General features: G+C 43.2%; 5 protein-coding genes across 6 annotated transcripts; 2 read left to right on the top strand and 3 right to left on the bottom strand.

Moving 5' to 3' along the window:
- Positions 1–17,659: 17,659 nt before the first annotated feature.
- LOC143326033 (putative pancreatic secretory proteinase inhibitor) lies at positions 17,660–23,625 on the bottom strand. Its single transcript, XM_076739493.1, has 4 exons — positions 23,395–23,625; positions 21,614–21,645; positions 19,308–19,420; positions 17,660–17,980 (listed from the first exon to the last, which is right to left on the bottom strand). Exons 1-4 carry the CDS (start codon positions 23,444–23,446, stop codon positions 17,935–17,937), a joined length of 243 nt encoding a protein of 80 aa, XP_076595608.1. The 5' UTR covers positions 23,447–23,625; the 3' UTR covers positions 17,660–17,934.
- A 3,614-nt stretch (positions 23,626–27,239) lies between these two features.
- On the top strand, positions 27,240–44,092 carry polr2b (RNA polymerase II subunit B). The gene is made up of 25 exons (XM_076738960.1): positions 27,240–27,440; positions 28,169–28,241; positions 30,429–30,579; positions 30,760–30,872; positions 30,958–31,177; positions 31,264–31,422; positions 31,588–31,752; positions 33,369–33,565; positions 34,146–34,265; positions 34,495–34,681; positions 34,840–34,983; positions 35,340–35,479; positions 35,861–35,972; positions 36,264–36,418; positions 36,610–36,808; positions 37,514–37,682; positions 38,032–38,128; positions 39,641–39,735; positions 39,910–40,160; positions 40,308–40,397; positions 41,348–41,455; positions 41,896–42,009; positions 42,150–42,310; positions 42,399–42,594; positions 43,855–44,092. Exons 1-25 carry the CDS (start codon positions 27,422–27,424, stop codon positions 43,942–43,944), a joined length of 3,525 nt encoding a protein of 1,174 aa, XP_076595075.1. The 5' UTR covers positions 27,240–27,421; the 3' UTR covers positions 43,945–44,092.
- A 673-nt stretch (positions 44,093–44,765) lies between these two features.
- igfbp7 (insulin-like growth factor binding protein 7) lies at positions 44,766–51,687 on the bottom strand. The gene is made up of 5 exons (XM_076739908.1): positions 51,133–51,687; positions 49,451–49,560; positions 47,922–48,029; positions 46,289–46,415; positions 44,766–45,607 (listed from the first exon to the last, which is right to left on the bottom strand). Exons 1-5 carry the CDS (start codon positions 51,578–51,580, stop codon positions 45,585–45,587), a joined length of 816 nt encoding a protein of 271 aa, XP_076596023.1. The 5' UTR covers positions 51,581–51,687; the 3' UTR covers positions 44,766–45,584.
- A 1,020-nt stretch (positions 51,688–52,707) lies between these two features.
- cox18 (cytochrome c oxidase assembly factor COX18) lies at positions 52,708–59,538 on the bottom strand. The gene is made up of 7 exons (XM_076739850.1): positions 59,386–59,538; positions 57,698–58,218; positions 55,752–55,852; positions 55,100–55,254; positions 54,282–54,397; positions 54,097–54,204; positions 52,708–53,156 (listed from the first exon to the last, which is right to left on the bottom strand). Exons 2-7 carry the CDS (start codon positions 58,205–58,207, stop codon positions 52,995–52,997), a joined length of 1,152 nt encoding a protein of 383 aa, XP_076595965.1. The 5' UTR covers positions 58,208–58,218; positions 59,386–59,538; the 3' UTR covers positions 52,708–52,994.
- Positions 59,539–64,591: 5,053 nt separating this feature from the next.
- selenot2 (selenoprotein T, 2) lies at positions 64,592–68,770 on the top strand. Of its 2 annotated transcripts, none has more exons than XM_076739855.1 (6): positions 64,592–64,819; positions 67,150–67,260; positions 67,421–67,547; positions 67,633–67,720; positions 67,863–67,954; positions 68,196–68,688. In XM_076739855.1, exons 1-6 carry the CDS (start codon positions 64,611–64,613, stop codon positions 68,250–68,252), a joined length of 684 nt encoding a protein of 227 aa, XP_076595970.1. In that variant the 5' UTR covers positions 64,592–64,610; the 3' UTR covers positions 68,253–68,688. The 2 variants fall into 2 exon arrangements, with proteins under 2 accessions (XP_076595970.1, XP_076595971.1); XM_076739856.1 differs by having other exon boundaries at positions 64,598–64,819; positions 67,863–68,012; positions 68,196–68,770.
- Positions 68,771–71,237: the final 2,467 nt, after the last annotated feature.

The following is a 71,237-nucleotide window of genomic DNA, read 5'->3' as shown; positions in this document are numbered from 1 at the left end:
GAGAAATGTGCACGGGGTTAAGCTGGCTTTTGTGGATGGCGGTTGGCACCTGACAGTCACCGTGGTGCCACAGGACAAAAAGATACCTTCCAGACTCTTGCAGACCAGCAATGCAGGCAGGCAGATCACCGTGGACTTCATCCGCAATGTCATCGACCATTTCCAAAAGCAGATACTGGGTCTGAATCCCTTTCTTAAGGCACACCCAACCTTTCAGAGAAACAATCTCTCGGATCTGAGTCAGATGGCTATTTGTCCATCTGACCAGATGTATATACTGAGTCTTTTGGACAACGCGCTGGATGAGGTACCCCGACCTGCAGGTTTGAGAGTCATGCTGACTCTCAGCAAGTACGGACAGAAGGACCGTGCAGCCCTGAAACTGTCTGAGCTGGTTGACATACCAGAGATCATCAAGGTCTCCATCCATGCAGCCACATCAATCAGGGACAACCCTTACTGGACCGTAGGGAACCTAACCCACCTGATGTGGTCACGTTTTGGACTCCAGCAAGTCACAGGACCGGGGGGTTGCATGTACACGAACCTCAGCATGCACGAATCGGTCAACTATCAGTCGAACCTTGACACAAGGCCGATAGATGTGAGCCCGAAGTTGCTGGGGGTGCTGAAGAAGTTGGATGGCACACCTCAAGTGAACCACATCCAGCTCTACTGTGATTCCCCCCATACCCACCAGACACCATTCTACAAGCACCCGGTCACAGGTGTTATCAGCACGTGCGGGCTCCTCCACGACAGCCAAACAAAGTCGCTCTTTGTCAGGTCAGTCAGATACATCGAGCACATGCACGACCTTCTCGGCAAAGCTGGCATACACCTGCCAGTGAGGATGGAGGTGGTGCTACTTTTTGAGGAGGAAAGGGGCATCCCTGAGGTTTTTGATCCATGTCAGGTGTATGACCGCAAGGGCCTTCACACCTTGTTGTCCGAAGAGCCCATGTTACTGGCTTTTCGGGACATGAACGGTGAGGGACTGCACACAGTGACAAAGGCGGTCATTAATCACATTGCAGAGAAACTGCGTATCCTGCACATCTGCCACGCTCACAAAGGGGGGTACGATCCTGCCTGGATGGCATTTCAGTGCGAGCTCGCGTTGGAGGAGTTCTTCCATGGGCAGCCACGCTGTGCCACCTCCAGGCAGTACAGCGTGAGCCTGGGTACTAACTCGACCAACATAAACAGCAGGACTAAGACCCGGGGATTTCTTGGGCTAGCCCCACACTCAAGTGCCAGTGCTGGCCTCGCCCCTCCGCCACTTTGGCACTTTGTCAGAGAGATGAAGCAGCAAGGTAGGGTGGAACGCATGTTCCTCTTTGCCGACTCACTGTCCGCTGCCCCAGCGGTGATCGGCAAGGAGCTTGTCATGATCCTGATCAAGGACGTGTACAGGAGGAACTGCGACATCCCCATTAGCACACTCACAGACGACGCCAAGCCACCGATTGTGTTGGATGCAATGGAGTACAAGGTCTTCACTGACTCCGTGGCTAAACACATGGGTCACTTCAAGTTCCCATGTGTCTTGAAGAGGGCCCATGCCATGGTAACCGACTTGGGGATGGACTTTTCCGTTCTTCTCAACGAGGGACTGGCATCCATGAAGGTCAAGTGGTTCCCGAGGCTGCGCTTCTATGAGGGGAAGAGCAGGAGAGTCAACTGGGACACACGATCCTTTGTGGAACTGTTTCCAACTGCTGATCAAAGGACCACGCCTGCGACCCTCACTCTGATGAACTCCATCATTCAGTACATTGTGGATCACGACCTGGTCTTCGACAGCAGCATGGACCGCTACCGGGAGTGGGGCATGCCCTGGCTCTCAGAGGTCCTCAACAGGATTCCTGAGCGCCAAAGAAACCCTCAGACACCGAGGGATGAGGACAGGAGGCTCAGGCTGCTGACGTTCATCAGCTGCATTGCCCTCATCCAGAACGGTACGTTTGTGGAGTTTGATGCCCTCCTGACACTGTACCGCAGCTGCCCCTGCACGATCAATACGCTGAGGCAGCACCTTGTGTTTGGGAACTTCACTCTCCCACACAACGTGAAAGGCATGCAGCTCTACCGCTTGGGCCCTGGGATCGACTTCAAAGTCGGTCCAAAGAGAGAGGGGCCTGCAGTGAAGGAGACGGTTCCACCGGCAGAGGAAAGTGAGCCAGAGGACATCCAACTGCTGGATGAGGAGGACAAGGCTCCTGAAGGGTCCAGTGCTATGGTGTTGCCACCCAACGTCCATAGGACCTGGTCAGACCAAGAGGTGGCCTTGATTCCACTGCATGGGACAAGGCTTAAGGACTACAACCTCTATGTGAAGGCCTGCCAGCAAGCTGGAATTCCAGCAAGAACCATGTCAGCCTTCAGCAAGAAAAGGAGTAGGCTGATAAATTAGCTGTTTAGTTACTTTTCCGTACAGGCAATGTAAGACCACTAGGTGGCATCCTGTTTTTTCTTTTCCTTTTTTACATACAGGCGGGATAAGACCACTAGGTGGCACCCTGGTTTTAGTTATCCTTTTTTACATACAGGCGGTGTAAGACCACTAGGTGGCAACCTGGTTTTTGTTATCCGTTTTTCTGTGTAATAATCTTTCTATATACTTGTAGTACATGTAGATTAGTAAGCATTTCAAAAAACAAAAAGAAAAAAATTAAAAAAAAATTAAAAAATACAAAAAAAACAAAAAAAACAAAAAAACAAAAAAAAAAACCTCCACAAGGACTCTGCCGTGACGTGGCGTGGGGGCTTAAGTGCCTCAAATCATTGAGGCACAACCAAAGAGTCCATTCTACACACGTACCTGTTGTTAGAACTCCAACATACCTTGTTATCTATACGTTACCGAGGATTAATACCAATTCATACTTACTTGATCTATAACTTACCTAGGCTTACTGCCACCCAGGTTTACAATTTTCATACATCGGAAGGGGGGTCCAAACGACTCAGGGGGCTCTGAAACGTGCTCCTAAACACTTTCTGGGGGACACTTTTGGGCTATGGCACTTTGTCATATTATCACACTCTTCGATATTCCCATACACATACATAGGAATATTAATATGGCCATAACTTTTGAACCAAATGTCACAGAGCTTCAGGAACACCACCGTTGGACTCAGGGTACATGAAATAGGGGGGGTAGACAAAGTTTCAACCTTCTAGCTCCAAAAAAAAAGTTTGTCCCTTTTTGCCCGAATCAGCCTTTTCACCCTTAATCTAACCCTAACCCTAACCCTAACCCTAACCCTAACCCTAACCCTACCCTACCCTACCCTAACCCTAACCCTAACCCTACCCTAACCCTAACCCTAACCCTAACCCTCTTCAGCATTTTTGCTGACATCAGCCTTTTCACCCTTAATCTAACCCTAAAATCTTCAGCATTTTTGCTGACATCAGCCTTTTCACCCTTAATCTAACCCCTAACCCTAACCGCTCGGGGGACCATGAAACATGCTCCTACACACTTTCTGGGGGACACTTTTGCCCTTTGCCCAAGCGTAACCCTTACCTTTGCCTACCTTTACTACCCACAAGGTTTACAATTTTCATACATCGGAAGGGGGGTCCAAACCGCTCGGGGGACCATGAAACATGCTCCTACACACTTTCTGGGGGACACTTTTGGGCTATGGCACTTTGTCATATTATCACACTTTTCCATATTCCCATACACATACATGGGAATATTAATATGGCCATAACTTTTGAACGGAACATCACAGAGCTTCAGGACCACCACCGTTGGACTCAGGGTACATCAAATAGGGGGGGTAGACAAACTTTCAACCTTCTAGCTCCAAAAAAAATCTTCAGCATTTTTGCTGACATCAGCCTTTTCACCCTTAATCTAACCGCCACTGACACTAACCCTCTCCCTGACACTAACCCTGACCATAACCACTTACTACCCACTTGCCAAACCGTAACCCTTACCTTTGCCTAAGGTTACTACCCACAAGGGTTACCATTTTCAGACATCGGAAGGGGGGTCCAAACCACTCGGGGGACCATGAAACGTGCTCCTACACACTTTCTGGGGGACACTTTTGGCCTTTGCCCAAGCGTAACCCTTACCTTTGCCTACCTTTACTACCCACAAACTTTACCGTTTTCATACATCGGAAGGGGGGTCCAAACCACTCGGGGGACCATGAAACATGCTCCTACACACTTTCTGGGGGACACTTTTGGGCTATGCCACTTTGTCATATTATCACACTTTTCCATATTCCCATACACATACATGGGAATATTAATATGGCCATAACTTTTGAACGGAACATCACAGAGCTTCAGGACCACCACCGTTGGACTCAGGGTACATCAAATAGGGGGGGTAGACAAACTTTCAACCTTCTAGCTCCAAAAAAAATCTTCAGCATTTTTGCTGACATCAGCCTTTTCACCCTTTATCCTATTATTTTTTAACCCTATTTGGTTCTACCCCTAGCCTCATCCCTTAAATATTTATTTTCTAACGCTATTCTTATATATTCATATTTTTAACTTTATATTAAATGTATTCCCATTTGTTTTTTCTTGAAGATTAAGCACCTTACTGAACTAATGCACTCATTTGGATGGCATTTAATAATAAAAGAATAAAGGTCACAGAGGAGAGCATTCCATACTGTAGGCTAGGGGAGCTTCTGGCTCCAAAAAAAAACTTGGCCATTTTTGGCCACATCAGCCTTTACAGCCTGACTCCTATGTGGAGGTTACCCCACTTACGGCACTTTCCATCCCAGCACACAAATGGTGTTGAAGCTGAAGCTTCCTGTATCTTAAGTAGACAATTTCTTGTATATTATAATATATATATTATATTATAACATATACTATTATATGTATAAATATAATATTTTGATATATAATATAATATAATATAATATAATATAATATAATATAATATAATATAATATACATAGATATAATATTGTAATATATAAAGTGCACTTCACACACTCTATCCCTCACCTAACCCCTATCCCTTTCCTTACCCCCATGAAGGGGTACTGGTTCATAACCCCCTTTCCTAACCCCCTACCCTCTGTGGAGCTAAAGCCCACTTACGGCGCTTTCCATCCCAGCACACAAATGGTGTTGAATCTGAAGCTCGTGCTTCCTCGTGTATTTTAAGTAGACACTTTCTTGTACATTATAATATAATATATATATGGCATTATAATATATAACATAATATATATATATAATATTGTAATATAGAATATAATATGTATAATATTGTAATATAGAATAGAATAGAATAGAATATGTAATATTATAATACACAACATATAAGGTCAAATTTTGACCTCTCCCATTGACTTATATGGGAATTTTCATTTGCCTATAACTTCTCAACGGAACGTTGTACAGCCTCGGGACCACCACCGTTGGACTCGGGGCACATGACATGGGGGGGAAGGTCAAGGTCAAATTTTGACCACTCCCATTGACTTATATGCAAATTTTCATTTGCCTATAACTCTTGAACAGAATATCGTACAGCCTCAGGACTACCACCGTTGCACTCGGGGTACATGAAATAGGGGGGGTAGGTCAAGTTCAAATTTTGACCACTCCCATTGACTTATATGCAAATTTTCATTTGCCTATAACTTTTGAACGCAACGTCATACAGCCTCGGGAACAACACCGTTGGACTCGGGGTACATGAAATAGGGGGGGTAGGTCAAGTTCAAATTTTGACCACTCCCATTGACTTATATGCAAATTTTCATTTGCCTATAACTTTTGAACGCAACGTCATACAGCCTCGGGAACAACACCGTTGGACTCGGGGTACATGAAATAGGGGGGGTAGGTCAAGTTCAAATTTTGACCACTCCCATTGACTTATATGCAAATTTTCATTTGCTTATAACTTTTGAACGCAATGTCGTACAGCTTCGGGACCACCACCGTTGGACTCGGGGTACATGAAATAGGGGGGGTAGGTCAAGGTTCCAGAGTCATTAAATGATTATTTAATTATCTTGCAATATTTACCAAGTACAATTCATATTTCATGTTAATCCACATAAATGGTCTTTTTACTGTTTTCTGTTAAAACGTCTAGTTAAAACCAAACTCACTGCTTCTTTTGCTCACTTTTGGACTGGACACTGAAGAGGACACTTGTCTTGGAACTTGTCTTCTCATTTTGCCACTTTGCTAGCTTGTGCTTCATTGCAAACAAATGATGGACTTCTACGGTATTTCCACTGCAAATACTGAGACCCTCTTGGAGGCCTTCAAGTCCTACCCTGACACACAAGCGTTCCTCACCGATGAGGACCTGCATTTGACCTTTTTTCCATCCACACACCCTAACCCTGAAGAACTTGTCTACAAGTACGATGTAGATGGGGCAGTGCTGGAGTTGAAGTCTCTCTACTCAATCTCCGCAGGAATACACCATCTTTTCTTGGGGCCATCAAAACTGAAGGTCATGCCCATGTGGCAGCTCCTGAAGAAGCACCTGCACACATGTGACTACTCCAGCCACGTGTTGGATGAGTGGAGAAATGTGCACGGGGTTAAGCTGGCTTTTGTGGATGGCGGTTGGCACCTGACAGTCACCGTGGTGCCACAGGACAAAAAGATACCTTCCAGACTCTTGCAGACCAGCAATGCAGGCAGGCAGATCACCGTGGACTTCATCCGCAATGTCATCGACCATTTCCAAAAGCAGATACTGGGTCTGAATCCCTTTCTTAAGGCACACCCAACCTTTCAGAGAAACAATCTCTCGGATCTGAGTCAGATGGCTATTTGTCCATCTGACCAGATGTATATACTGAGTCTTTTGGACAACGCGCTGGATGAGGTACCCCGACCTGCAGGTTTGAGAGTCATGCTGACTCTCAGCAAGTACGGACAGAAGGACCGTGCAGCCCTGAAACTGTCTGAGCTGGTTGACATACCAGAGATCATCAAGGTCTCCATCCATGCAGCCACATCAATCAGGGACAACCCTTACTGGACCGTAGGGAACCTAACCCACCTGATGTGGTCACGTTTTGGACTCCAGCAAGTCACAGGACCGGGGGGTTGCATGTACACGAACCTCAGCATGCACGAATCGGTCAACTATCAGTCGAACCTTGACACAAGGCCGATAGATGTGAGCCCGAAGTTGCTGGGGGTGCTGAAGAAGTTGGATGGCACACCTCAAGTGAACCACATCCAGCTCTACTGTGATTCCCCCCATACCCACCAGACACCATTCTACAAGCACCCGGTCACAGGTGTTATCAGCACGTGCGGGCTCCTCCACGACAGCCAAACAAAGTCGCTCTTTGTCAGGTCAGTCAGATACATCGAGCACATGCACGACCTTCTCGGCAAAGCTGGCATACACCTGCCAGTGAGGATGGAGGTGGTGCTACTTTTTGAGGAGGAAAGGGGCATCCCTGAGGTTTTTGATCCATGTCAGGTGTATGACCGCAAGGGCCTTCACACCTTGTTGTCCGAAGAGCCCATGTTACTGGCTTTTCGGGACATGAACGGTGAGGGACTGCACACAGTGACAAAGGCGGTCATTAATCACATTGCAGAGAAACTGCGTATCCTGCACATCTGCCACGCTCACAAAGGGGGGTACGATCCTGCCTGGATGGCATTTCAGTGCGAGCTCGCGTTGGAGGAGTTCTTCCATGGGCAGCCACGCTGTGCCACCTCCAGGCAGTACAGCGTGAGCCTGGGTACTAACTCGACCAACATAAACAGCAGGACTAAGACCCGGGGATTTCTTGGGCTAGCCCCACACTCAAGTGCCAGTGCTGGCCTCGCCCCTCCGCCACTTTGGCACTTTGTCAGAGAGATGAAGCAGCAAGGTAGGGTGGAACGCATGTTCCTCTTTGCCGACTCACTGTCCGCTGCCCCAGCGGTGATCGGCAAGGAGCTTGTCATGATCCTGATCAAGGACGTGTACAGGAGGAACTGCGACATCCCCATTAGCACACTCACAGACGACGCCAAGCCACCGATTGTGTTGGATGCAATGGAGTACAAGGTCTTCACTGACTCCGTGGCTAAACACATGGGTCACTTCAAGTTCCCATGTGTCTTGAAGAGGGCCCATGCCATGGTAACCGACTTGGGGATGGACTTTTCCGTTCTTCTCAACGAGGGACTGGCATCCATGAAGGTCAAGTGGTTCCCGAGGCTGCGCTTCTATGAGGGGAAGAGCAGGAGAGTCAACTGGGACACACGATCCTTTGTGGAACTGTTTCCAACTGCTGATCAAAGGACCACGCCTGCGACCCTCACTCTGATGAACTCCATCATTCAGTACATTGTGGATCACGACCTGGTCTTCGACAGCAGCATGGACCGCTACCGGGAGTGGGGCATGCCCTGGCTCTCAGAGGTCCTCAACAGGATTCCTGAGCGCCAAAGAAACCCTCAGACACCGAGGGATGAGGACAGGAGGCTCAGGCTGCTGACGTTCATCAGCTGCATTGCCCTCATCCAGAACGGTACGTTTGTGGAGTTTGATGCCCTCCTGACACTGTACCGCAGCTGCCCCTGCACGATCAATACGCTGAGGCAGCACCTTGTGTTTGGGAACTTCACTCTCCCACACAACGTGAAAGGCATGCAGCTCTACCGCTTGGGCCCTGGGATCGACTTCAAAGTCGGTCCAAAGAGAGAGGGGCCTGCAGTGAAGGAGACGGTTCCACCGGCAGAGGAAAGTGAGCCAGAGGACATCCAACTGCTGGATGAGGAGGACAAGGCTCCTGAAGGGTCCAGTGCTATGGTGTTGCCACCCAACGTCCATAGGACCTGGTCAGACCAAGAGGTGGCCTTGATTCCACTGCATGGGACAAGGCTTAAGGACTACAACCTCTATGTGAAGGCCTGCCAGCAAGCTGGAATTCCAGCAAGAACCATGTCAGCCTTCAGCAAGAAAAGGAGTAGGCTGATAAATTAGCTGTTTAGTTACTTTTCCGTACAGGCAATGTAAGACCACTAGGTGGCATCCTGTTTTTTCTTTTCCTTTTTTACATACAGGCGGGATAAGACCACTAGGTGGCACCCTGGTTTTAGTTATCCTTTTTTACATACAGGCGGTGTAAGACCACTAGGTGGCAACCTGGTTTTTGTTATCCGTTTTTCTGTGTAATAATCTTTCTATATACTTGTAGTACATGTAGATTAGTAAGCATTTCAAAAAACAAAAAGAAAAAAATTAAAAAAAAATTAAAAAATACAAAAAAAACAAAAAAAACAAAAAAACAAAAAAAAAAACCTCCACAAGGACTCTGCCGTGACGTGGCGTGGGGGCTTAAGTGCCTCAAATCATTGAGGCACAACCAAAGAGTCCATTCTACACACGTACCTGTTGTTAGAACTCCAACATACCTTGTTATCTATACGTTACCGAGGATTAATACCAATTCATACTTACTTGATCTATAACTTACCTAGGCTTACTGCCACCCAGGTTTACAATTTTCATACATCGGAAGGGGGGTCCAAACGACTCAGGGGGCTCTGAAACGTGCTCCTAAACACTTTCTGGGGGACACTTTTGGGCTATGGCACTTTGTCATATTATCACACTCTTCGATATTCCCATACACATACATAGGAATATTAATATGGCCATAACTTTTGAACCAAATGTCACAGAGCTTCAGGAACACCACCGTTGGACTCAGGGTACATGAAATAGGGGGGGTAGACAAAGTTTCAACCTTCTAGCTCCAAAAAAAAAGTTTGTCCCTTTTTGCCCGAATCAGCCTTTTCACCCTTAATCTAACCCTAACCCTAACCCTAACCCTAACCCTAACCCTAACCCTACCCTACCCTACCCTAACCCTAACCCTAACCCTACCCTAACCCTAACCCTAACCCTAACCCTCTTCAGCATTTTTGCTGACATCAGCCTTTTCACCCTTAATCTAACCCTAAAATCTTCAGCATTTTTGCTGACATCAGCCTTTTCACCCTTAATCTAACCCCTAACCCTAACCGCTCGGGGGACCATGAAACATGCTCCTACACACTTTCTGGGGGACACTTTTGCCCTTTGCCCAAGCGTAACCCTTACCTTTGCCTACCTTTACTACCCACAAGGTTTACAATTTTCATACATCGGAAGGGGGGTCCAAACCGCTCGGGGGACCATGAAACATGCTCCTACACACTTTCTGGGGGACACTTTTGGGCTATGGCACTTTGTCATATTATCACACTTTTCCATATTCCCATACACATACATGGGAATATTAATATGGCCATAACTTTTGAACGGAACATCACAGAGCTTCAGGACCACCACCGTTGGACTCAGGGTACATCAAATAGGGGGGGTAGACAAACTTTCAACCTTCTAGCTCCAAAAAAAATCTTCAGCATTTTTGCTGACATCAGCCTTTTCACCCTTAATCTAACCGCCACTGACACTAACCCTCTCCCTGACACTAACCCTGACCATAACCACTTACTACCCACTTGCCAAACCGTAACCCTTACCTTTGCCTAAGGTTACTACCCACAAGGGTTACCATTTTCAGACATCGGAAGGGGGGTCCAAACCACTCGGGGGACCATGAAACGTGCTCCTACACACTTTCTGGGGGACACTTTTGGCCTTTGCCCAAGCGTAACCCTTACCTTTGCCTACCTTTACTACCCACAAACTTTACCGTTTTCATACATCGGAAGGGGGGTCCAAACCACTCGGGGGACCATGAAACATGCTCCTACACACTTTCTGGGGGACACTTTTGGGCTATGCCACTTTGTCATATTATCACACTTTTCCATATTCCCATACACATACATGGGAATATTAATATGGCCATAACTTTTGAACGGAACATCACAGAGCTTCAGGACCACCACCGTTGGACTCAGGGTACATCAAATAGGGGGGGTAGACAAACTTTCAACCTTCTAGCTCCAAAAAAAATCTTCAGCATTTTTGCTGACATCAGCCTTTTCACCCTTTATCCTATTATTTTTTAACCCTATTTGGTTCTACCCCTAGCCTCATCCCTTAAATATTTATTTTCTAACGCTATTCTTATATATTCATATTTTTAACTTTATATTAAATGTATTCCCATTTGTTTTTTCTTGAAGATTAAGCACCTTACTGAACTAATGCACTCATTTGGATGGCATTTAATAATAAAAGAATAAAGGTCACAGAGGAGAGCATTCCATACTGTAGGCTAGGGGAGCTTCTGGCTCCAAAAAAAAACTTGGCCATTTTTGGCCACATCAGCCTTTACAGCCTGACTCCTATGTGGAGGTTACCCCACTTACGGCACTTTCCATCCCAGCACACAAATGGTGTTGAAGCTGAAGCTTCCTGTATCTTAAGTAGACAATTTCTTGTATATTATAATATATATATTATATTATAACATATACTATTATATGTATAAATATAATATTTTGATATATAATATAATATAATATAATATAATATAATATAATATAATATAATATAATATACATAGATATAATATTGTAATATATAAAGTGCACTTCACACACTCTATCCCTCACCTAACCCCTATCCCTTTCCTTACCCCCATGAAGGGGTACTGGTTCATAACCCCCTTTCCTAACCCCCTACCCTCTGTGGAGCTAAAGCCCACTTACGGCGCTTTCCATCCCAGCACACAAATGGTGTTGAATCTGAAGCTCGTGCTTCCTCGTGTATTTTAAGTAGACACTTTCTTGTACATTATAATATAATATATATATGGCATTATAATATATAACATAATATATATATATAATATTGTAATATAGAATATAATATGTATAATATTGTAATATAGAATAGAATAGAATAGAATATGTAATATTATAATACACAACATATAAGGTCAAATTTTGACCTCTCCCATTGACTTATATGGGAATTTTCATTTGCCTATAACTTCTCAACGGAACGTTGTACAGCCTCGGGACCACCACCGTTGGACTCGGGGCACATGACATGGGGGGGAAGGTCAAGGTCAAATTTTGACCACTCCCATTGACTTATATGCAAATTTTCATTTGCCTATAACTCTTGAACAGAATATCGTACAGCCTCAGGACTACCACCGTTGCACTCGGGGTACATGAAATAGGGGGGGTAGGTCAAGTTCAAATTTTGACCACTCCCATTGACTTATATGCAAATTTTCATTTGCCTATAACTTTTGAACGCAACGTCATACAGCCTCGGGAACAACACCGTTGGACTCGGGGTACATGAAATAGGGGGGGTAGGTCAAGTTCAAATTTTGACCACTCCCATTGACTTATATGCAAATTTTCATTTGCCTATAACTTTTGAACGCAACGTCATACAGCCTCGGGAACAACACCGTTGGACTCGGGGTACATGAAATAGGGGGGGTAGGTCAAGTTCAAATTTTGACCACTCCCATTGACTTATATGCAAATTTTCATTTGCTTATAACTTTTGAACGCAATGTCGTACAGCTTCGGGACCACCACCGTTGGACTCGGGGTACATGAAATAGGGGGGGTAGGTCAAGGTTCCAGAGTCATTAAATGATTATTTAATTATCTTGCAATATTTACCAAGTACAATTCATATTTCATGTTAATCCACATAAATGGTCTTTTTACTGTTTTCTGTTAAAACGTCTAGTTAAAACCAAACTCACTGCTTCTTTTGCTCACTTTTGGACTGGACACTGAAGAGGACACTTGTCTTGGAACTTGTCTTCTCATTTTGCCACTTTGCTAGCTTGTGCTTCATTGCAAACAAATGATGGACTTCTACGGTATTTCCACTGCAAATACTGAGACCCTCTTGGAGGCCTTCAAGTCCTACCCTGACACACAAGCGTTCCTCACCGATGAGGACCTGCATTTGACCTTTTTTCCATCCACACACCCTAACCCTGAAGAACTTGTCTACAAGTACGATGTAGATGGGGCAGTGCTGGAGTTGAAGTCTCTCTACTCAATCTCCGCAGGAATACACCATCTTTTCTTGGGGCCATCAAAACTGAAGGTCATGCCCATGTGGCAGCTCCTGAAGAAGCACCTGCACACATGTGACTACTCCAGCCACGTGTTGGATGAGTGGAGAAATGTGCACGGGGTTAAGCTGGCTTTTGTGGATGGCGGTTGGCACCTGACAGTCACCGTGGTGCCACAGGACAAAAAGATACCTTCCAGACTCTTGCAGACCAGCAATGCAGGCAGGCAGATCACCGTGGACTTCATCCGCAATGTCATCGACCATTTCCAAAAGCAGATACTGGGTCTGAATCCCTTTCTTAAGGCACACCCAACCTTTCAGAGAAACAATCTCTCGGATCTGAGTCAGATGGCTATTTGTCCATCTGACCAGATGTATATACTGAGTCTTTTGGACAACGCGCTGGATGAGGTACCCCGACCTGCAGGTTTGAGAGTCATGCTGACTCTCAGCAAGTACGGACAGAAGGACCGTGCAGCCCTGAAACTGTCTGAGCTGGTTGACATACCAGAGATCATCAAGGTCTCCATCCATGCAGCCACATCAATCAGGGACAACCCTTACTGGACCGTAGGGAACCTAACCCACCTGATGTGGTCACGTTTTGGACTCCAGCAAGTCACAGGACCGGGGGGTTGCATGTACACGAACCTCAGCATGCACGAATCGGTCAACTATCAGTCGAACCTTGACACAAGGCCGATAGATGTGAGCCCGAAGTTGCTGGGGGTGCTGAAGAAGTTGGATGGCACACCTCAAGTGAACCACATCCAGCTCTACTGTGATTCCCCCCATACCCACCAGACACCATTCTACAAGCACCCGGTCACAGGTGTTATCAGCACGTGCGGGCTCCTCCACGACAGCCAAACAAAGTCGCTCTTTGTCAGGTCAGTCAGATACATCGAGCACATGCACGACCTTCTCGGCAAAGCTGGCATACACCTGCCAGTGAGGATGGAGGTGGTGCTACTTTTTGAGGAGGAAAGGGGCATCCCTGAGGTTTTTGATCCATGTCAGGTGTATGACCGCAAGGGCCTTCACACCTTGTTGTCCGAAGAGCCCATGTTACTGGCTTTTCGGGACATGAACGGTGAGGGACTGCACACAGTGACAAAGGCGGTCATTAATCACATTGCAGAGAAACTGCGTATCCTGCACATCTGCCACGCTCACAAAGGGGGGTACGATCCTGCCTGGATGGCATTTCAGTGCGAGCTCGCGTTGGAGGAGTTCTTCCATGGGCAGCCACGCTGTGCCACCTCCAGGCAGTACAGCGTGAGCCTGGGTACTAACTCGACCAACATAAACAGCAGGACTAAGACCCGGGGATTTCTTGGGCTAGCCCCACACTCAAGTGCCAGTGCTGGCCTCGCCCCTCCGCCACTTTGGCACTTTGTCAGAGAGATGAAGCAGCAAGGTAGGGTGGAACGCATGTTCCTCTTTGCCGACTCACTGTCCGCTGCCCCAGCGGTGATCGGCAAGGAGCTTGTCATGATCCTGATCAAGGACGTGTACAGGAGGAACTGCGACATCCCCATTAGCACACTCACAGACGACGCCAAGCCACCGATTGTGTTGGATGCAATGGAGTACAAGGTCTTCACTGACTCCGTGGCTAAACACATGGGTCACTTCAAGTTCCCATGTGTCTTGAAGAGGGCCCATGCCATGGTAACCGACTTGGGGATGGACTTTTCCGTTCTTCTCAACGAGGGACTGGCATCCATGAAGGTCAAGTGGTTCCCGAGGCTGCGCTTCTATGAGGGGAAGAGCAGGAGAGTCAACTGGGACACACGATCCTTTGTGGAACTGTTTCCAACTGCTGATCAAAGGACCACGCCTGCGACCCTCACTCTGATGAACTCCATCATTCAGTACATTGTGGATCACGACCTGGTCTTCGACAGCAGCATGGACCGCTACCGGGAGTGGGGCATGCCCTGGCTCTCAGAGGTCCTCAACAGGATTCCTGAGCGCCAAAGAAACCCTCAGACACCGAGGGATGAGGACAGGAGGCTCAGGCTGCTGACGTTCATCAGCTGCATTGCCCTCATCCAGAACGGTACGTTTGTGGAGTTTGATGCCCTCCTGACACTGTACCGCAGCTGCCCCTGCACGATCAATACGCTGAGGCAGCACCTTGTGTTTGGGAACTTCACTCTCCCACACAACGTGAAAGGCATGCAGCTCTACCGCTTGGGCCCTGGGATCGACTTCAAAGTCGGTCCAAAGAGAGAGGGGCCTGCAGTGAAGGAGACGGTTCCACCGGCAGAGGAAAGTGAGCCAGAGGACATCCAACTGCTGGATGAGGAGGACAAGGCTCCTGAAGGGTCCAGTGCTATGGTGTTGCCACCCAACGTCCATAGGACCTGGTCAGACCAAGAGGTGGCCTTGATTCCACTGCATGGGACAAGGCTTAAGGACTACAACCTCTATGTGAAGGCCTGCCAGCAAGCTGGAATTCCAGCAAGAACCATGTCAGCCTTCAGCAAGAAAAGGAGTAGGCTGATAAATTAGCTGTTTAGTTACTTTTCCGTACAGGCAATGTAAGACCACTAGGTGGCATCCTGTTTTTTCTTTTCCTTTTTTACATACAGGCGGGATAAGACCACTAGGTGGCACCCTGGTTTTAGTTATCCTTTTTTACATACAGGCGGTGTAAGACCACTAGGTGGCAACCTGGTTTTTGTTATCCGTTTTTCTGTGTAATAATCTTTCTATATACTTGTAGTACATGTAGATTAGTAAGCATTTCAAAAAACAAAAAGAAAAAAATTAAAAAAAAATTAAAAAATACAAAAAAAACAAAAAAAACAAAAAAACAAAAAAAAAAACCTCCACAAGGACTCTGCCGTGACGTGGCGTGGGGGCTTAAGTGCCTCAAATCATTGAGGCACAACCAAAGAGTCCATTCTACACACGTACCTGTTGTTAGAACTCCAACATACCTTGTTATCTATACGTTACCGAGGATTAATACCAATTCATACTTACTTGATCTATAACTTACCTAGGCTTACTGCCACCCAGGTTTACAATTTTCATACATCGGAAGGGGGGTCCAAACGACTCAGGGGGCTCTGAAACGTGCTCCTAAACACTTTCTGGGGGACACTTTTGGGCTATGGCACTTTGTCATATTATCACACTCTTCGATATTCCCATACACATACATAGGAATATTAATATGGCCATAACTTTTGAACCAAATGTCACAGAGCTTCAGGAACACCACCGTTGGACTCAGGGTACATGAAATAGGGGGGGTAGACAAAGTTTCAACCTTCTAGCTCCAAAAAAAAAGTTTGTCCCTTTTTGCCCGAATCAGCCTTTTCACCCTTAATCTAACCCCCCTACCCTAACCCTAACCCTAACCCTAACCCTAACCCTAACCCTGACCCTAACCCTAACCCTAACCCTAACCCTAACCCTAACCCTAACGGGATTTTATCCCATACCCCCCCCCCTGCCCCCTAACCCTAAACCTAACCCTAACCCCCCACTTCGTGGGGAGCAGCTCCCCTCTTACACCTAACCCTACCCTACCCTAACCCCTTAATTTGGCCCTAATCTCAACCTATATAACCCCTTTATCTTCCTTTAATCCCAATAATTTTTAACGGAGTGGATTGAGACACGAAGGAGAAACTCTTTCTACATAATGGCCCGATCCAAAAATGATCTCTCCTAACCCTTCAGCATTTTTGCTGACATCAGCCTTTTCACCTGTAACCCTTTGTCCTAAATATACTAATGCATTTCAATATATGAATAAATACATACATGCATACATAAATAAATAAATTGATTAATTAATACTTACCTATACTTACCTGTTTGAATATAATTTGTGAATATGTATAAATATGTGTATGTATATGTGGATATGTACTAAAATATGTGTGTGTATGTATATGTGTGTATAAAAAAAATATATAAATTCATTTAAGATAAATACATAATAAGAATATTAATATATACTTACCCACTTACCTGGGGGGATGGGGCTGGCCCATCCCTGGGGGGGCTGGATGGAGTGTGCATTGATCACCTTCGGGGATGGCGTGATCCAAAAATGATCTCTCCTTACCTTTGCCTAGGGTTACTACCCACTAGGGTTACAATTTTCATACCTTCAAAGGGGGGTCCAAACGACTCAGGGGGCTCTCAAACGTGCTCCTAAACACTTTCTGGTGGATACTTTTGGGCTATGCCACAAATTATCACACTTTTCAATATTCCCATACACATACATGGGAAAATTAATATGGCCATAACTTTTGAACCAAACGTCACAGAGCTTCAGGAACACCACTGTTGGACTCAGGGTACATCAAATGGGGGGGGGGGGGGGGGGGGGGGGGCAAACTTTCAACCTTCTAGCTCAAAAAAAATCTTGGCCATTTTTGGCCACATCAGCCTTTTCACCCTTGATCCTTCTAGCTCGAAAAAAAAGTTACTTACACTTACCCCCTTAATCCTACAAACTCCAGAGTGGTACCGTTAGACCCGCAGTGGCCACAAATGTGGGGGTAGGTCAAGGTCCCATCTCTTTATCTCGCTCACTAGAGGATCAGACAAAAACCCCAAAGTCTGATCGTGGTCAACAGCCCTATACCTATTTGCATTACAAATGACAACACTAAACTTAGCCACAAAGAAAACCTTTATTGCTCCAGGATGACAAAGAAAAATGTCTTTACAGAAATATCAAAATGTAAAACGCAACATTATAAAATAAATGTGTTGGAATCATTACCACATATGGCTGCACTCAGGACTGTGTGTTTGTGTATGCGCCTGTATGCCTCTGCACTAAATGCTAAGAGCTACACTCAAACAAAAGTCAAACATGCAAATGATGACATCATCAGTTACATGGAGATCCGATGACATCCTCAGGGACAAGCTGGATGCCATCATCCTCAACACGGCCCCTCCATCACAATCAAGATGTCAGCATTTTTCTCCCTAAAAACAAAAAAAGGGATTACAAGGGTTTTTATTTCTGCTAATGTTTGTCTGTGTTTTGTAAGGTTATAAAGATTTACATTTAACATTTTAAAAGCAGTCATTCTCATGTTGTTAAAACTCAAAGCAAACAGTACACTCACTGCAAGAAAAGGGAAACAAAAGTTAGAGAATGACAAACCCACAGTCTGACTCCCAGACAACTACAATGTTTAAAGGACAAACAATTTCTCACTTTTTCTACCTATAGACTGGGGCAGATGAAGCATGACAGGTTGATTTACTGGTTTTAACAACTGTCTCTTATTCTGACCCAGTCACTAATGCACTTTGTTACTGGTATTAAACAAATGACTAACTGTTATGGAGGAATTCACATGCTATATCATATTATTACTCTGACATGAACTACTAACTGAACCACCATGACATGAACAAGTAACACGTAAGAACACGTTCACTGTTCTCAAATGAACAAGTGCACATTATTTATGTATCTATATCACATCAAATAAGTACGATAATACATTAAAACTAATGCAATCAAAGTGTTTCTGAAACACCTATCTCATTTGTTTTTTCATCTTCTTCAAATCTAATCAATGAAATGATGTGACTACTGAGGTTGAGAGGCAGTTGATCTGACTGCCTGCAGCAGGTTGCTGTGTGGTCTAATGTCACATGACGGTTACTGTTATTATTATCATTCAAAGTTTAATGGTAGAATAGGTAAAACTTCTGTACTCAAATGCTTAAAAACAACTACACTTATGTCAGATATTTTGCTGAGCTACATATTGAAACTACCCCAGATGTTTCCAATAATATTCAAACCCAGAAAATCTGTAATTTCACTCAAGGAAGTACTGCATTTCATTTGGATGCCTTTAACCCCACAAAAGTGACCAGACATAACATGAATAAAACTTTATTACATGAACATTTCTACCAAAGTCACGTCAGACTTTCACCAGCAATGGGGTTAACAATAACAACAACTCCCATTTGCTCATGCTACCTTACAACATTACCAAAATGGCTCCTTTGTTTTCATTATTTTAATTGACAGACCTTCCAGTTGCACTAATCACATTCTGTTTATTCAAGGTTCTATTGTTTTTTACCTTTTTGGTATTTTCTTTATATTAATGCAGATTCTGGGCCTTCAATTTATCAGTGGTTAGATACGTATGGAAACACTTGAGTATGATCAATATTTTCAAATTGTGGCAAGGTTAGAATTAAAATATATGAAAAGGAATCATTTGAACAAATTAAACTAACAGAGTGAAGACCATTTTTGCTGTATGATGAATGAAAGACTCACAGTCTGTGGACACACAGAGAACATTCGTTTGGGTAGGTGACCCCATCACTGCCACACACTGGAGAGTAGTTCAGAGGACACGCCTGAGTCACACTCATCCCCACACAGGAGGGCTGCAGTGACAACAACAGAACAACGAGCAAAATACATGTGAAAATGTATTTTCTCACACATTACATGTCTATGACCCAAATCCAGACTCCACACTGATTGTAAGCATGTTCAGGCTCAATCATCAGTGGTTTAGGATTAGATTAAGATAAACTACATTTCATGGGTTAGGGTGCATGGGCAAAAGTGAGATTCAATACAAAACTCTCTCAATTTCAACCCTAACCCTCAACTTTATGAGAACCCTATTATAAAATATTTCAAAGATACCCATTAGGCCTTAAAGATGTGGTAATGCATCAATGATCCCAGGATGTCATACTCCACTTATTTTCCTCATGCACTTCCATCTCCAGGCTGTGATCAGATTCAACCCTGTCTAGTTTTTTTTCCCTCTGTGAGTCTCATTACATGTGAGCTGTTTGTCTCATGAGATGGGAAATATGCTTGGGATCAGGCACAAGGTTGTTGTTGGAATTGGGCACTGTGAAGGGGTATGGTTAGGGGTTATGGTAATTACAGGGGATACATTTAAAACGGCAAGGCAAAGTGGAGCAGCAAGGACCAGCCAGGGACATGTCAGCTGTGGAGCTTAAGGGGAACCCCACCAGGTCCCAGAGACCAAGGTCAGCAGACAGAGGAATACCCTCCAATCACCCAACCTCATAAGAGTAAAAATGAGAAAAAAATAATTGAAAAATTTGATCAAATGAAAATAAAATCAATTTTTACAAAATGTTTTACACAGGACATGTCCCATATCAATCGAGGGGATAATAAAACCAAGAGAAATATATTAATAAAATTTTAGTTTAGCTTTGATAGTATTAACTACTATAAAAACAGCATTAATGCATGCCAAACATAAAACCCCAATCCGCTCCTGAAAAAAAGGAACTTAATAAAAATATAAATAACTACAGTAAAGAATGTACAAAATGTAATATATATGTGTTACAACAAATATAAATAAGAGATAAAAAATAATGCCTTAAAACACTACTACAAACTACAAGAACCCAACTTCCACACCATTTAAAACAAGTATAAAATCAACACCAGGACACACTAAATTTAGGATTTGTGAACATTTATGAATCAGCTGTGGAAACTGCTTCTAAACATTGCTTCCTCACATGTTTTCAGCCTCAAAGCAGAAAACTTCATTATAGATAAATGACCTTTCTTCCATTTTTGATGCATGACACATTTGTCACACAATTTCTTGGTTTAACACCTAAAAAAAAAAACAAACAAAAGGTGTTGACAAATCTGATCAGATCTGTTCCTGATGTTTTTACTTTTGTCGTCACACCATAAATATGTTCAATCATGAACTATTTAAAAACTACGATCCATTTCAAAGATGTATCCGCCAAACTTTGATCTCCTCACACTTTGATCACAGCAGAAGCCTCTTCACCTCCTTGAACAAAGCATTATGGACTACAGACTGTACAGACATCAGCTGCAAGGCATCAGACCAGAACCCAGGGTCCAGACCAGATCACCCCTGTTTACACCATCCTCACACTGGCTCCCATTCTGTTTTAGGTTTGATTTTATGATCTTATTCATGACCTTTAATGATCCTCATGGCTCTTCACTGTATTTCAGATCTCTTAGTTCTGTACAGTCTGAAATCCTCAGTAAGGGGATGGGGATCTACCCTATCTTTTCCACAGTCCACAATCCAAACCAGAATTCAAACAAAAAGACATGCCTGAAACAAATGAGACCAAGTCAGCCCCTTTAAATCAGTCCCTGAACACACACCATACAGAAGTTATTCAGTTTTTACTTGAATTGCCCCCTTATTTCTTTACATTTTTTATTTACTTTAAATAATGTCCATTAATTTTATGAAATACTATGCATTTCTTTACAATAAAACCTTACTTAGTTTGTTGGTGTGTGCCAAACATGCTGTAACTTGTTAAAGTGCTAAAAATAAATTTGTGACAAACACACAACCCCAATTGATTTCCACCTGATTGTGGCAAATATCTCAACACTACAAAAACATTAAATAACTTAGAAAATTCAGAAGGAATGTCAAGGTTAAAATACTACATTATTAATAATTAATACTATTCCATTTCAATTACTATTGTAGTAGAAATAGCACCAGCAGTAGTAGTACTAGTAATAATTTAGAAAACAGTTGGCTGGACATGTTTCTGTTTGTTTCTTACCCTCCTGTACAGCCTGGATTTATCCTCAGCATCTGAAAAAAAACACAGTAAGTTTATCAGGTTTAATATGACCTCTAGAATTTGCTGTTTGAACACTTGACCCTGACTCTGCCCACTCTTAGCTGGTCCATAATATCAATTTTTAGCTCCTATGACATAATTTCAAACTAGTTTTTACTAAACCACATTGCACCATTAGAACTGATGACACGTCTACACAGGTAAACAGTTTATTTGTGTCAATCTGTTTTCAGGAAACACCTGTACTGCTATCTAATGAAAACCAATTATCTATGTAAACAGGTAGTTACTTTAGTATCACTCACTACATAACAGTTTAAACAGTGTACCAGGCTAGACAGTACAGTTAATTGACCCTATAATCCTTATAAACCAGTGTTTCTCAATTCCGGTCCACGGGCCCCCCTGCCCTGCATGTTTTAGATATTTCCTGCTCCAAGTCAAATGAGTGGCTTGTTATCAAGCCACTGCAGAGCTTGATGACGAGCCGATCATTTGAATCAGCTGTGGTGGAGGAGGGAAACATCTAAAACATGCAGGGCAGGGGGGCCCGTGGACCGGAATATTATTATTATTATTATTATATTATTATTATTATTATTATTATTATTATTATAGGTGTGACTGTTTTCTGTTTATACTGACACACATTCAGTCAGTGAGACTGACAGTCTAATCTGATTATTAGAGTCTAGTCTAATATCTGATTATGTAACCCAGCTGATGCTATCTGGTCATTTAGTCTGATGTTGTAAGCGTTATTTTTTTGTAAGCTTCATTGTAGGGATGAGCGAGTACACCACTATCTGTATCTGTATCTGTATCTGTTCAACCATCTAAATTATCTGTATCCATATCTGTGTTCAGAGTGGGCGGGGCCTACAGTGAGCGTGGTTTATGGGTGAGGCTTAAATCAGTACATTATTTTAAGTCTGAAATTGATATGGATTGATCAGAAGTTGCTATATTTATTGTTTATTTGAAAACTATTTACAGAACAGCCTCAAAATTGAGATTCAAATCAATGTTTTTGATCACATTTACAGAACAAGTTTTTTATGAACTCAGAACATGAATATTCTTAAGTGTATCACCAGCCAAACTAAGAGCAAGCAGACGGTAAAAAGCCGGTTTTCAGCTCTGTCTTGTCAAATACACGGCGTACGTTACGAAACGAGTTCACCAAGTAACTTTAGATATCATACAAACCGAAATAGAGGCGAGCTGAAGAAAACCTAAGGAGTACTGAAGAGAGCAACGTGAGCTAGAGACATGTCTGTGTAGGGAAGGGCGGGCGCTGTGTGTGACTGGCCAATCACAGAGTGTGAAGACAGTCAGTTACCCAATGAGGATTTTCCTTGAGCACGAGCACAGATGTTGACAAGTTGTACTCGTATCATGCTCGTACTCATCAAAAATGCTTTCTCCGGCTCAACCCTACTTCATTGTGCTGTTTTTGTGAAATGTAATTAGTCACTTTGCATCAGTTTTAAACAGCGCTTTTCAACAATATCATAACACTTGACATCTAATTTCTGTCTTACAACTAATGTGTGGTGCAACCCATTTTAATTTACTGATGAGTACATATTAATTTAGTCAACAACAACAACAACAACAACAACATGTGTGGACAGACATGCTAGCACTTCCAGACTGTACATCAGACCCAGTCCGATTTCAGCTGGACTTCACTGTTCAGATATCTGACGCTGTTTATAAACCACACTGTTAATTCACCTGGCCTGGTCCAGTCTTACCTACACAGAAGAAAACAGCGACAGAGACGAGCAGAAGAGTCCTGCCAAACATCCTGGATGAAAACTCAGAAAGAAAAAAGAAAGCAAAACAACAAAAATGATGATATTATCTGAGAGGAGGTTGAATCTGTGGGTTTTCCTGGTGTCCGATTGGCTACTGATGTGTCTGTGTGCAGATCCTCTGGGGTTGTGATGTTTGGTGTTGCTGTGCTGTTATCATATAGAGGACGGGCTCTGTGTTGTCGTCTGAAACCATGTGAGCTTCTGTTGTTGTGACGGCTGCTTCTCGTTTTTGTTCAGCCTTTAATCTCGGGATCAACATTCTGTCTGCCCTGAAATATCGCTGACAGAGCAAAAACTATCGGGAAGAGGAATGACACAGAGTGACTCCAACACCACAGCAGAAAAACAAGTGTGGCTCTGTCACAACTCTGCACAACAACATATTTACATAAATTAATGAAGCACAAACACAATAACAATAATAATCATTATGCAGATTAAAACATTGCACTTCATTTATACAGAACTTTTAATTCTGATGCTGCTGCTCAAAATGTTTTGAATTAAATTGTGTAAAAACAGTTATCTGATCACACATAATAGAGATAATATGTATGGGCTACAATAATGAATCACATTAAATTATCACAACAGAGTCATTAAAGCAGACCTACACAAAACTTAAAGGACAGGGGGACCAGAGGGGGAGGAGAGGATGAGACAACAGTTTGATGGTCACTGTGTCACAAAAACACAAGCCATCAAAATGTCCAGTCTTCATGCTGAAAGTACAGTCTGTTGCTGTGATTGTTTGTGTTCCTGCATCTGATAGTTTGTATTCTTGCAGCTGGGGTGTATGCTGTTGTTTATTTGTGGGGAAACCATGACTGTATGTCATACCCACCCTAACCCACAGACCTTTTGTGTTCTAAAGCAGAGATCCCCTGAAATGTGCTCATGATGTACCATGACGCACTCTATTAACTTCTCTGTGAATTTTTCTGGAATCAGACAATACAGCTCTTCTCATTAACCTTTGTTTATTTGTTGTTTATTCTGTCTGGCTTGAAATCATTGTTCTGACTAGACAAGTTGCCAGAATGAGATGTTGGCATTGTACATTTCTGCAAAATATGATACATTTCATATCGTGGCTGTCCGTTAAAAATCACGTCTCCACTTTTGGTGATCTGTTTTTACTATGAATGGCTTGTGCACATTTTCGTCCATGTACTGTCAGTCCTAGGTATCTATTTGACCAATGAACAATTAAACAAGTATCTCCATTGGCTGTCAGATGTGTAAAACAAAACACATATGGCCCTTGATGCCCCTCCCGCTTCCTGTTTGACGAGAGTTTGGAACAAGTTACTCAAGTTACATGTATTTATTTGTACATGAATGGAGCATGTGATAAATGAGAGGTTAGGAAAGGAAGGAGTACAATGGATCCAGTCGTAGTAGAAAAGTGAGGAACAAAATGAGGATTTGAATTTTCTGTGGAAAAAAAGAAAAGCTATGTTCTTCTAAAGACAGAGTCTCGGGGAATGCTGTTTGAAATTGTATAGAGGTAATTTAGGAAGAGTTGAGAGTTTTTGCTTTTTGGGAGTGTTGTGGAGATCTTCAGTCTCCCCTCCTTTTCCCCCTTTTGTCTCCTGTGTTTCCCTTCCTTTTGTGCTCCTGACTGTCTCTCCCCTGTCTAATGAGTCTGAGTCTGTCTCACTGCAGGGTGTGGCCGACAGGTTGAGCCCAGCCTCCTCTCCTCCTGAGCACAGGTGTGCTCAATTAAGCAATCAAGACTCACCTGCCTACACAGTATCTAAGCATCAGGCTTTCAGCCACTATTCATCGAATCACCTGCCTTGCTGCGTGCTAACGACCAGACCTGAGAATCACAAAGTACCTTACTCAGTATTTTTGACTTGTTTGCTACCTGCCTTTTTAACCTGCTTTTTCTGTCTGTGCTCAAGTGCCTACTCCTCACCTGTTGTCATCCATGTCCTGTCTGTCTGTCTGCTCTCATTGAAGAACCTGGACCTGTCTCAACTTGGACTCAGCAACTTTGGACTCTTCTGCTTCGTCTGGACTTGTCTCTTGCATATTCTCTTGATATTCATTCAATTGTTTAACTTTTGTTTGCCTCCCGTCACCTCTGTTTGAGCTTGGTATCTTTGGGTGCTATATGCTCTGTTAAATCATAATAAATGTATTTTGATCAGAGGTTAACATGGAGGGAACACATTAGATATGTAGTTCATAAATATAAACATGTCATATGTCTGGCAGAACTGGAATGGGGAGCTGACTTTGTTTCACTGAAACACATTTTTGTAGCTTTAGTAAGATCACGATTAGATTATACTATAATAATAATATAATAAAAATCCATAAATAGTACTTCTATAATCATTATAGAAGTACTATTTATGGATTAGCAGCAAAATCTGTGCTTTTAGACCTGGATAGCAAGTAAGCTCAGGCTCTAAGATTATGTTTAGCAGCAGTTAGAACTTCGTCAGTGTGTGCAGTCCAAACTGAAGCGAGATGCTGTTATGGATACGTCTGAAGCAACTGATGGCTAACTATTGGAACAATATAAGGGGGCATAGAGGTAGCCATCCTGCATAGAGGGAGCTGCAGCTGTGCTGGGAGAAGGACAGAACACACAGACAGAGTTTTGGATGGACAGGAGATCAAGTAGCAAAAGATATGGAGTGTATGATAAGGAGTTTGGCGCTGCTGCAGTGTTGCCAGTTAGACCTGTTTGGATATTAGAAAACCCTTGTTTTGATCTAGAATTACTCAGAATCAAGCTCAGTAATAAGCATGATGATTTAACCAGGGAATACTATAGTTACAGGGACCATAAATATAGAGACAGTACTCAGATTTTTACAGATGGATCAAAGGATCCTCTAATGAACACAGCAGTGTCTGCAGCTGCTGTGCTGGGTTACCAGGTGGGCTTTAACAAAAAAAGAATTTGGTCTGTACCAGCTCTATATGGAAAGTACCAGACAACTTCTGTTGTGATTTGGCGCTATATAAATAAAATTGAACTGAATTAGACAACTGACTGTTTGAATGTATGTACTGTTGAATCATATACTGTTCTGATAGGCTTGCAATGGAGTGAACAGGTTAACTGCAGGAATATATTAATATGTTGTGATTCAGTGTCGGCCCTCACCAGCATCAAGTTCAGGATCTGCTGAATGAAGCCTGAATGCTGACTCCAGAACAGTTAGACAGAGGAAAATTGCAACGTTCGTGTTTGCCCCGGCACATTCAGGTGTCCTGAGAAACGAGAGAGCGGACAAACTGGAAAAAAGAAGCAAATGATTGAAGACAAAGCTAAAGGAACAGATTCAGAGGAGAAAGGCAGAGTGTGGACAAAGGCGACTCATCAGTGGAAACAGATCTGGGATAATAATAAAAGGAAGACAGTGACATTCAATCCAGAACAGACAGGGTATATTAAGAAGGAGAGGAAGTAAGAGGAAAGAGCAAGTCATATTAAGCAGACAGAGAATTGAACACAACAGCCTGAGTACAAAACATTCATCAGGCCTGTGAAACAGCTGAGCAGGTTCTTCTATCATACAGGAAATTTATACATAACAGGCAAGAAATGATGACACAGTTAGGTAAAGTGGTCCTCCTCCTGGAGGAGGACAACATTAAAAGTATGTTAGACTGTGGGGACAAGGAGTGGGGGAGGAAATGGATATTTTGTCTTCTAAGGACTGGAGATGCAACTGTAGGAAGATCTTACAGTATCTCTCTTTGAATTTGACAAAGACTGAGAGTAAAACCTGAAGGTGGCAGTAATGCAACATAACGGATATCGTCTGCCGTAACACCCCGAAGAAGAAGAAGAAGAAGAAGAAGAAGAAGAAGAAGAAGAAGAAGAAGGAAAAAGGAAAAGGAGAGATAGAATTTCCGGGGCGCGCTGGTTGTTACACCGTTGTGTCGGAGTTTACATTTGCTTGAGTACAGTTTTATTATTTTCTTGAGCTAAAACATGTACGACCAGGACGAAGGTGAGCTGGTGTCTGTCACAGCGAAAACCCCCTACCCTAACTTGAACCTCCGCTTTACTTTAGCTGCGAGCTAATGGTGGCTTCTTATCTGAAAACATCAAAGTTGTTACTGAATGAAAAGACATGCTAACATCAGTTAGCTCACATTAACGTGTAGAAACATCAGCTAACGCGTATGCTAACGATAGCACCATCTGAAAGCACGAACGTTCGCTGACTGAAGTGCTAACGTTAGCTAAAGCTGTTGGCGCGGTGCTTTGTTTCAGCTAGCAGGCTAACGGTCACAGTCAGCTCCACTGTTTGTGTTTGTGAAGGAAGACATATGCAGAACTTTTACTTCTGTTGAAGCACCAGTGAGGCTACGATCGAAAAGTATTAAATACACTTAACAAGTAAAGTCTTACTTCAGTAAAGGTAATTAAGTCTTTTCAGTAAAATGAACTTAAACCCTTGCAATCAGCATTTATATTTGAACTCAGATGAAAATGTTCATGTGTCTCTGGTAGCAACTTAGTTCTTATCGTTAATTAGTTCATTCTAATTATCTTAGGCTTCACCAGGAAACCTACGAATATCTGATGAGGACAAATGGCAACAAACATCTAGATTAAAATAAACACAAACACCATTAAAATATCATCTGAGATGATGGGCCGCCTCCTGATGCTGAATGGTGTTAATACATATTGTACAGTGATATCGTCAATGCTTATTTGTGTTTTTGGCAGATAATCAATATGATGAGGACGATGATGAAATCACTCCAGATTTGTGGCAGGAAGCATGCTGGATCGTCATCAGGTAAGCTCACCAGGATGTCTCCTCGCCTATGTCTTTGTGTTGGGACACCAACAGAAGAGACTAATAATAATCATTAATGTTTCTAGATTCATCAACAATTTACTGACATTCAGCATCAGAAACACTGAAAGCTTTTCAGTTAAGTTAAAAGCTGAGGGAAATAAATACTTTTTATATCTGTTAGTTCTATTTAATGAGTCTAAAAACAAACGACAAGAGGTGAAAATGCAGGTATTTAATCACTGTATGTTTAACTGAATGGTCTTGTATTTTAAATATTAGGATATCTGACATTTACCTTCCTGTTTCAAGCATGTTGTCTTTGCCAGCGAGAGGCACTCCCAACAGATAACTGATTGAAAGACTGATAAATAAAGCAAACATCTTTTAGATTATGTTAGATTCAACTTTATTGTCATCATCAGAGTGCAACACAGACAACGAAATGCAGTTTAGCATCTAACCAGAAGTGCAAATGGTCGTAATATCCAAAAAATATATAAATACATGTAAGTAGTGCAAGTGGCATGAAGTATAAACAGTTGAGGTATGTGCAGGTAGCGCAAGTAATTTCTATGAAACCGTAAAAACGTGTGCAACACGGTATGTAAACAGGTGACGTGCAACAGGTAGTAAGTGGCAGTGCAGCAAAAAGTATAAGAGAATATCAATATGAATGTTAACAAAAAGTATTTTTTCTTACAAGTTGTGGTGGTTTTATGCTCAGAGGTCTCACAGTTATGTCTGTTTTGTCTAGGTAACTTCTACCAGTATTTTAAAAGGCCTATTTAACAATCCCCACACTGATGTGGTATTATATTATTATTACTGAAATATTTTTTAATATTTAGGTATCATTTCTGGTGTTTCTACATCTCTTATAGTTGTGATTATATCATTTATATTTCATGTCATTGTAAATCCCTTTTTGCTGCTGAGGTGTTCATTTACAGATATTTCTCTGTTTCTCCATCATATTATTTATTTTACTTTAACCTTATTTAACCAGGAACTCCTGTGAGATTAAAATGTCCTTTTGAGGGAGCCTTGGCTGAGATAGCACACCATTACAACATGTATTAATGATGCGTGCAGCAAGTGTGCTACATTTATTAGCTTAATAAACAAAATAAACAATCAAACAAACCAAAAATGACCACACCATCAGTCATCCAGATGTATTGATCTTCTGACACCATTCTGATGAATCCAAGTTTGAGATTTATGGCAGTAACTGTGGTACAATACCAAATACTATGGTATCTAAAAACTAAGGTATTCTAAAATTTATTAAGGAGACAAACAGGACAGAGAACAATAGCACGCAGCTGACAGTGAAACGTGGTGGGAAAATTCAAGTCTGGGGGGTTTTGTCTTCTCTGGATTTGGACACCGTTACTGAATAGTCTATACCAGTGTAAATGTTTGATCCTTAAGTAGTATTTAATAGCAAATACTCCAGTAGAATTTTGAGATCAAGACTTCAGGAGCTGTATTCAGGCTTGAATTGATTAACCGTTGATTTATATATTGAATTTAACTCAATTAAATTTTATTTATATATGTTTTTGATTTTTTATTTATATAGTGCTAAATCAAGTTGTCTCAGGACACCCTCCACACTTTCTGTATAGAGCTGGTTCAGACCATACTCTTTATCTACAGAGACCCAAAAATTCCCTCATGATATTGGTGATATTGAAAAGTATTTGCTTCAGATTTTGCTCTGGAAGCTTCTTTAAGTTTGCATTCAATATAATGCCTTATTATATCAATGGAATATACTGATATAATATATATTTGGCATACGAAGGCAATTAGTTATTTTGGCCAGTAAAAAATATGCTTGACCAGTGAGTCAGGGTTAATTTCAGACTCTCAGACAGGCACTTTTTTTTTTTTTTCGAAATCCCTCGGTTTTGTAAGCACAGCTCCAATTTAAAAAAAAGTCTGGACTCTGTGCAAGATGTAAATCAAACCAGAATCAGTCATTTGCCAGTGGAATTTGTGTGTTAGGGACCGGGCTTTTATTTGTTCAGGTGGAAAACACCCTCGGCCATTATTCAAGACCCAGCTTTTATTTGACTACCAGCTTTTGTTTGAGAAAATCTGGTATATCTGTTTGTTTACAGTCTAATGCTGCAGAGCACTGGTCTGATGAAATGAAATGGGTTTGGTTTCTTTCAGCTCTTATTTTGACGAGAAAGGCCTGGTGCGTCAGCAGCTGGATTCATTTGATGAGTTCATCCAGATGTCTGTTCAAAGGATTGTGGAGGATGCTCCGCCCATCGACCTGCAGGCTGAAGCACAGCACACCTCAGGAGAGGTGGAGGAGCCGGTGAGTAGCAATACCAAGGACTGGATCTAGACTAAAACCTGATTTGGGACATTTAGAGACATTCAGAGTGACCTCTTTTATTTGCAATCTTCAGGGTTGTGTAGGAAGGCCCTGGTTTAAGATAATTACAGCTCTTTTGATTCACTGTGACATCATTCTGACCTCTGATTTCTGTTTCAGCCTCGTTACCTGCTGAAGTTCGAGCAGATCTACTTGTCCAAGCCCACCCACTGGGAGAGAGATGGAGCTCCTTCTCCCATGATGCCCAATGAAGCTCGACTGCGAAATCTCACGTAGGGTCTTCCGTGGTCTCCATTGTTCTCACTTGTTCTCATGTCGGCCTCACTTGGTCTCACCTGGTCTTGCTGCCCCCTGCAGGTACTCAGCCCCCCTCTATGTTGATATCACAAAGACTATCATAAAGGAGGGGGAGGACCAGCTGCAGACACAGCACCAGAAGACCTTCATTGGTAAAATTCCCATCATGCTTCGCTCCACCTACTGTCTGCTGAGTGGCCTGACAGACAGAGACCTCTGTGAGCTCAACGAGTGTCCACTTGATCCCGGAGGTTATTTCATCATCAATGGCTCTGAGAAGGTACAACATTATGATGCACTGTGTGACATCATTAGGCGTGTGTTGTTGGTTTTCGTGTTCAAACTGGTTCGCCTGCTGGTTTTCAGGTGCTGATCGCTCAGGAAAAGATGGCCACCAATACAGTGTACGTGTTTGCCAAGAAGGACTCAAAGTATGCCTACACAGGCGAGTGCCGGTCCTGTTTGGAGAACTCGTCCCGTCCCACCAGCACCATCTGGGTCAGCATGATGGCCAGAGGGGGACAGGTGAGTCCTTGTATTTACCTGGATACATGATTAACCATTATTTTCAAATGACTTCATGTCCTTCATCTAATATAAGCTGGAGCTTGAGTCTCAGTCAACCCCAGCTGACATTTAGCTAGAAAACAGATATCCATTAAGTCATTGATTATCTATTGTCTCTCTCAGGGAGTGAAGAAAAGTGCGATTGGTCAGAGGATCGTGTCCACGCTGCCATACATCAGACAGGAAGTTCCCATCATCATCGTGTTTCGTGCACTGGGCTTCGTGTCGGACAGAGACATACTGGAACACATCATCTACGACTTTGATGACCCCGAGATGATGGAGATGGTCAGTTTCTGTCATCGGTTATTGATCAGTTAGTGATTGTTAGTTCATCATTAACAGGTCAGACAGTAAACACAGTAATAATAATAATAATAATAATAATAATAATACATTTTATTTATAGGCGCCTTTCTTGACACTCAAGGTCACCTTACATCATCAGGCATAAAAAAACAGACACAATATTAAAAGAAACAATAAAGATAAAATGCAAAATACAATTTAAATTAGGCAATGCAGCTGTGATCAGAGGGAGTAAGGTTACTCAGAGGGAGTAAGCTAGTTTAAACAGATGAGTTTTGAGTTTGGATTTGAAATGTGGTAGTGAGTCTGTGTTACGGAGGTCAGGTGGGAGTGAGTTCCAGAGCTGTGGAGCAGAGCGGCTGAATGCTCTGCACCCCATGGTAACAAGATGGGCAGGGGGGACAGTGAGATGGATGGAGAAAGAGGATCTGAGAGTGCGGGCAGGTGTAGCAATGTGGAGGAGGTCAGAAAGATACGGAGGGGCAAGATTGTGCACAGCTTTGAAGGTAAGAAGCAGTAATTTGTAGTTGATGTGATATGTGATGGGGAGCCAATGGAGCTGTTGTAAAATAGGTGTGATGTGATGGATTGAAGGGGTGCGTGTGATGATACGGGCGGCTGAGTTTTGGACCAGCTGTAATTTATGGAGGGTTTTATGTGGAAGGCCAAAGACAAGAGAATTACAATAATCTAAACGGGAGGTGACCAGACTGTGAACAAGAACAGCAGTGGAGTGAGGAGTGAGAGAAGGACGGAGCCGGTTGATGTTGCGAAGATGGAAGTAGGCAGACCAAGTAATGTTATTGACATGGGAGGCAAAGGAGAGGGTGCTGTTGAGGATGACACCCAGACTCTTGACCTGAGGGGAGGGAAAGATGGAGGAATTATCGATGGGAATAGAGAAATTCTGCAGTTTATTTAATGTAGACTTTGTGCCTATTAAAAGAAACTCTGTTTTACTACAATTTAATTTAAGGAAGTTTGAGGTGAACCAGGATTTTATTTCAAGGAGGCAGTTGGTGAGGGACAGAGGTGGGAGTGTGGAGTTGGATTTGGTTGAAAGGTAGAGCTGGGTGTCATCCGCGTAGCAATGAAAATGAATATGATGTTTGCGGAAAATGCGACCGAGGGGGAGAAGGTAAATAATGAATAGCAGTGGTCCCAGGACAGAGCCCTGGGGGACACCCGAGGTGACGGGGACTGGATCGGAAGTGAATGATTTTAACTGAATGAACTGAGTGCGGCCTGAAAGATATGAATGAAACCAGTTTAGAGGTGTATTTGTAATGCCAAGAGAGGAAAGTCTGTCCAGAAGGATGGTATGTGAAATTGTGTCAAAGGCCGCAGTCAGATCAAGCAGAAGGAGAATGGATAGTGAACCGGAGTCAGCAGCAAGGAGGAGGTCATTAGTGACTTTAAGGAGTGCTGTTTCAGTGCTATGGAGGGGGCGGAAACCAGATTGAAATTGTTCATATAAATTATTGCAGGACAAATGGGTATGGAGTTGAGCAGCAACTGTTAGAGTAGTAGTAGACAGTCTACAAGTAGCCTACAGTACAGATGTGATGTCATCAATGATGTCACTGTTTTTCCAGGTGAAGCCATCTCTAGATGAAGCGTTTGTGATCCAAGAGCAGAACGTGGCGCTGAACTTCATCGGTTCAAGAGGAGCGAAACCCGGTGTGACGAAAGAACGAAGAATTAAATACGCCAAGGAAGTTCTGCAAAAAGAGATGCTGCCACATGTCGGAGTCAGTGACTTCTGTGAGACCAAGAAGGCTTACTTCTTAGGGTGAGTCCCATCAGAGAGACATCTGTACAGGTGGATCTACATGTGTCAGTGAGTACAAGATTGCTTACCTCTGAGGATGAGTCATACCCAAGTTAGCGTCGGCATGTATGACAGTGTGTACAATGTAAATAAAAACAAAATGGAGTCATTTCCAATCAAACTGTTTGCACTGACAGCAGCTTAATGTGTTCAAATCCTTCATCCAATCATGTGTTCACAAAGTGTGAACCTCGCTCCATCCTCTATGAACGATTGATTCATACCCAATCATGATCCTCTCACCTCTTACCAGTGAGCCTGTTTACCTGTGGAATGTTCCAAACAGGTGTTTTTGATGTGTTCCACGTCTTTCCCAGTCTGTGAAACGTGTTGCTGCATCAGATTCACAATAAGAGATATTTACAGAAATCAATGAAGCTGATGAGGAAGAACATTAAATATATTGACTTTGAGCTGTTTTCAGGTGAGTTAATGTCAGAGGGGATCAGATCAGGTGATCATGTTCTGTTTTAGTTATGTTTTACACACCATTCAAACTTTCTTGACTTAGGGATTGTACTATGGATTACTCTGGTTTCAGGTACATGGTCCACAGGTTGCTGCTGGCAGCTCTAGGCAGACGGGAGCTGGATGACAGAGATCACTATGGCAACAAGAGGCTAGACCTTGCCGGACCTCTATTGGCCTTCCTGTTCAGAGGGTGGGGCTTCTTTCACTTACTGTCTTCTCATCTGACCTTTGACCTTTAGCATCTGCCCATTCACCCTTAACAAATCAGACAACATAAAGGTGTATACATATACATACTAATATATAATATTTTTTTCAAAAAAGACGTAGCTGTAACTGGTTCAATACAGTTTAATCAGGCTGTAATTCTGTGAATGGAAATGATGAAACTGTATGAAACCCCTTTTTGTTCTGTTCAGCATGTTTAAGAACCTGCTGAAGGAGATCCGAATTTACGCTCAGAAGTTCATCGACAGAGGAAAAGACTTCAATCTGGAGCTTGCCATTAAAACCCGAATCATCTCAGATGGTCTAAAGTATTCACTGGCAACTGGAAACTGGGGCGACGTGAAGAAGGCTCACCAGGCCCGAGCTGGAGTGTCACAGGTGAGAGCACCAGCCTCCAGGTAAAGAAGAATGATGCTCGTTTGTCAAACAAATGTGGTTTAAAGTTAAACCTACAAACAGCTTTGATCTTCAGAGATGGTCTCTGTCCCCTTTTGTCAGCATCTAAACATCATTATTTTCTATTTTTCTGCTTGTAGGTGTTGAACCGTCTGACCTTCGCTTCCACTCTGTCCCACCTCCGCCGAGTCAATTCTCCAATTGGCAGAGATGGCAAACTGGCAAAACCCAGACAGCTGCACAACACACTGTGGGGAATGGTGTGTCCTGCCGAGACGCCAGAGGTAAAAAACACAATTCAATTTTAATTCAGTTTTATTTTTATAGCACCAAATCACAACAGCAGTTGTCTCAGGATACTTTCCATATAGAGCTGGTATAGACCAAAGTCTTTATCATACAGAGAACCAATCCCTCATGAACAAACACTTGGCGACACAGGACCCCCAAAAATGTCTGAGAATGGTCTGAAAAGACAGGTCCAATATGCTGAATCTGGCTCAATTCAGAAGACGAGAGTAAGTCTGTCACACTAACGTCTGCAGGCTTTTTCCACAGTGGGTGATTAAAAACTGAGCACCTGAACTTTATTCATCAAATCAGCCACATGGATTCACAGATCAGTACTGCTGTGTTTCAGGGTCATGCTGTGGGTCTGGTGAAGAACTTGGCCCTCATGGCCTACATCTCTGTGGGCTCCCAGCCGTCTCCCATCCTGGAGTTTCTGGAGGAGTGGAGTATGGAGAACCTGGAGGAGATCTCACCGGCTGCCATCGCAGAGTCAGTCACTTCAGCTTGATTTAATATTTTACAGCTTTCAGAACAACTTCGTCTAACAGTCTCTTTAGTTTAGCTGTTTCGTGTTTTTTAGTCCATCTAACTGGGAGATGTGTTTGTGTCTCAAACTGACCTGCAGATGGCAGCATCGCTCTGTCAGAATGAAAACAAGCAGCTCAGCCTCACATCAGCAACCCTAAAGAAAATAATTTGTATTTTCTGTCAGCTTAGATTTTATCAGTAATTACTGCACAGTGTTAAATTAGCTATCATTAGTCCAGAAGCAAACATTCAACATTTACATTAAACCGACCCTTTGTTCAAACTTTCTCTGACCATACATGTGATTTTGCATTTGATTTTATTTGTGTTTAAATGTTTTAGTGCCACGAAGATCTTTGTGAATGGCTGCTGGGTCGGAATCCACAAGGATCCCGAACAGCTGATGAACACACTGAGGAAACTCCGTAGACAGATGGACATCATCGTGTCTGAGGTAACGAGAACCCATTTATTTCTAACGGAACACCACTGCTTCTGATATATAGCCTGGTAGGAAGTATTTTATTCTTTTGTGCGATGGAGCTAGGAGCTTGTGACAGGAAATGACTGACCCTTTTAAAAATTAAATTATACATTTGTGAGATAAACATAACTGTCTTCATTAGGAACCAATGGGCGGGGAAGTCAGTCAAGTCATGGCTGTTTTTTGTCTGTCTGTGGGTTTTAGATGACAAAGCGAAATGTAATCTCACAGCTGAGTACCTGCTGGTTCTGAACGTTTCAGGTGTCCATGATTAGAGACATCAGAGAGCGTGAGATCAGAATTTACACAGACGCTGGCCGAATCTGCCGACCACTGTTGATCGTTGAGAAACAGAAACTCCTGCTGAAGAGACGACATATCGACCAGCTGAAGGAGAGAGAGTACAATAACTACAGGTGAGACAGTGTTCGGCTGAGACTGGGTACCAGTGAGACTTAATAGAGGTGAGCCAACTATAGGTAAGACAGAGTTCAGGCGAGACAGCAGACTATTAGAGTTTTTCGTTTCCTCCAGTAAAGTTTCTGTTGAAATTGAGTTATTGTTGTTTTTCTCTTGTTTGTGTGTTTCTTGTGTTTGTGGTGGTTAGCTGGCAGGACTTGGTGGCGAGCGGTGTGGTGGAGTACATCGACACTCTGGAGGAGGAGACAGTGATGCTCGCCATGACCCCTGATGACCTCCAAGAGAAGGGCGTGGCCTACTGCTCCACCTACACACATTGTGAGATCCACCCGTCCATGATCCTCGGAGTCTGTGCTTCCATCATTCCCTTCCCCGACCACAACCAGGTACAAACAAATAAAACAAACAAAAACAAGAATTACATCTATAACTACGGCTCTGTGAATACTGGATGCACGCCAGAGGCCGCTGCCTCTGCACACATACTATGTTGCCGGTTCGTGATCACCGGTGTAAGTTGTAGCGTATACAAGCCCACGTGACTGTGATGACGATGGCTGGGGTTTATTCATCAGCAAAGGTTTTAGATAGATAGATAGATAGATAGATAGATAGATACTTTATTCATCCCCAAGGGAATTTCATAAGCAAGAGGAGGACGCATTGGCCCTTTAAAAATTGGAGAAGAGACATGGTGTATCCCATTATTAGGTCGCAGCAGCGTAACTCTCCCAAGTGAAGTGCATGGGACACATTGCATATGCAGAGCAATCTGGGGTTTTTTTTACCCGCCATGCAGCATGTGGATGTGTGTCATCTTCACTGTGTGCATACTGATTTTTTTAGAGTGATAATGCAGCTGGTTATGCAGGTTTGGAAGCATAAATGATGATAGAAATAAACAGAGAACAGAACTAACCTCAAACCAGAAGACGCTGTGGTGTTGAGGGTTATTCATATTTGAAGAAGTAGATAGAATATGAAAACCTGAATGCAGTGAAATGCTAATGAAGGCTGATCATCTGTTAATGATGTTGACATGTTTTCTCAATGATGCTCCGTCAGTTGTTGTTTTGTTTGGTCTTGTTTAGTCTCCCAGGAACACATACCAGTCTGCTATGGGTAAACAGGCCATGGGCGTCTACATCACCAACTTCCATGTTCGAATGGACACGCTGGCTCACGTGTTGTACTACCCTCAGAAACCACTGGTCACCACCCGATCCATGGAGTACCTGCGTTTCAGAGAGCTGCCTGCAGGTAACACACATCTGTGCAGTCAGACTGATAATTGACCTAGTTTTTGGACAGAAAACAAGGGCAAGCGGTCACGACATGACAAAAGCTCAGAGAAATCCCAAATGAATTCAGTAAGTTTCAGGTGTAAAAGTACAGGTTAAAAAGTCATGATGTTCTTCAGGAGTTCAGATGTGTAATATAATGGACATGCTGGAGGTCAGTCTGTTATTTTCTCCTCATAGAAACTTTCAGGTGGGCCTCAGTTGTTTGTGTTTAGTCTGTTTTCAGGCAACTGGTTTGGCCTGCCTGCTAACTATCAAGCAGACCTCTTGTTTGTGTCTCAAACTGAATCTTTCTTCTTGTTTTTCAGGTATCAACTCCATTGTGGCCATTGCCTCATACACAGGATACAACCAGGAGGACTCTGTGATCATGAACAGGTCGGCCGTGGACCGAGGCTTCTTCAGGTCAGCGACTAACTCTTTCACCTTATTTTTGTTACTGACGTAATTTTACCTTGTTACATTACGTTTATTACATTACTATTATCATTATTACATTACTGTACATTTATCCTACCATGTGGATATATCCCAAGACAAAGTCATTACAAGAATCATGTGAGTAGGGCTGAAACTATTCCTCGAGTAACTCGATTACAAAACATCCTTCGTGCAAATTTTGTGCATCAGGGATTTGTTTAATCCATACACGTCTTGTGAGGAACTTTTCCCTTGGTGCAGGGCTTTCTGCCACAAACATACACAGTCCATCGTGTTTCACACGGATGACTATCACTGTGGCACAATGTGCTTACGCGATGGACACATGCAAGGACCTTAAATTAGTAGCATTGATTACAAAATGGAGAGAGAGAGAGAGAGAGAGAGAGAGCAAGTAGCAGGGAGCCAAGAGAGAGGAGACAGGGCAGAGAAAACGACAGAAAATGTCCAAAGTTTGGGATAATTTCAAATTGAAGAAAAATTAAAACTCTGTAGAGTGCGTCCATTGCCAAAGTGAAGAGACATTTTTAATTTTCATTGTTTAAATTGTATGTGATTATGTTGAGTGTTTTCTTATGTGTGAATGAAACATGAGGTAGTTGAATATGTTTAGCACTGCAATCCTCTCCCCAGCGCTCTTACTGGAGACTTACTGGTTTCTCTAACATTACCAACCCCGGCTTTAATCAGATATGCTGAATGCTTCACATGCATTCAGCAAATACGTGCATTTACACACATTAAGAGATAATGAGGGTTTTTTGATATGGGCCAAGGTGCAGTCCAAACACATGAGCTTTCAGAAGGCTAATGTATGGCACGTGCAGGCAGACCGGCCAGGAGCTTGTCGCAGTAGTCTTGGCTGGAGATGACCGGTCTGGACCAGAGCCTGTGCAAAATCGTGTTTTTGGAACAGACATATCCTGCAGATGATATATCGTCGCCTTCTTAAAATAATCGCTTCTACCAGAGGTTGGCAGCATCATAAGGAATTGATTTAGGCAAAAAAAAAAAAAAATCATTTTTGCCCAAAAATGACTAAGGCAATTATTTTAAGAAGGTGACGATATGAAAAAGAATCTGCAGGAGCAGGTTTAGACAGCAGTGTTGGCAGTGAAGGACAGCCGGTCATCCACGCCTGTGTGCCTCGCAGTCCGAGCCAGAGACACCGCAGAGTTCTTAATGAGAGGCTATGGACGAAAGAGCAGCTCGGTCTTGTCCAGGTTGAGATTCAGGTGGTGTTCAGACATCTGTGGAGAGGGTTGGGGTAGAGAGATGAGAGATCAGCCGGAAATGTAGGGGCTTGTGCTGTCACCTGGGATTGAGACTGGGCAAAGCACAGAATTAGTTGTGTCATCTGCGTAGCTGTGTTAGGAAAAGCTATGTGTGCGAATAAAAAGACATTGTTACTGATCTAACATGAGTGTTTGCTTCAGTCTTTTATTTTTGTCCTTAAAGCTGTTTTTTGTCCTGCAGGTCTGTTTTCTATCGATCCTACAAAGAGCAGGAGTCTAAGAAAGGCTTTGATCAGGAGGAGATCTTTGAGAAGCCGACGCGTGAAACTTGTCAGGGTGAGAACCGACTTTAAAACTCCAACATTCAAACATCTGTTTCATAGTGGTCAGGTATTTGCAGTATGAAAACGCTGCTGGTGTGATAGCAGCATCCAGTCACAGGTGCTGGGTATCGGTGGTGGGCAGGGTTAATCTTACGTCATAGACTGAGAACAAGTTAAAAATCTTCAGGTATGAGGCATGCCATCTACGACAAGCTTGACGACGACGGGCTCATCGCTCCGGGCGTTCGCGTCTCCGGTGAGGACGTGATCATCGGGAAGACGGTGACACTGCCAGAGAATGATGACGAGCTGGACAGCACTAACCGGCGCTACACCAAGAGAGACTGCAGCACCTTTCTGAGAACCAGCGAGACCGGCATCGTGGACCAGGTCATGGTTACCCTCAACCAGGAGGGCTACAAATTCTGCAAGATCAGGGTGAGAGGAAGCACCATCTGACGCCCCTGAGGCAGTAGCTCACACACGTGAAACACCTGCGAAACCTGAGAATAACAGCTGATGCACCTGATATTCCAAGTCTTTATGAGGAGATTAAGTTTATTTTTTGCTTCCCATGTCGCACAGGTTCGCTCCGTTCGGATTCCTCAGATCGGAGATAAATTCGCCAGCCGACATGGACAGAAAGGAACCTGTGGGATCCAGTACAGACAGGAGGTAAAAGAAGTAAACAGACAGGAAGTCAACAGACATAAACAAGTTTAATAAATGCATTGTGTGCAACAGTGTGTTGCTTTGTGTATTGGCTGTGTGGGATCTCAATGGCTTGACACTGCCGTGGTTGTGCTGTTGGATCAGTGAGGACAGTAAAGCTGTTCAGTGTGTTTCAGGTGTCACTTGAGGCGTCAGGTCTGATGTTGAATCAGCTGATGATCAAACAGCAGCTGATGGACTTCTGACAGAAACAGATGCGTTAACATCTAATTAGATTCAGACACAACAGTGAAAAAGTTTAGCAGTCTGTATTATTCACCATGTTGTCGGTTCACCAGGTGTCTTATTCACTGCACAGAGCTGGCGTTCCACTGGCTGAACTGAACACTGACACTGTTTTCATAATCCCTGAAATACAGAGACATTTATCTGGCAGTGATGAGCTTCATCAGCATTGTTTCAACCTCTCATCTGTCAGAAATATGACAACTAGTGCAGTGTTAAAAGAAGGAACTGGACCAACTGGGACCAGACTGAGATCTTTTTCTCTGTTGTGCAGCAGCCTGAACAAACTGAAACCAACAGACCTGAGATCATCTGAACCAAAACAGCTTAAAGAAAGAAACTCATCTGGATCAGAACTGAGACCAGTTTAGATACAAGTTAGAACAGTTTCTGAACAATAACAGACAAACAGTCAGGAGTGATGTGGGTTATTTTATTTTGGTGTGAAGTCCACACACAGACAGGTGTGAAATGTTGTGCAGTTCGTCGCTGTCTTCTGATCCTGGAACAGTTTGTGATCAGACATCAGTTAGAGTCAGGAAACAGTCTATACTTGAAAAATATTTTTCATCATCTGTCTGATTCTCCGTCCGTCTAACCCTAACCCTGACGCTGGTAAACGCTGACGATCTGATCGTCTCTGACCTTTTCAAATGTTTGTTTTGAAGGACATGCCGTTCACCTGTGAGGGAATTACACCTGACATCATCATCAACCCTCACGCCATCCCGTCCAGAATGACAGTTGGCCATCTGATCGAGTGTCTGCAGGGCAAGGTAGTAATTGATAAATACGTTTTGGAGATAATAACTTTATTGTGATGGCTCTGATCACAAGTTAATGGTTAGTAATTTTAATATGGTAATAATCAGTGCATTTAACATAATAAGGATAATTTTATAATTATCATTTTATTGTTGGAATAATCCTGGTCACAAGCTAAAAATCAATTCTAATCACATGGAGATTATTTGATTTTATTCAGTTCATTTATATTGATAAACATTAGTATGAATATGCCAGAATTAGCCAGAGGGTCATTTCCATCTGTAGCCACTGACCTAACATCAAAACCTGATTTCAGACAATAATCATGAGCCGTGACAGCAGCACACAAACGTGGACGCTGGTAAAAGTGAACTACAGTTCAACAGAGCAAAAAGTTTACAGAAATGTTTTCAGTATTTCATATCTGTTTTTGTGTGTGTTGATTCAGGTTTCTGCGAACAAAGGTGAGATCGGCGACGCCACACCGTTTAATGACGCTGTCAACGTCCAGAAAGTGTCGAACCTGCTGTCTGAATATGGATACCACCTGAGAGGAAATGAGGTCACTCACAATGTTTACCTCCCGTTAAACTCATGAACCCTGACATCAGGAGCTGATCCTCATTGTGTTAAACATCATTTCAAATCTGTGTCTGTGTGTTTAGATGTTCAGTGTTTTCAATATTATTGATCTGTGATCAGGTTCTGTACAATGGGTTCACTGGGCGGAAGCTGACGTCTCAGATCTTCATCGGTCCAACTTATTACCAGCGTCTGAAGCACATGGTGGACGATAAGATCCACTCGAGGGCCCGAGGGCCTGTCCAGATCCTCAACAGGCAGCCGATGGAGGGACGATCACGGTCAGCGAGACGTCTGTCTTCCTCTCTGTGTTACCTGTGTGAGTAATCGGTCTGTCTCACCCGACTCTCTCACCTGTCTGTCTCTCAGTGACGGCGGTCTGCGGTTCGGCGAGATGGAGCGTGACTGTCAGATCGCTCACGGAGCGGCTCAGTTCCTCAGAGAACGTCTGTTCGAGGCATCTGATCCGTATCAGGTTCATGTGTGTAACCTGTGTGGACTGATGGCCATCGCCAACACAAGGACGCACACGTACGAGTGTCGAGGCTGCCGCAACAAGACACAGGTAGACCCGATCATTAACAACTAGACACCATCAGTCCCTCCATGAAGATATCGGTTATTGATCAGTGACGTCAGGGTTGGGGCTGTCAACAAATGTTTTACATTTAAATTTATATTCAAATTGTTAAAAAAACACACATTTGATTATGAAAAATAATATTTGATTGTGCAAAAAGCTGTAGTCGGCCGTACTGAAAACACTTCATGAGGGTCAGGAGTCTCAAAACCAGAGTTTCTGTGATCCACTAATTCATCTCTTATGTTTTACTGGGAAAACCTGTTGAAGTGTGACGTATTTAAACCTCTGCGGTCGTAATTTCTGATGAAAATAATTCCAGTTTATTTCAACCAAAGCAGAGCTGGTGATGATTGTTGGAGATAAACTAAGAAGGTTTTGATGAGTTTCATTTGGTTTCTGTCAGTTTGAATGACGTTTGTTTTACGTTGTTAAATTAGTGTTTTTGTGAATGGAGTCTGGCGCTTTGAACAGAGCGATAAAACAGCTGCTTCTCGTCAAACACAAAGGATCTTCCTCTTGAACAGAAGGTGCAACTGTGCAGGAACCCTCTCCATCATGCTGTCAGAAACTTAATAGAACAATCTGAGCTGTCAGTGGGTAAAACAAACACTCTGAGTAGACAAACATTGACGGCGTGGAGGGATTAAACTGCAAGGTGTTTCATGGCTGCCAGCTGCAGCGCTCTCCGTCAGTATTGAAAAAACTTCACAAACAGTTGTCTCCATTAGTAATTCGGACACAAAACCATGGAAAAATAAGAACCATAATCAGATGTTTAAGCAGAATTCCCCCCATTTTCCCGTGACATCGAAGCCTTCCAGGACACGTGGACACCCTAACCCTGTAAACACACAACGTCACTTTGATTGACTGAAGATGAAACGTAGGTCAAACTGAAACAAGCGAATAATTCAACAACATGCAGAGATCATAGTTTCCTTTGGCTGTTTTGTGATGCGGAGGTAAGTAGCTCTTCTGAACGACGCTTATGCTGAATTAACGTAGCGGCCTTGTGGCTCTCGTTGGACGTAATGTGCGGAAACAGACGTTTGAACCTCTGTGGTTGTTTTAGAGGGAATAATCGAACATCATTTTTGGCCTATACGCAGTTGATGAGATGTGTATTAATATTGATCATGGTATTTGGTTCTGTATTGGTTTTGGATAATTGATGATGGTGAAAACAGCCTGATGATGACACAATCTGTCTGTTGTCTGTCCGTCCGTCTGTCTGTCCATCAGATCTCTCTGGTCCGGATGCCATACGCCTGCAAGCTTCTCTTCCAGGAGTTGATGTCCATGAGCATCGCTCCTCGTATGATGACGTCATAGAGTGGTTTGTCCAATCACATGCCTCCCTGCAGACTTTAAATGTGACATCAGCAGCAGGAAGTGAAAGTAGAACTTTGATGTGTTTATAGTTTTATGTCGTCTCACTTTGTTTTCTAAAACCAGAATAAATTTGATTGTTGGTCAAGTCTTTCTGAGTCTTCATTGGTTTACAAACATCATGTGACACAAGCCACAAGATCAGGTAAACCCACCTTTTTGTATCTGATGCAGCCTGCAGGTGTTTTTATTGAATACCTCTTAACTCAGCGATCATGTCAGAACCAGTCATGTTAGCTCATCAGCTGGATTACAGACCTTTATCTGTTATTGACGGATGGAGTTCATGTCCATCAATCCGAGCTTTTATCGGTCAAAACTTCTGATCAACAAACAGATTATTTTTGTGTTCTAAACTTGATCAACATGATTGTTGATCTTGAAGAAAGCCCGAACATCATTCTCATCAAAGGGGAGTCATCGTCGCCTTTTTCTTTTTAACTGTTGGATGAACAAAACACAACGTTTGAAGGGTGAACGAGGATTGTCGACACCCTCAGACGTCTTGTGTGGACATTTTTACTGTTTTTAATGTTTAATAAACACGCTGAAGATAATCAGTAGCTGAATCCTTGAACTGAACTAATAAAATGCATCAACACACTTTCTGTCATTCTCAGTTTGTTATGGTGATTTAAAAAAAGCTCGGACCTGCAGCTGAAACACAAAAACAGTTAAAGCCTTTGAGCGATGTGACTTCAAACAGTGGAGGGACAGAGGTCAAAGGTGGGAGAGTATGAACAAATAAAGTCGAAAGCACTTGATGGTTTCTACATTTTTATTTAAAGAGTGACGTTTTATTGAACGGACGCATTCTTTACTAATTATTTCAGTTTTCTGGAAGGTAATCTTTAATGGTAATATGTAGAATTACAAGTAAAATGGAACTTCAGCAGCATGAAGCTGAAATCAAATTATGATAAAATATGTTAAAATTGCCTAGAAGCAAACTTTTTAACATATATGAAGACTAAATGTTCCAATAGTAACTGATCGATAACAAAATATTTAATTTTTCTCAAAGAATTTCACTTCATTTAATTCAGGGAAAAATAGAAAAACTTTTCAGTTTCCACAAACAAACCAAAGCTCGGAGAGAGAAGAGTTAAATGTTAAATATTTAAGTTTAATATTCAGACCTGAACCGATGATCAATAAAGTTTAATTGTTCTTGTTTGTTCTGAAGGAAAGATTTTAATAAATTGATTGAAGAATATCTCTACAGATTAAAATCTGCTTCATTTCACTGATTTTATTTGTTAATGACAGTGATGACAGAAGGGCTCAGTACAGTTGCTATGGTTAAGTCCTTCCAAAATAAAAGTCTGATTGATTTCCGTTCATCTCTAATACCTCTAGTAAGTGAAAAGATGACAATTGACATATATATATATTAGAAAAGTTTAACAAAATTTTTATCTAAAAAATAGCAAACTAAATAATGAAACTTAGCAAAAAAAAAAAAAAACAACAACCCTGAACTACGTGAAAAGAAAAATCTGGTCATTTAAGTGAAGGTTAAAAAAGAATCATCTTCAGATCTTTCCTGTGATGATCATCTTCGCTGTTCTCTGATCAACCGATCACAGCTCATCTTCCTTCGTCACTGAAAGGAAATGACATCATCAGCCAGAGGCAGGGCAAAAGGTTTCCACGTGATTTTTAGATAATCATTTGCTGTAACACATACCATGTTACGAACTCTGACGACGTTTCCTGGAAGCGTTCTGTGGATTTTAAAGGCTGTTAAGCCTGAAATGTCTATTTTAGTGGACGTCATTGGGCACCCACTGGACACACAAAGAGCTTCAGCTTCCTGCTGTCTGAGAATCAGTTACCATGGAAACGCCCTGTTACATGGCAACCATCGGAGACTGCGTGTGTGTGAAACATGTTGAGACTGAACGTGTGAACGTGAAGCAGTGAAGTTCAGTGTCTCCTGTTTGTGTTCAGATCAGTGAAACAAACTCAGCTGTTCTCACCTGCTGCTGTTTTTTTTAATCTGCTTTTGTTTTCTATCATTTTATATTTTTCATGTAAAAACATAATTTTTCTTTATGTTTTACATCCTCTTTAACTTTGACGTTTTTTAAGTTTTTAATCTTCTTAATGTTTGATATTGTCTTTGTTTTTATCTTATTTATGTTTTATATCTTTATCTTTTCATTTGTTTTTTGTTGTCGTAATCATTTTTTCATCTTGGGAATCATTTTATTTGGTGTGTCTCTTTTATTTTGTTATTTGTTTATTTACTGTTTGTTGTTGATGACGTCAGAGACATTTTTACCTTTCTTGACAATGATGTCATCGATGGACTCGACCAGGTGAATCGCCCCAACAGCTGAAGCTTCTCCTTTAGAGTTGGTAGCGTGACACTCATATGACCCTTCTTCTTCTTTGGTCAGAGGGGAGATCTAAAATAAAAACACTATCAGTGGTGCTGATTGGTCCGACAGACATCTGAGATCATGGCATCATTTCCTGTCACTGAAATTTCCGTTGTCGGTGTTTGTCAGTCAGACATGTTTTTGGAGACGAGTTGCCGTATTAAAGATCAATGACTACCTCTCACATCATGTGAAACAGGGCAGATCAGTGTCTTTGTGATCAGCAGATTCAGTAAATCCATGTTTGTTGGGGGGGTGCCATAGGTAAAGTACCCCCTGACCTCCCCCTGGACAGACGGCCTCTACCTGACAGTATGTTGATGGGTTAGCCTGATCTATCTCCTTCCTCTGTGCCGACATGTTCCTGCACACGCTGCAGTTTATTTCGACCCAACGCCGCGTACACCGTCCTTGTTTTGATAACGTTTTACAAGTTTGTTTTTGAGGAATGTTTTTGTAATGTCTGCTTGATATCTAACAAAGCGGAAGAAAAACACATCAGTCCATCCTTGTCTGTAATCTCTGACATCTTGTACTTTCAAGTATTGTGAGATGTGCACTGATGCCTTCATGGTGCCGTCGCTAGACGAGAGTCTATTCATTCCATCTCCCCCTCAAAGACATTTCCTCACAGTTATCACATAAAATCCTGTAAATCATTCATTCTGAGGATTCCTAAAGCAACAGTTTCCTCTTATGCAGTTAGCATTCTGTCTGGGAACATCACTGCAGATAAAAAGGTAATAAAATAATATGTTTTTGTCTGTGACAGTCCTCACAGGTGATTACTCCACACTTCACCTTTCACAGTCTTTAGAACCCAGTGTCAGTCACAGCCAGAGGCATCATGTTGTCAGGTCGTCCAGGGAATTTTTTTCACATTTGGCTCAAACTTTGACTCAGAATTGAGCTGATTAGATTTTGGTGGTTTAGAGGTCAAAGGTCAGCTTCACTGTGACATCATCATGTTGTGCAGAAACCCTTTTCTGTCCATTATTCAGCAGCATCACTCAGGACCTGAAGGACAGACTGAGACCATGTTTCTCATGTGGTCTGATCCTGAATCAGTGTCTGATGGTTCAGATCTTCTGCTGTCGGTTGAACGTGTGTGAAGCAGTTTGACAGTCTGCAGCTTCTCTGCAGCAGCGTCCGTGTTTGAAGCATTGTTGTCCAGCAGATGCTGATTGGTTGAGCTGATATTGATCTTCAGGCGATTGTTGTTGAACCATGTGATGAAGCTTGCTATCAGTCCTCTGAACTCTCTAAGTGAAGACAGCATGTCTCTACCTGGACATTCTTACATAAACTCCTTCTCAGTCTTAATCACAGATATTAACTGATTTTCCTCCCCATTGTTAAATCTGTGCAGCCGTGTGTTGAAAATGTGACTGTACGTCTCTTTTTTTAGAGGCTCAGTATTTTCAGTACTATCAAATATATGAATGTATAATTAACAGGGACAGTATCATGTGTAAATACACACACACACACACACACACACACACACACATACATATATGAATGTGAACTAACCAGCACCCAGCCAGTCACTTCATGTTTCTCTGGTCCTCCTCTCGTCTGAATGGCCAGGTTGTCTCTGTCTCCAGGAAGAAGCTCCATCCTCCTCTTCCCACTGAGGACCTGAAGGAAGACAGCATCATCATCATCATCATCACCATCATCACAGATCATCATTGACTGCAACACATCTACAACAGTTTGTATATCTGTTATGTGTAGACTGTGTACTTTATATATGGGTTAGAGTACAGGGTATATTTGTATGTGTGTGTGTGTGTGTGTGTGTGTGTGTGTGTGTTTGTGTGTGTGTGTATGTGTGGTTTATATATCTTGCTTCCATCAGACTTTAATGAAAATAGAACAAAATGAAATAAACAGATTGATAAAGTTTAAACTACAAATTATTTCACAGGAAAAAAAAAACAGAATTGAAAAACAGTGACAGTACATCTGTACTCACACTGTGTACTCACAGTGTGTACTTTCAGACTGTACTCACAGTCTGTACTCAGTGTATGCTTAGAGGCTGTATGCACAGGGTGTACTGAGAGTGTGTACTTTCAGACTGTACTCAAGTATCAGAGGTACTTCAGTTTGTTTTTTTTTTAATCAAATCTCGGTGAATCTGTAGAATCTGAGGAACACATTTTACTTCCCGTCGGATCCGGAGACGAGCTGCAGCTTGTTCTTCGCTCTGCAGTGAAATTAACAGTCTGAACCTGCAGAGGAAAACCTGCTGACAGACACCTGAACACCTGAGGCTGCAGGTAACCTATGAGCTCATCGGGGGAGCTCGTCTCTTTTTAACCCTCATCATCGTCATATTTTTACATTTTTATTCTTTTCTAATCAAACGGATTCAAGAAGTTCTGTGAATATTAATGAAAATGTAGTTTTGAACAGCAGTGACAATATTTTTATATATTTTTAAATATTTAAGGCTTCATTTTCTTCAGGAATAAAAACTTTTATTTTTGGATGATCGGCTTCATAATGGAGCTTGTTGAACATTTTTCTGCTTGTTTCATCATCATTCAAACATTCATCATCAAACAGACAATCTGGCACAGGCTCTCAAATCAGTTTGGATGATGGAGGAGACGCTGCTGTTCTCTGATTGGTGGGTTTGTCCCAGGTTACACAGACACGTTTATAGGTCACCTGTAGTTTTCATTTGTATGGATCGATGTGACGACTGAAACTTGATTGACAGACTCACCTTTGTGACTTCCTCATCAGTCAGGACATAAAATCACCTCCATTAGTTTGTTTCTGTCATTTTATTGTTAGTTTCTCTGCAGTGAAACAGTTAAACTTTCAATTTCCTCATTTGTTTCCTGTTTTATATTTTCAGGTGGAGCTCAGCGGACTCATTGTTTCTACAAACAGCAGCAGGAAACAGGAAGTCAGGCGGCTGGAGACACAGCAGCTGAGAGAAATCTTTATGTTATCTTTATGTTTTATATTTCAGGATGATTTGTGAATCGTGATAAAGTAACTGGTGAGCTGCTGAGTGTCTGAGTGATGACACAGAAACTCACCTTCTTCCAGGTAAGGACAGGTGTGGGCACACCCACCGCCTCACAGCTCAGGTACACCTGAGAGCCGCTCACGTTGTAGACTTCACCTGGAGGAGTGACGATGACTGGAGCTGCAGACAGACGCACAGACAGTTCAGTGACAGTCAGGACAATTAAAGATAATGAAGTTTGGTTGCAGAGAAGTTTCCACATCTTTCAGGAACAGGATGAGACAGGTCGCAGGAATCCGCCAGATACCACAAATCCTCCATGACCTCAGAGGAATTCAGTTTGCTCTGAGCGTGCTCAGTGTGGCTTTTCATGTAGAAAGGAATTTAGTGTTTTCAGAGGGATGAAGGTGGATTATCATCACTCACTGTCTGTTACTGTCAGAGAGTTCGGCAGTAACACGTTCAAAATCCCTTCAACCATAAAAACACATAATCTTGAAAAAGAGTTGCGATGTTTCTGAATAATACTGAAAATATGATGCTGATTGCAATGATCTTCTGTGTTTGTACATTTTAAATGTTTGGACCAAACTTACAGATTTATGTTGTTTCTACAGAAATCAGATCAAATGGTTGTTGAGTTCAGAGAAAACTGACAACTAAACGTTAGATGGTGATTGATTTTGGAAGGAAGGTACCACAGACTACACCTGTGAACATCCAGGGCTTGGACATTGAGATTGTGGGGGATTACAAATACCTGGGTGTTGACCTCAACAACAAACTGGACTGGACAAATAACACAGATGTCCTGTACAGGAAGGGCAAAAGTCATCTGCACCTGCTAAGAGGACTGAGGTCCTCTGGAGTTTGTAGGACATTGTTAAAAACATTTTATGACTCTGTGGTGGCATCTGCAGTTTTCTCTGCAGTGGTCTGCTGGGGCTGTGGAAGCTCTTAGAGGGACAGGAAAAGACTTAAACTGGTCAGGAGAGCTGGCTCTGTCCTGGACTGCCCTCTGGACACCATAGAGGAGGTGGCTGAGAGGAGGATGAAGCTCTGTGCTCATGCTTCGTTCTCAATTCTATATCATAAACCCACTTTTGTTTCACACGACTGTTATCAATGATAATATCTGCTCACATTTATCCATTTCATCGGCTGCAATTTCTAAGTTGTATATTTCTCTCAACTGTGCAGTAACACTATTTATTATCCATAATGGCAACAGTATTGTTTATAAATGTATAATGTATATATTGTGCATATACATAGTCCTAGTCAGGTGCAATACATGTCATTAGTAGTTTTCTCATAAGAATATTAGCAATTGTACATTTTATGGCAGAAGGATTTTTATGACATTTACTATTTTTTATAATCTGTACATAATGTACATATACATAGTTGTTTTTCCTATTCTGTTTCCTGTACACTTGTTTTATTTTGACCTCTTTATGCCACATGGTGGCGTTTGTGATCATTAAAGACTCTTGTACATTTGATTTTTAATGTAAATAAAATGCAGATGGAGTAACAATCTGCATTGTTTCATGATGAAGCAGCTTCACAGTTCAGATCGCTGACAGACAGACAGACAGACAGACAGACAGATAGACAGGCAGCTCACTGAAAACTCCCTTTTTGTTGTTATTATTATTCTAATTATTATTGTTATTGTTGAGTATTTCATCAACACTTGTGCACCTAAGACTCACCTGAATCTGTCTCACCTGTGTATCTCAGTCTCACCTGTAGCGCAGCGGCCCTTGTTCTGGACGGTGATTGGTTCTTTACCCTCGGTCTCAGCTGTCAGGCTGGCGCTCTTCAGTGCGCATCCGCTCCTGTACGTCACTCCGTCGGTTCCGCAGACCTCGTAGTTGCTCTTGCAGACGCAAATTCCGAGCTTGCTCTTCTTTTGCTCGTCGCTTTTGACGCACTCCAGTCCGGGGCCGCAGCGGCGCGCTGCCGCGCGGCGCCCTCCGCACAGCTCGCCCTCCGCCGCGGCGCACACCGAGCAGCAGCCGCAGGAGTCCAGCAGAGAGCCGGCAGGGCAGCCTTCTCCCGGGAGCGGAGCGCACTGAGCTGGGTCACACGGTCCGCAGCCCGGACCTGCCGAGACCCGGACCGAGAGCACCGGCAAAATCGAGAAGAGCAACAGAACCGGAACCACAGACTGAAAGACGGTGAAAGACGTCATGATGGTCTGATGTGGACTCTGCTGGTCTGAACTGTGTCACGGTCTAAACACACTTAGATCTGATCTGCAGACTCCGAGCTGTTTAAAGCAGCTGACTCCGCCTCACAGAGACCAAGAACTGATTCCAGACCTGCTCTCAGTGTACGGAGGAACGCTGACTGAATCATCATCATCATCATCATCATCATCATGATCATGATCATGATCATGATCATGATCAGAATCAGAATTCCTTTATTGATTGCCGAGGGGAAATTGTTTCAACATCATAAGGTGGGAATTATGGAAAAGTATCAGGATTTTAATCTGTTTAGTCTCATGAGTCGAATAAAACTTTATCTGCAGTTTCTTCGAATAATTACGTTACTGCTGCTGCTGATTAGTGAACAAACATCTTGTGGATCTGAAGTCTTTATTATTTTTCAGTTCAGTTGTTTCCTGTGACTAAGTTTCACCGAACAAAACGATTTCACTGCCCTGACAGTCATCGAATGAATATTACCACAACACGGATATTAGAGATTGCATGCAATGAAATCATTTGTTACTTCAGCCTGGAAGAAACAGATTTTTACTTTTAACAAAACAAAAAATAGAGAACAGATCAAATATGAAGTATTGTTATTATTAAACTTCAAGACAGTAATCAGATTGTGTACAGTTCAATCTGACCTCATTAAGATCAATAAAGATCAGTAACTCAGCTCATTATTATCAGCTCTATGTAACAACATAAATCATACTGGTCTGATTTTGTCATCTCAGCTGGTTCTGATGGAAACGAAACATCATATACAACCATTAAGACCAGTCCAGTGTGGAGTGAATTTCATTAATTTTTCCTGTCACGTATAAAAAACTTTAAAAACTCTCAAATGAACCGTGAGATGTTTCAGAAACGTCGTTCGTGTTGAGCGTCAGCTGGTTGGTGGGAAACTAATAAACAGGAAATATTCCGGAGTCAGAGGTCACGTTTATTCTTCCTGTTATTGTTCAAACTGAGTTGAGTTTGGTTCGGTTCACACAGAACAGGATGAAACTGCTCATAAAGGGATCAGTTTCAGTGTTTCAGCCTGAATTTAAAGACACAAACTAATGAAGTTTAATGATCAGTCAGGATGCAGATGCCGCATATCAACATGCATTTTAATAATGATTAAGGAACAAGTCAATCACTGGATCAACACGTGTATGAGCAGCAGGGCAGGCTGCTTGAAGCCTGACAGACCAAACCCAGAGCAAAAAAACGTCCACGTCGTGATCTCACGTTAACGTCTGAAGAAGTTAATCAGCATGTGGATCAGCTCAGGTCGCCTCTCATCTCATCCTTATCGACACCAGTAATAGTTCTGAAGCAGATCCATAGAAAACCCTCAGTGAAGTATCTGATGTATACTTGCAGTACTCTGTGTATTTACTTGCAATATTTGGCGATGAAGGCAGACAGCAGGTCTCTGTATGGAGAGTCTGATCGCTGAGTTTGCAGTTTGAGGATTTTGTGGATCACAGCAGAACGAAGGAGGAGGTTGTGACTGAATCCCACCAGACTGGAGGTGAACCAGTACAGAGTCATGCACTGGGAGGGAGGAGGGGGACAAGCTGGTGTTAGACAGTCGGTAACAGTGGAGGGTTTAGATAAGATAAGACTAACATGTGACTATCTGTGAATCACCTGTAATTTATCTATCTATCTATCTATATCTTAACATGTTACCATTAACATGTGACGGTGTGTCTATGTACTCTGACATCCAGCTGTTGTAGACTGATGTCTGCGTGAACACATGAACACAACATACATCAATAAATTAAAAAGCGAGAGGGAAAGTTGATCAGACACAGCTTGACAGCTTGATGGTTTGTAGCTGCTCTTGTCTCAGTAAACTGAACGTGTTTAAACCTTCAGTCACAAAAACGAGTTTTCTGAATGCAGACATTCACTGAGGAAACACTTGTCAGACTGACTGATGGAGAAATGAACTGTGAGCAGCAGCTCTGAGTTCGACCTGATCCAAAGTTTGACTAAGACTGAGGCCTAGAGGAATCTGGACCAACTCAGGTTCTGGTTCAGGTCTCAGTCACTGTAAAGACTTCAGTCCTGCAGCAGAAACATGTTTTCAATCTTAGAGCCGCAGATTCTGATCTCAGACAAATAAAACATGTCTGTATGTGTTTAATCTGATGAACACGTGATGCCGACAGGAATGCATGAACGTCTAACAGAACGCGAGTCAACACGTTCAGAGAAGAACTCAAAGCTTCATCAACTCAACAGATCTGAACATGAAACCTGCGCAAGCCTGAAAAGGCTGCATCCCCTCTCTCTGCACCTGAACCTGGTGTCCCTGTAACCTCTAAACTGAACCAATCAGCTGCTCTGATTTGATTTCCTATCACAAAAGCTCAGCAACTTCAAACATTCACAAATCAGCTTCATCTCTGTTCCTGAGTATCTGCAGAGCAGTGACAGGCCCTCTGAACGATGTTCATGGTGCTCTTATCTGCTGTGGACTCACAGAGGGAACGGTAGCAGCGATGGGAATCATCAGCACTGAGAACGCTCTGATGGCGTTCGTCGCAAACCTCTGGAAACGAGACGGGTTGACTCTCTGAAGAGAAAACACCTGAAGAACATGAGGAGAAGACGGTTAAGTTGGACGACATCAAGACAGGTGATCGCACAACTGCTGAGCAGGCCGACCTCTACGATGAGCAGGTTGGTGAGTCCAAGACAGACAGGTAGGACCCAGGTGGAGTCAGGTAAGGTGAGGTCAGGGAACCACAGAGCGCCCCCTGCTGCCAGTTCAGACTGCAGCCCTGCAGAAAACACAGTTTATTGAAGGAATGAAGTCCACAAATAAACGCTGCATACATACTTAACATCGCCTTCGTGACACTCCGTCAGTTTGTGTTTGAGACCGATTCTGGAGGACACACCATCGTCCACCTCAGTCATCAGCACCTCCAGCTCACTTTCAGCAGGATTGGACAGGATGTGACGGTGGGCGTGTTTATAGTCATTTGCATGGTCATTCAAGGGGGGAACCAAGGTGGGGTGATTGGCACGTATACAGCAAAGGTGTGCAGGGCCTGGCACGTGCACGGTTTCATACATGTGGACATTTTTGTGCGTATATACTTTGAAAAATTAAGCGAGTACATTATTTTCAGTTTGAAAGCAACGCAGTCTTTTACACATGCAGCCCCTGGTCCAGGAGTGATCCAGCATCAGCTTGATCCAGAGCCAGTGTGACCTTACCAGACTGGTCCAGACAAAGTTTACCAGACTGGTCTGGTTTCTGTTTTAGCTTTAGGGCGGCTGTGGCTCAAGAGGTAGAGCGGACTTCCACCTATCAGGGGGTTGGTGGTTTGATCCCTGGCCTTGGCAGTCCACATGCTGAAGTATCCTTGGGCAAGAAACAGAACTCCAAAACCACCCCCGATGCTGCGCCATCGGTGTGTGAATTCATATGTACGTCGCTTTGTAAATGACTGATTGTAAATGTAATTGTAGCTTACCGAACTGGTCCAGACTCAGGTTTCGGAGGGCCAGAGAGAGGCTGATCCACAGGGGCAGCTGAATCCAGACCAGCAGACTGGCTTTGAAGGGGTGACAGTTGTCTCTGACATAGAGCTGAGAAACAATACGACGCAGATTCTTCTGGAACTGGAACCTGAAAAAAAGAGAGAACAGAGCAGCATGATGTCAGCCTGTAACATGGTTCTGCTTAGAGCCCGACCGCTTTAGAACCTGGGAGTTTTGGATGTCAGGTGTGTGTGTGCATCAGTTTTTTATGTGGAACAGACAGGTGAGAGCTGCAGTTATTTCCTGCTGTGAATTTCTTCTTCTTCTATGCAGAAAACTTTGAAACGTAAACTTTCTTTCCTTCATGTCTCGACAGTAAACAGCTATAACGAAGCTTCAGCTCACGCTGCTGGATTGAACACGGAGGACGGACGTTAGCCGTCAGTGGCTAAATGTCATGTTTTGAGACCAGTGGTTACTGATGTTTGTTGTTGTCTTCACTCTTCGTTCTACGCGTCGACTCTGTTTCTCAGACCAAATGGTTATTAGACTTTAACACCTTTGGAACCATCTTGGCTGATCTGAGCTACGACACAGAAATGAAACATGGCGGCTTGTCAGTCGTTTGTTTGTGTCGTTTCTCACCGGCTCTGTTTCTCCGTCCAGCTTCTCTCTCTCGCCCGGACTGACACTTCATATCGAAGCCTCTTCGCCAACTCCGAGATCTCCGCCTGCAGGGCCTCCACCTGCACATCATGTGGAAGTTACTATGATTACCAGGATAGAGAAGAGGCTACTGTAACTTCATGCATGAAGAGACACCTGGTGTCATATAAACTGGAGGAGGAGGAAGAGGAGGCGGAGGAGTTAATGTGTAGATTCCTGAAATATTTCAGGTCTCTGAGAACAAAGTGTTTACAGTCTGATCTGATCTCAGTTCAGATTTACAGACCTGAGACCAGCTGAACAGCTGCAGTTACTGACCTCAGTTCAGTTTAAAAACGATTTCATGTCTCTGATGTCGTTCTTCTCTTATCATCATTAAATCCTTCATGTTTCGACTCAGACGAACAACACATTCATCTGTCTCTCCATACTGTCTCACTTTCTGTCTGCGGCTCTTAGCTTCAAGCTCATTGGTTCCTACTGAGGGAGTAAATCTTTAAAAACACCTCACAAATATTTATGGTTACATTTACAATCAGTCATTTGCAGATGCTTTCATCCAAAGGGGGCAGTTTGGGGATTCAGTATCTTGCCCAAGGATACTTCGGCACGTGGACTGCCGAGGCCAGGGATCGAACCACCGACCTCCTGATTGGCAGATGACTGCTCTACCTCCTGAGCCACAGCCGGGTAAAAGGTTCATTGATTTCCTCAAACAGCTTCTCGCTGTAGGAAATGAAGTGTTTGTTGGGACTATTTTCAGCGGCGAATGAATCCACATTTGGTGCTGCAGTGAGTGTTTGTGGCGTGCAGGTGTGCGTGCGTGTGTGTGTGTGTGTGTGTGTGTGCGTGTGTGTCTGGTAAGAAAGGAACATGTGGGTCATTGATGCGTTTGTAATATCAATGGAGGCACAGAAGAAGAAGACCAGCTGACAAAGTCAACGTCTGTGTGTCGAACCCTTCAGTAGATGATTTCCTGCTGGTTTGAGTCTGAACATGAAGAAAATGTAAAATATCAGAACAGAACACTTCTATAAATAATGTACGATGGTGCTGACAGAAGCTTTTTGATTGGTCCACATCATCTGATGGATTAACATCATGTGCTGAGGTCAACATATACTGAGATGTACATTATGTGAGTACACAGAATGTTTCATTTATAAAAGAGCCGACAGAGTTCAGTCCCCACCTGTTTGTCCCTCTGCAGGTGGAGGGGACAGCTTTCAGACAGAGAGACAGAGAGACACACAGACAAACAGACAGACAGACAGACAGACAGACAGGTGGCGGCATGTTGCCCCCTGCAGGAGGCGAAGCTCACTACACCAGTAAGAGTTAACAGTGCTGCTCCTGCAGCTCACACACACGCACACAAACACACACCTCACTAGTCAGTCTAATCCTACAGTTTTACAATAAATCTTCCTTCATACTCAGAGTGTTTCTGTTATTTTGTCCACCCTTATTGATTTTAATTGGGTGGACAAAATAATAGAAACCCATTCTAACATCAAGGAAGGAGGATTTCTTACTTCCTACATTACATGATGTGGTCTTAGCGCAGGTGTTCCTAATAAACTGGACAGTGAGTGTAGCTGTGACCTAATCAGGATCAGTTGCTGTAAACGTGTATTAGGGTTTAATCACACGTCTAAAGCTGAAACCATACGTCAGTTCATTGATTAGCAGATTGACGAGATAATGGGCAACTACTTCAACTATCAGTTCAGTTTCGGTCACTTTCTGTGTGAAGACATTAACGACTGAAGACAACATCGACCTTTTTCCCGCCATGTTTCTCACTGTTATCTGTGGCTGATCGATTTATTTATCGACTTATCAATCAGTTCATTGATCATCAGACTAATTCAAACATAGTTTCTAGGTTACCTTGTCCTCCCCTCGTGTCCTCCGTCACTCACCTTGGCAATGATGACCATCTGGTAGGCGGCGAGCGGCAGAGTGATGAGTGTCCTGACTGATAGCGTCGCCATGACGATGCTCAGCCACCACGGCAGCCCACTTACCTGCTGCACGTTTACCAGGAAGTGTTCGCACAGGTGAATTGGAGCCGAGTCAGAGAGGCCACTGTACCAGCCGGCTGCTGCTGCACCATCATCACCACTGCCACCTGAGAGCCTCCTGACCCCCGACAGTATCCCCAGACCTGAGAGGGTCCCGACACCTGAGAGCGTTCCCACAGATGATGGTGTCCTGACACCTGACAGCGTTCCCAGAGATGATGGCGTCCTGACACCTGAGAGGGTCCTGACAAGTAACATGTGACAGTAGACTGCAGGGACTCCAGCAGACAGAGGTGCAGAGCAGGTTTGACCAGGTTGAGGTGAAGTCCTGCTGAGCCTAGCAGAACAAACTCCTCGTAAAGGAAGCTGCAGGACGCCAGTCCTCAATGACCCCCCCACACTCAACATGGTGACGCCCTCTGAAACGTAAGGACAAACAGGACTGTGGATTAAAGACAAGCTCATGAACTGGAACTGTCGAGGAACTAATAAAACACCTAACCAGCACAGAGCAGCACAGATCGTCAAAAGCCAGCATAGAGCAGCACAGACCAGCACAGACCAGCACAGATCATCAAAGGCCAGCACAGACCAGCACAGATCGTCAAAGGCCAGCACAGAGCAGCACAGACCAGCACAGATCGTCAAAGGCCAGCACAGAGCAGCACAGACCAGCACAGATCGTCAAAGGCCAGCACAAAGCAGCACAGACCAGCACAGATTGTCAAAGGCCAGCACAGAGCAGCACAGACCAGCACAGATCGTCAAAGGCCAGCACAGAGCAGCACAGAGCTGAGTCCAGTAACCTGCGGTCGATATAATCTGCGCTGATTAAAAACGTATTCCAATGTTTCAGATCTTTTTTTCTAAGTAAAGTGAAGCTCTTTGGGTTCTGGACTGTCAGTCGGACAAAAAAAGATGTTTGAAGACATCGTACTGGACTGGAAATTATAGAAACATTTTCACAATTTATACGACTATCGCACTGTATTTACAGACACGTCATTCATCAGTTTGAGAAAATGATCAATATTGAAATTAATTCAAGTTCTCTGTAACTCAGAGCATCACATTAAATCTGAGAGTAGACTTCTAACAAACTGTTAACCTCCAGCTGTTTGAACTGAATCCAACAACACACGAACACCTGTCAGGAACAGGAACTCTTTCAACAGACTTCACCTGATTGGTGGCATGTAGCCCACACAGAGCATGTCAAGAGCCAATCAGCTAACTATACATACAGAGAGAGAGAGAGATGATGTTGATGTTCCGTTTTTCTTTTTTCTTCAGTTTATATTCAAACTAAAATCAGAATCTGTATGTATGTATTTCATTTCTTCCTTTTATAAATTTATTTGGCTTCTTTTCTTCTTTTCACTCAGCTGCAGTCTGTTAATTAATGTTAATTAATTAATTAAAGTTAATTTATGACTTTGACAGTGAGACCTGTTGACCGGAAGTTAACTGGTGAAATATTATTACTGCACCTGGTCATCACCTGAGAGATAGGTACAGTACCTGAAACACACTCAGATTGTCAGACTGACGATAATTCAACAGCTGAAAATAAAACCCTGTTCTACCTGTGTGACGTAGGCCGTCAGGTGGCCGGTACCCAGTCCTCTGCTGTGCGAACAGTCCGCGTGTCAAAGCGGGGGAGAAGACATCATTGAGACAGGGTTCATTCTTTCACCTTTTTCCCTCCATCCACCGGCAGCACAGCGTCCCACAGATATGACGTCATACGATTAACCGCCGCGTGTCGTGTGAATGTGACGTGTTAGAGAAGCCGTCAAGAAAAGAAAACTTTCTGTATATAAAAACAATGTAAATGAATTAATACGAAATATAAAATAATCCTTCGTGTTTCAGAGCAAATAGCAAATAATCAGCTGACAGACAAAGACTTACCGGAAACTTTGACCTGGCAGAATCAAACCGGAACACATACAGTCACATCTTCATAATAAAAGAATGATATACCAATGTGTAGCAGCAGACAGCAGAGTGTCAGTTTATATAATGCTTAACAAAAACATCTCTCTTTAAATGTTTGTATATGTTTTTGTATTGGACTGCTGGTGTTGCAATTGATTTCCTGAATTGAAAAAATAATGCTTTTTAAACGATACAGGCAGATTCATTTTAAATGTATTCAAATGTATTATGCCTAATCCTCAATTCAATATTCCTTTATTTGTCCCGCGAGGGGAAATTCCAGAATACAGCAGCATCATTAGAGATTAATATAAGAAGTGCATGCAAATTAGAAACAAAATCAGTATAAACAAAAGAGTTAGAATTTTAAATAAAAATAAAAAAGAAAGAAATTGTAAAAAATTGTAAGAAATTGTAGATAGTATTTACAGACTGTTATGTACATGTTTTTATTGCACAGTTTATTGCCCAGATTACTCACTCTTTTGTATATACTGTTTTGATTCTAATCTGCATTGCACTTCTTATATTAATCTTTACTAATCTTTACTGATGCTGCTGTATTCTGAAATTTCCCCTCGCGGGACAAATAAAGGAATATTGATATTGATATTGAGATTATTGCACTGATTACTTGGAGTAGTTTTTGTTGTACAGTCTGACAGCTGCAGGGAGGAATGACCTGCGATACTGCTCCTTCACACACTTTGGATGTAGCATCCTGTCACTGATGGAGCTCCTCAGTGCAGTGAGTGTGTGTTGGAGGGGGTGGGAGTCATTGTCTGTCATGGAGGACAGCTTGGCTGTCCCCCCCACCTCCTCCACCAGTTCCAGAGGGCATCCCAGGACAGAGCTGTCCTTCCTGATGAGTTTGTCCAGCCTCTTCCTGTCAGCTGTAGTGATGCTGCTCCACCAGCAGACTACACCACAGAAAATGGCAGAGGCCACAACAGAGTCATAGAAGGTCTTCAGGAGTGCCCCACGCACCCCAAAAGACCTCAGCCTCCTGAGCAGATAGAGTCTGCTCTGTCCTTTTTCCTAAAGTGCAGTGGTGTTATGAGTCCAGTCCAGTTTGTTGTTCAGATGAACACCCAGGTACTGGTACTCCCAGGTAAGATGTCACCATCCCAATGTCCCTTCCCTGGATGTTCACTGGTGTTGGTGAAGAGTGCGGGCGCCGACGATAGTCCACAACCAGCTCCTTGGCTTTACCCGTGTTAATCTGGAGGTGGTTCTGCCTCCACCAGTCCACAAAATCCTGAATGAGTCCTCTGTGTGACCTGTCGTCCCCATCTGTGATGAGGCCGACAATGGCAGAGTCATCAGAGAACTTCTGCAGGTGGCAGGTGGGTGACAGGTGGGAAAAGTCTGCTGTGTAGAGGGTGAAGAGGAACGGTGCCAGCACCGTTCCCTGGGGGGCCCCCACACTGCAGAGGACAGTCCCTGACAAACAGTCCCATGTCCTCACATACTGTGGGCGGTTGGAAAGGTAGTCCACTGTCCAGCATGTGAGGTGTTGGTCCACTCCTGAAAGTTCCAGCTTGTTTCTCAGGATGGCTGGCCTGATGGTGTTAAAAGCACTGTTAAGGTCCAGGAAAAGGACCTGAACAGAGCTCCCAGGCGATTCCAGGTGAGATAGAGCTCGATGGAGGAGGAAGATGAGGGCATCGTCCACTCCGATGCCAGGATGATATGCGAACTGCAGCGGGTCCAGCTCACCAGGGGCGCAGGTGGGCAAGGACCAGCCGCTCCAGGGCCTTCATGAGGTGTGATGTTAGGGCCACCGGCCTGTAGCAGCTAGGGTCCTAGGGATGTGGGGTCTTTGGCACAGGTACCATGCAGGACGTCTTCCAGAGGCGTGGCACCCTTCCCAGTCTCAGGCTCAGATTAAACAGATGTCCAATGATCCCGCTCAGCTGATCAGAGCAGGATCTGAGGAGCCTGGGACTGAGGCCATCCGGTCCTGCAGCCTTCCTGGTCTTTAACCTCCTGAGCTGATTCCTCACCTGGAGAGGTGTGAGGGACAAGTTGGAGCAGGGGGGCTGAGTGTCTTGTGAAGTGGATGGGGGGCTGGGAGGAGCAGTGGGGGGTGGCGTTGATTGCGGTGAGCTGAATACTTTGGGGGGGGGGGTCAGTGGGGTACTCGGGCAGGGTGCTGGCAGATCAAAAGAGGTCTGCTGCAGTGCTGGTGCAGCTGGGGGAGGGGCAGATGTTTCTTCAAACCTACAGAAGTAGGTGTTCAGCTCATCTGCCCACTTTGGATCCCCAGCCGCCTGGGAGTTTGGCTCCTGGTGACCTGAGATGGTTTTCAGGCCTCTCCAGACTCCCCTGGTGTTGTTCTCCTGCTGCTGTTCCTTCATTCTCTCTCTGTATCTGTCCTTCCCCTCCCTGATATTCCTTCTTAGCTCCCTCTGAACAGTTTTCAGCTCCTCTTTGTTTCCTGACTTGAAGGCCCTTTTCTTCTCCTTTAAGAGAGCCTTAATGTCAGGATTGATCCAGGGTTTGTTGTTAGAGTGACACTGTACAGTCCTGGTGGGTACAGTGTTCTCCACACAGAAGTTTATGTAGTCCCTGATGCTGTCTGTCAGACTGTCAATGTCCTCCTCATGAAAGTCACTGAATATATCCTACACTGTTGTATCAAAGCAGTCCTTCAGAGCCTCTTCAGCCTCATCAGACCACCTCTTCACTGTGCGGGACACAGCTGGTTGCCTGTTAACAAGGGACTTGTGTACAGGCAGGAGATGAACCAGGTTGTGATCAGCTCTTCCCAGAGGGGGGAGGGGTGATGATTGGTATGCCTCCTTGGTGTTGGCATAGAATAAGTCCAGTGTTTTATTGTCTCTGGTGGCACATGTGACATACTGGATGAATTTGGGCAGAGTGGAGGACAGAGAGGTATGATTAAAATCCCCAGAGATCAGTAAGAGGGCCTGTGGTTTCTGAGTCTGCAGCCTGCTGATCATGGTGTTGATGACGTCACAAGCTGCATCAGCGTTTGCAGAGGGAGGAATATACACAGCCACCACTATGACATGCGAGAATTCCCGCGGCAGATAGTATGGCCTCAAACTAACAGCCAACAGTTCAATGTCTGGGCAGCAGTGCCGCCTTTAGGTGGCACAGTGACAATACTGTCGCCTCACAGCAAGAAGGTTCGATTCTCGCGGGGGTGTGTCCTCCACCATGCCTTCGGTGCCTGCTCGCGTGCCTTCTATGTGGAGTTTGCATGTTCTCCCCGTGTTCACCTGGGGTATCCTCCATAAAAAAAATATACCCCCACTAAAAACATGCAAGAAGATCACCACCTGACCAATGGTGACGACGAGATGGGTCCCTGGGCGCCGGTCTGGCTGCCCACCGCTCCTGGTCTGCCACGGAGGAGGGACGACCAGGATGGGTGAAAAGCGGAGGATAAATTTCACCTCTTGTGCAGTGTCCTGCACGTGCATGTGTGATGAATAAAGGGGAATGTCTCCTCCCCGTACACAAGTATAAAGCACACTTTAAGAAAAAAAAACAAAACAATCTCCATCCACATGAAAATGAAGCGCTGTGAAGGGCATGCCAAACCAACAGACGGTGATATGACATTAACCCTCAAGCCATGTTGCCCAATCAGAAGCCTGAAATCAACAATAACCGGTGGGCTACCTATAACTATAAGGTCCAATCCTGACAAAGGAAATAATGGCGCATGCTGTGACGTCTAACAGGAAATGACGGTGCATGCTCTGACATCATTTCAGAGCGTGCACCGTCACAGTGGTTTCCCTGTTGAAGTCAGCGGTGCAAACCATTTCTGAACATCTTCACTCTGGAAGTTTTTCCAAAAGTTCCATTTTCAGGTACCTGAAACAGGGCTGGCCTATGGACAAAATGCCACAACGCAAAGAAAAGGCTACATTCTGAAAGCACCTTTGTCCATGTGGACTAAACTATTATCAGATTCTCAATTTCTCATTTTCTCGTTTGATTTTCTTTTTATACTGTACACATTGTATGAGAGCTGTTGGAGGAAGCCTGACAACAAGAATTGCCAACAATTGCTTCAATGTGATTGTTGTGCACATGATGAATAAAGAACTTGAGCGTGAATATTGAATACATTCTTGAACCATAGGTTTAATTTATTGAATGAAATATTGTTAAGACACAACATCAGCATCAAAGTGAGGCAAACATCCAGTGTGATTTGGACATGAAGACAACACAAAGATATTTTGACCTCTTGTTCTTAAAGCGTTCATTTTATTCCAGCATGGTGGAAGAAATATTCAGATCTTTTACTGAAGTTAAAGTAGCAAAGCAACATAAATACACCATTACAACTAAAAGTTTAACTTAAGTAAAAGTTCAAAAGTCTTATCAGCAAAATGTACTTGTTACGTAGCACAATGACTTACATCAACATATATTCCTGGATTATTATGACTGATGCTTAAATATCTAAGAAGCCTTTCAATCTTGTAGCTGCTCGAGCCTGATGTGATTTAAGATACTTTATGTACTGTTGAGCAGTTTAATTAAATAAAATGCATCATATTTCAAACAATCAGCATACATTTATTAAGTACAATCTGAATCTGCAAAGTAACTGCAACGGACAAAGTACAATGTTTAACTCTAAAATGTAGTGAAGTAGAAGAATAAAGGAAAAGGGATATACTCAAGTAAAGTACAAGTACTTCAAAACAGTATTTAAAGACAGCACTTAAGTAAATGTATCTTGTTGCTTTCCACCACTGGCCAAAACCTCCGCTTTATACCCCTGCTCTTTTATTATGAAATGTGTAACCGGAAGTAATGTCGTGGATAATCGTGTTTCCGGGCAGCTCGACGTCTATTCTTTTCCTGTCAGACAGCAGACATGGCGGAGTACAGCCAGGCGGGCCTCCTGGCGGCTCTGCTCCTCTTCACGGCTCTGACGGTCCGGGACATTTATCTCGGTAGATCGAACCCGCAGCACCAGCCGGCCGACAACTCCGGCCTCCCCCCGGACAACATACCGGACACGGAGATCGGGAAAACCGTCAAGTCCTCCCTGTACACCGGACCCGTGCTCAAGTTTCAGTACTGGTGAGTTAGTTAGCACAGAGGCTAACTGCTAGCTGCTCTCCGTGGTTACCGGCTTACCGGAGCTGTACGACAAACGAGCTAACAGTTAGCATCACAAAACCATCTCTCTGAACAACATTTACATAATACAATGTTTCCGATTTACCATTAAGCACGTAGAAATGACTGGTTTATGCATTTAAACATGTTTCAGTGTGATCGTAATGTACTTAAAACGTTCAAAACAGTTTGTTTGGGGAAATCTCACTGTGCACTTGTTAGCACATGGTTTCCAATTCAAAACAGCAGGTTTGTAGAAATACTGAGCTCCTTCAGGTGGAGCATCATCTTCATTTCTTCTCGTAGTTTATGTAGACATTATTTTCCCCACAGGAAGGTCTAAAAGCCGTTTTAAAGGGTTTTTGCACAGAAGGGTAGAAATAAATCCTTAAACAAAGTGTGTGAGATATGAATTCATGCTGTAGAGGATTCTTTCTACTCTGTTCCTAGTTTTCATCAGAACTGGTGCTACAGGGTTCTGGATCAGCTGGAGAGTCTGACAGATGGTTGAGAGCATCCCATTGAGCCCAGTGATACCAGCTCACCTATTAGTCGAGCTTTGCAGGAGGCAGTGAGACGGACAACAGTATGGACACGGTTAGCCAGGTTTGGGTTTGGCTAGCCAGCTGTTTAACTGAACCTTTGGTACCTTTTGTTGAAACACTTTCAACTGGTCATACACTCAGTGTGCTCATCATTGTCCCTTTTCACGATCTGACCAGTCACAGCCTGGATGGGGCGAAATGTTTAAAAAAGTTGACTTGCAAAGTAAACTGTGGAAATGTTGAACTCGTTCAACAGACTGTTGAGAGCTGTAGTGAGGGAAGCTCTGCGATCTCACTAAAATGACTTAAACCAGCATAGTGTAGTTTCTTTATTGCCAATGAAGTGTTTCAGTCTCTGTGACAGGATGTGATGGTCAGTGGTGTCGAATGCAGCACAGAGATCCAGTAAGACCAGTAAGGAGACAAGTCCTTAACCAGCGCTGTCCCTGTGCTGTGATGCACTCTAAATCCTGACTGGAAATCATCAAATAAACTGTTGTTGTGTAGAAGGTCGCTCAGCTGATTAGAAACTGCTTTCTGGAGGATTTTATTACAGCTACTTTAAAGGACTGTGGTACATAGCAGGCTGATATAGACATATTGATCATGTCTAAGTAAGAAGAGCCAATTAAGGGTAAAAGTCTTCAAGCAGCTTCGCTGATATGAGCTCTAAAATACAGGTTGATGATTTTGATGAAGAACTCGATGAAGTTAGTTGTTGAAGGTCGACTTCAGAAAAGGTGTCTCAACATATATCAAGTTTAATAACTGGTTCTAAGGTTTCTGTGTTTGAAGATAAATCAGTTGATGGAAGGAGATGATGAATTTTGATAATAATAATAATAATGATAATAAGAATTTCATTGTTAAAGAAGCTCACAAAGTCATTACTGCTGAGGGAACACATGGTTGAATGGACATATGACTCTAATGAAACCTGGGATTGTTCTTATTTTCCTCGGTCAGTGAAGAGCAATACGCTGCTCGAGCACTTCAGAGGACTTTCCTGCATGTTTCAAGATCCTACCAGATGTTTGCTTTAATTTACAGGTTATTTTGGGTACACCGTGGAGCTAACGTCTTTATTAGGGTTACGCTTTATTAATGTCCGCAGAAGTTCCACTAACAGGAATTCAAACGTTATTAATGATGGTCCGATAAAAGGGATTCTGTGACCGGACGATTTCAGTATGTGAGAAGGTGAGCGTGTGGTTAAAACAGTGAGTGGGTTCATGTCCACGACGACAGAAGCCAAGTCTAATAATGAGATAAACGCAGTACTAAGAACCAACTGAATGAAAACAATGAACTTTCCCCCGTGCCTGTCATGTAAATTTGTGTTGTATTATTGTGGCAGTCTGGTTTTCGACAGCTTGATTATAGCTTCAGCGGTTATTTTAAGGCAACAGAAAATGTGGAAAGCTCCAGATTAATCATGAGTAAATGAATCCTGTTCAGTAAATTAAAATGTTTGGGAGCTAAAACCTCAAAGCTTTTGTTGGACTGATGTAAAACTCAGAAGCTGCTGTGAATGTGATGCTTTTATTTTAATGAATCTCTTCTCTGGTGAACTTATTTCCTGTACAGCCTGCAAACATCTGTCGTACCAGAGACGTGTCCCCGTCCTCTGTGAGAGACACTTGAGTTCAGATAAAAGTGAACCTTTTGTGTGGGGCAGTTAATCATGTTGGATATCACCTGCTCTGCTGACCTTACCTGAAAGGTGTGTCCTCTGTATATTTTCAGTATCTCCTGAGGTTACAGTAAAGTGTTCCAGGAGTACTCTCGCGCTATCAGCCAGCTGTACCCGGACATCCGCATCGAGGGAGAAAACTACCCTCCAACTCCCTTCAACAGGTGAGCTCTGACCTCAGGTAACATGAGGTGAAGCAGGTGTCAGAGGAAACAATAGTTGGCAGTGTTGGTACCATCCGTATGTGTCACCACAGTATGAAGTAAAACCAGTTATACCAGTAAAACCAGCACATCTGTAGACACGGCTCCTTTCTCCCCTCAGGTGTGTTGGTAACCTGATCTCCTACCTGAAGCTCCTCTCCATCCTGCTCATCGTCAGCGGTCAGAATCCCTTCATCCTCCTCGGCCTTGACACTCCCAGGGCCTGGACCTGGAGTCAGGACAACAAGGTGCCTGTTGCCACGGCAACACGTGTGTCAGCTGGTTACTATGGAAACAGATATTTAACCCCATCACCGTTCGTGTCTTTGGCAGATCTTCTCCTGTCTGATGGCCTTCTTCCTCTGTAACATGATGGAGACTCACTTCCTGTCTACAGGAGCCTTTGAGGTCACTTTGAACGGTGAGTTCTGGTCTAACATATGACAGCACTGTGAATGGTGAGTTGTGATTTTGGGTGAGGACAGGACGAAGCAGACAAGAAAGATGGAGGCAGAGGAGGAGATTCTTGCTGGTCTCAGTTTCGTGTCCTGTCGCTCTCTCAGACGTCCCCTTGTGGTCGAAGCTTCAGTCGGGTTACGTCCCGAACATCCAGGAGATCTTCCAGATCCTCGACAACCACCTGAAGATGAACCAGGTGGATCCCATGACCTTCTCCTCCGCATAGAGCTACACACACACACACACACACACAGGTAAGCACACGCACACGGGTTAACACACGCGCATACACTCAGGTAAACACAGCAGCTGGACCACATGTGTTTTGCTCCGTGTAGTTTTTATGGTCATGTGAGCTGGTGTTCAGTGACATCGCATCGACCCCGTCACCTGTCTCTCTCTGACCTGTGTGTGTCTCACCTGTCTCACCTCCTCAGCCGTGCTGCATTCAGGTGTCCCGGCTCAGTGGGACGTTCAGTCGCTGGCGTTCATGAAGGTTTGGCCTTAAAGCAGACTCTGCAAGGCCCAGCCGGATGTCCCCTGCCACGAAAAGAGCGCTCTCCTGCATCGGATCACAGCTCAGCACGACAGTACCCATAATGCACCAGTCAACACGGTGGACTCAGCTGTACTCAGACTGAAGACTTTACTGGAATCTACTGGTGTCCGTTGGTTCAGTTTGATTTTATTTATTTAGTTTGAGGTTCAGTTTGTTTAGCACAGAGTAAAACTAAGGTACTTTTCTTAGCTTCACGCTAATTAGCCTCCGTCTGGACAGGAAGTACCAGACAGAGAACTGAGTAATTAAAAAGACACGTAATGAATAATTAAATCTGGTTTATGTGACAAATGAGTCGTTACTTTTTTAATGAAAGTCATTACTGTTGAGGATGTAAAATGTCTGAAATAAGAATAAAAGTCATCAACATGAAACCAACGTGAGGCTTTAATGTGTCAGCAGGAAATGATCTGTTTTTATTTAATAACTGATTAAATTGAACAGATTCAAATGATGAGTTTGTTGATCAGGATCAATATGATTAGAACCATAATGTAATTACTGGATTTGAGTTCTCAGTTACTGATTTCTTCCTACTGGTCTAATGAGCTTCTAGAGTCACGATGATAAAAGAAGATGGAAGTTGATGATGGAAAACTTGTTCTTAAGAAATGTCGTTGGGTAACCTGCAGACCGTCTGAGCTTCAGACTGACTGAACTGATGAATCTCAAGTAAAGAGCTGAAATGACACAAACATCGACCACAGAACACCTGAAACACATAGAGAAGGTGTTCAGTGTTACCTGTCCTCCGTGGTTCAGACTGTATCTTACAACTCTTCTTTCTTAAAAGTTTACCTGGTCACAGTTCCTGCAGAGGTGTGCTGTGATTTGGACTCCAAGTTTGTCTGAACAGAAGCTGCAGGATTGAACAGGACGAGCTGCAGAAACACAACAGGTCACAGCATGACTCTGCTCACCTGAACACCTGGACTCAGGACAGACTCAGGTGAATGCTCAGACTTTTCTTAATCAGTTAAATATATAGAAAGAAATGTGGAGTCTGGTAGCTCAGAGACTCTCACCTGTCACCTTACTGCAGGTGGTGGAGTCAAACACCTTCTTCAGGATGAATCTTAGGTCTGCAGAACAGAGAGTCTGCAGCTCACCTGATACACCGTGACAGGTGGAGATGAAGGGGAAGGTAAGGATGGATGGGACAGGTAATATTTAAATTTCATAGCATCAACATTCGCTCACCTGAAATCATCTCACAGAGCTGCTGCAGGTGATCATCAGTGTTGTCATGGAAACAGGACCGAATGGTGTGGTCAAGCTCGGAGTCGAAGGAGTTTACTTCCTGTTTCCTGTTCAATTCAGTCTGAGAGAAAAATGTATTAAAAACCAGCTCAGAAGTTTATTCAAGAGTAGAAAGGGTAAATTTTCTGAGGGAAATGTACCTGCCAACACCTGAAAAGTTATTAGAACATTTGAAATGGTTACAGTGCTGAAAGTAGTTGAAGTAGCAGTTAAGATGAAGTACCTAACAAAGACTAAGTGAACAGAGTTGAAGTGCTAGCTGGGGGAAAAGCACCAAAAGGAGGTTCAAACTGTACATGATAAACTTCACATGTATAAACTGAAAGATGATGGCTGTTTTTAGACTTAGACTTAGACTTAGACGATGGCTGCTGAAGTGTAAGTTGGGAAAGCAGTTGAGGAAAATCGTGTGAGAGCAGTGGGAGAGTTAGTTAGAAGAGCTTTTGTGAAGAGGTGAGACCTGAAAGTAGTTGAAATGTCTTTAAATAAAATGAATATTTATTAATTGAAGTTTGTTTTTTTTATCACTGTGTGCTGTTGAGTCACTAAATAGAAAAAGAACCGTTCAGTTTCTGTCTTTCAGAGAAGTTTTCATGCAAAGACACAACAATGGCTCATCTCACCTGACTGTCCGCTGTGGTCCTCCACAGACTCAAACTGGGGTAGAGATGAGAGTTTCCACCCAGCTGTGGAGTTCTGTCTCTGTGTAAACTCTGCTCACTGCCCCCCTCTGACTGCTGGATGTCTGTCCTCTGGTTGTTTGACCTCTGGACGTCTGTCCTGTGACACGGTGGAGTCAAACCCTCCCTGTGTTTTTGATCCTCAGAGCTGAATGAAGAAACAGTTTGAATGTCTCCAGATGAGAAAGCTTCAGCTTCATATGGAGGAGCGCTCGGACACCTGACAGGAGGATGAAGGTATTTTATCAGCTTCATGAAGTCACTGAGCTTCATTACAAGAATTTTCCTTTTCTGAACCTTAAAGGTGTCCAGTGGAGTTTTCTTATAAACAAACTCATCATGTATCCTTGAGATCTAATGAAGATGTGGATTTTAAGGAGACCGTGCTCGACAGCTGCTGGAGGTGAAAACTCCACAGGAGTCTTCACAATCACAATCATTAGACTGACACTATGTTTACACGTAGCCAGCTGTTTTCGGAAACGGACATTTCACACTCTCTGTGCACACGTGTCCATTTTCAGAAAACTTTTCGGGGGGAGTCGTTGCAAAATTGCTGACCTCCCAGCTCTCATTCGTCTCTGCTCCTCGATATAATAGAGCTGCTGTATTTGCAAACGCAAACATACGAAAAGGGTTTGCACCAACATAAATGCGACTGCTACTCTGAATGCATCCATGATCACCAGAGCCAAATGAAATGGAAACATAGGTTGCACTTTTGGCGCAGGTGCAAGTTCTGGTGTATAATGTGACGTCGGCTACCAAAAACTCAGTTTTTCTCAGTTTTTCTCCATTTTCCAAATTCTCCACTCTGGCCTGAGTTCTTAGAATGCATTGTTTTCAGAGGCGAATTCTCCGTTTGCATGTAAACTAAGGGCACAAATGAAGGGAAATGTCCCCTTTTCTCAAAATATCCGTGTACGTGTAAACGGGGCTTTAATGTAAATTGCCTGTTTCAGCCTGATGAACGTCACCTG

This window comes from Chaetodon auriga, chromosome 9, assembly GCF_051107435.1.
Source record: "Chaetodon auriga isolate fChaAug3 chromosome 9, fChaAug3.hap1, whole genome shotgun sequence".
NCBI classification, from domain to species: domain Eukaryota; kingdom Metazoa; phylum Chordata; class Actinopteri; order Chaetodontiformes; family Chaetodontidae; genus Chaetodon; species Chaetodon auriga.
Note: the sequence above shows the minus strand (reverse complement) of the source record. Positions and strands in the feature narration are given on the sequence as shown.

Coding starts and splice junctions, on each gene's coding strand:
- LOC143326033 (XM_076739493.1), bottom strand. CDS start 23,446: ATGTTTGGCAGGACTCTTCTGCTCGTCTCTGTCGCTGTTTTCTTCTGT. Junction 21,646..23,394: donor CGCTGTTTTCTTCTGTGTAG/GTAAGACTGGAC, acceptor GTTTTTTTTCAG/ATGCTGAGGATAAATCCAGG. Junction 19,421..21,613: donor AATCCAGGCTGTACAGGAGG/GTAAGAAACAAA, acceptor TTGTCACTGCAG/CCCTCCTGTGTGGGGATGAG.
- polr2b (XM_076738960.1), top strand. Junction 28,242..30,428: donor GCATGCTGGATCGTCATCAG/GTAAGCTCACCA, acceptor GGTTTCTTTCAG/CTCTTATTTTGACGAGAAAG. Junction 40,398..41,347: donor GGATCCAGTACAGACAGGAG/GTAAAAGAAGTA, acceptor TTTGTTTTGAAG/GACATGCCGTTCACCTGTGA.
- igfbp7 (XM_076739908.1), bottom strand. CDS start 51,580: ATGACGTCTTTCACCGTCTTTCAGTCTGTGGTTCCGGTTCTGTTGCTC. Junction 48,030..49,450: donor CTGTCCTTACCTGGAAGAAG/GTGAGTTTCTGT, acceptor GTCTTCCTTCAG/GTCCTCAGTGGGAAGAGGAG. Junction 45,608..46,288: donor TGACATCATTGTCAAGAAAG/GTAAAAATGTCT, acceptor ATTTCCTTTCAG/TGACGAAGGAAGATGAGCTG.
- cox18 (XM_076739850.1), bottom strand. CDS start 58,207: ATGTTGAGTGTGGGGGGGTCATTGAGGACTGGCGTCCTGCAGCTTCCT. Junction 55,255..55,751: donor TGGACGGAGAAACAGAGCCG/GTGAGAAACGAC, acceptor TCTTTTTTTCAG/GTTCCAGTTCCAGAAGAATC. Junction 54,205..54,281: donor CCAACCTGCTCATCGTAGAG/GTCGGCCTGCTC, acceptor CATGTTCTTCAG/GTGTTTTCTCTTCAGAGAGT.